Here is a 72,089-nt window from a genome sequence, read left to right on the forward strand (position 1 = left end):
TGATGTACCAGGAACCGGTAATGGATCTAGGTTAATATGTACATTTTTAAGCTCATATATTCTTTTCTAGAAAACTAGTTGACACTCTATTTTAAGGAATCTACAACCACAGAAAGAGATTCAAAAGGTTTGAATCTATCCCCATCTAAGGAAGAACCAAATCAGCAAAGTTTATTATATATTATATGTAAGTAAATTGCCATAAACATGTAGGTCCAGGAATTATTAAAAAAAATATACTAAGGTAACTTTGGAAGTAAGGAAAATGGGACCCTAAATAAATTAGAAAATATGAGATTCACCATTACACAATGTGGAAAAAGAGGATAAGGTAGAAGAGGGGGGGAAAAGTAATATTTGAGTCAGGAAAAGCATAGTATCTTTAAGTGATAAGGGACAGAAGGGGAAAAATATTTATTAAGTTCCTACTATGTGCCATACACTGTGCTAAGCACTTTACAACTACTGTATATTTGATCCTCACAACAACCCTTTGGGGGACATGCTATTATCATCACAATTTTATAGTTGAGGAAACTGGAAGCTAAGTGTCTTCCCTAGACATACAAACTCATAAATATGTGAACTCAGGTCTTCCTGATTCTAGTCCTAGCACTCCATTCACTGGGCCACTAGGCTGACTCTAATGCTTCTTTAATGAATAATGTTCTGTAGATCAAATGTACCCTGCCCTGGTTATTCTAGATTGGGATTACTATATCTAGGTCTGGGTACCACATTTTAGGAAGGACTTGTAAATAAGTCTTTCAGTATTTGAAAGGATGTCATGTGAAAGAGGGATTAGAATCCAGAAAGAATTAGAATTAAAATTTTTTCAGCTGAGTCCTAAGAAGGGGGTCTACGACCTTCAGAGAAGCAGATTTTGCATTTCCTCAGAATATAAGTAGTCCAAAATTTGAATGAGCTCGAAGGACTGCCTTTCACATCTTTGGACTCCTTTAAATAGAATCACAAGTTGGAGGACTATTTGTTGGGGTTGTTCTGTGGGAAGGTCTATAATCAATAATAACAGCTAACACATATGTAGTGAAATTTCCAAAACATTTTAAATAAACTATTACATGTGATCTTCAAATAACATTTTATGGTTAGTCCTATCATTATCCCTATTTTGCAAATAAGGAAACCTTGGCTGAGAGAGATTAAGGAAGTTGCCTAAGGTGCCAAAGTTAGTAAGCAATTCAGTCCTTCCTAACTTCAAGTCCATATACCCTAAACCAAGGGTGGGGAACCTGTGGCCTTGAGGTCACATGTGGTCCTCTAGGTCCTCAAGTGTGGCCCTTTGACCGAATCAAAACTTCACAGGACAAATCAAAGGATGGCACTTGAGGACCTAGCAGGTCACATGTGACCTCGAGGCCACAGGTTCCCCACCCCTGCCCTAAAGCTATACCCTCTTCTAAGTGTAGCTTCCCCTACACAGCCCTCCCTCAATTAAATCCAATTCACTTGAAAGTCTTGGCATCACCTTCCTGATGTCATGGTCCTCTTTGAGAATGAAGGACAAATAAAAACTCTTGAGAAAAAGGACTTCCTCACTTTTCTATTTGTCTATGAAACAGGGAATATTGATACATATTTTTCTATTGCATTCCATGCATGATCAATGCCATCAAACTATTATTATTTTAAGTGCAGAAAGACCTATTTTGCATGTCAAAATAAGATTAGCATATTGCAGGATGGTAAATGTTTTTAAATTATCTAAAAATATTCTGTTACATCTAATCATCTGTGAAATATGTTTTAGGAACAGCCTGCAGGTTGTATCTCTACACTGTGAAACAAACCTATTAGCTTGTTTTCATATAGATTCATTGTAAAGAAGACTCTACTTTGAATATCTCTTTTCAATGCATTATAATTAAGACTCCTCTCTTTTACTTGGGTATGGGAGTTCTTGAGGGAAGTTTCAGATTTCTTAACACTGAGTTGGTGGTGGCAGACTTGAAGGAGGAAGCAGAAGTAGCACTATCATAAGTACAGGGTTATTTTGGGTATTTGATTGTCTGAGCCAAGATGAGGAAAGATTTGTAGTTCTAGGGATTATACACTAGGTGTACAGTGATACAGTGAAGGACTTGGAGTCAAAAAAAAACCTTAAAATCAAATCCAGTCTCATACACTCGCTAGAATGATGATCCTGCTTAAGTTGTGTAACCTCTCTGTGCCTCAGTTTCCTCATCTGTAAAGTGAAAATGATAATATCACAATGGCTAGCTAGAACACTGAAACTGAAGTCAGGAAGACCTTAGTTCAAACCTGGCCTCAGACAGTAGCTTTGTGACCTTGGACAAGTCACTTAGCCCTTTTTGCCTCAGTTCCCTCATTTGTAAAATAAGCAGGAAAAGGAAATGGCAAACCACTCCAATATCTTTGCCAAGCAGACTCCAAATGGGGCTCACAAAGATTCAAAAACACATAAAAATGACTAAATATGTGCTAATTGACTACTCCCACAGGGCTGCTATGAGATCAAATGAGTTAACATATGTAAAGCAGTTTGTAAACCTTAAAATGCTATATAAAGGTTAACTCTTGCTCTTGTCACCTACAGTTAAATCCTTAGCCAGACTCTAAATGAATAGGGAAAATCCTCAAAGCTGACCAAGGAGGTCAATATGATGGCACATGGGAAAAGTCAAGAAATCAGAGTTCAATTCCTGCCTTAGATATTTACCAATTTTTTGATCCTAGACAACTCACATGCTCAAGAACCTTATCTTAAATGCTTATCATGTTCCAGGAACTATGTTAAGTGCTAGGGATACCAATCAAATATTAAACAGTACCTTCTCAAAAAGAGCTTAAATTTTACTATGTAAGACAGACAAAATTATACCCTAACTGTTTAGATCCTCAGTTCTTCATCTTTACTAGAGGGATAATAATACCTGTCTCGTTGGCCTGTTGTGAGGAAACTTTTTTGGGTCATGAGCCTTAGCTATTCTTACCTAGAAAATAGAAGAAAGGGAAGTTCTGGTTGGCAAATTCATGTGCTAGAAAGCATATTTATAACTCTAGTGTTGTTGTCTTGTCTGAAAATGAAGGATGTTATTAGAATAACCTTTATTAATAAAGGTATTGCTTTAAATGTTGAAAGTCAACTTCAGAAAAAAAAGTTGATATAAATAAAAATCCAAATAAACTAAAAATGTGAATTGTCTTATTACTTAAATGCCAAGAAAGTGTATTTGTATGTGCCAGATTAGCACATTTGTTACTATATGGTAAGCACTCAATATTTTTCATTCATTCATCTGTGTGTGTGTGTGTGTGTGTATGTGCCTGTGTATGTGTATGTACATAGCTGTCCATATAGCAGTTGTGTTAACATTAATGAAGGCCAAAGAGAATATAAAGAAGAATTATGATATACAAAAAGTACTAAAAATTGGGGCAGGCAAAACTGGAGTGTGGTAATGGTTCTACCATTAATTCTGTTCACTCTTGAGGAAATGTTTTGACTAAGACCCAGTTTCCTCAACTATAGAAGGACATGGTGAGGATGGCTTGGGTCCTGATTTCCTTTCTACTCAATGACTTCTAAGTTTGTATACAATCTCACCGGTATTTTCCCGGTAGTAACATTGGAGCAGTCTTTTGATGCCTTTTACACCTACATGCAAAAAATAAAATAAAATAAAATCTCTAACAGCTTCTTGTGCAGCAAAATTGATAGTATAATGATCAATTATATTAAATATGAAGTTTGGATAGAATTTCAACTCCTTGAAGATAGGGGTCACTTTGTTTTCGTATTGCTTCTAGCAACTCTCAGTATATTTCTTTGCACATAATAGGAGTTTAATAAATACTTATTCATTGATTGCTATATTCTCATTTAGACACTAGATTGGTATTCAGCTTGATTAGTTTATCAACTGGTCTCCATTTATATATCACATTAAACTGTGAACTCCTTGAGAGCTGGGAATGGCTTTTGCTTCTTTTTGTATCCTCAGTACTTAATAAATGTTAGATGACAGATTGACTGACAGACTAATTCTACAGTCTTGACTCAATCTTCTTACCTTTTGACTTGGGTGCTCAGTGGTTATCCCAAGACCATTCAAACACATGCCTTCTCTGGATGAAATATTTTTTATGCCATTTGTGTGCGTGTGTGTGTGTGTGTGTGTGTGTGTGTGTGTGTGTGCAAAACATCATTGGTGGTATGCTGTACAGGCACCTTTTGTCCAGTGTAGCCTGGAAAAGAGAATATTTAGAAGGAACATGAGTGACCCTGGGCAAGTCACTTAACCCCAACTGCCAGAGGGGGAGGGGGGGAGAGGAGAAGGAAGAGGAGAAATATGAGTGTTTGAGCAGTTAACACTTAAAAAATTCTTTAAAATGACAAAGGGCTAATGGAACGGGGCATTATTTTTGGATTTAAGCTGGGCTGGGGGAAAGCAGTAAGGGGGGGGGAATATCCTTAGTGTAATTTTTCTGTGTACAGAATATTATAGATCAACAACTTATGATCATACAAAATCGCCTGGGGCACTTACCCATGGACACAGAATCAGTATGTTTCAGAAACTGGACTTGAACCCAACTTTTGGTAATTCCAAGGCAAGCTTTCCCTCCAGTAAACCACATTGCCTCAAAATTGAGTAATATGGAATTTCTTGCTTCAGTTGTTTCCTCTAGTGTTTAAAGCGGGGAGGGGGTGTTCACTGTCTCTTTCCTAACTTCACTTCAAATTCAATGCTACCATTCTTCCTTCTCAGTAAAAGCAAACCTACATGCTGTCATGGTTTCACATTTTCTATCTAGTTGTAGGCCGAAAGTGAAGCATAAAGTAAATCTTTTGGGGGATACTACGTGAATCTTGTGGACTAGTCTATCTACTGTAATTTTCCAGCTCACTACCAGCTAGATGTCCAAATGGATAAGTTTAAGTGGACTGGAATTTTTCTCTCTCACACTGGAGCAGCATGACACTTGGGTCCACCAATATCTGAGCCCCTTGTGCAAAATTTAACATTGATGATTTTTTTTAAAGGCCTTTCATTTCAATGGCTCTTGGAAGCTTTTGCTATGTCGGCATGTTTCCTTCTATCCATCAGAAAGTATTGAACACTGCCCTCAGGGCATCATGTTCAGCCTTCCAAAAAGCAAAGCACAAAAACAAATTGGACAAGCATTAAGAATTGCAAGCCAAGCAATTCAGATGCACAAGAGTTGTACAGCAAACATGTCAGACAACTGAGCAGTTGGCTGCAAGGATCCTTTCAGATGAATATCGTATCAATGCTAAGAGTCCAAGTGAATGTAATGTTTGATGTCTCGGGTTTGTGGTTTGGGAAGGTAAATTCATTTGGGCTTTCTAATTATTACTACCATGTGATCAGTTATAGTTCCTTACAGTTCACATAGGGCATTCACATAAATTATAGGAGTACAGCAATTTACAATGCCTAGAATAAAGTAAGCACTCAATAAAGATGTATTAGAGGTTAGAAAGGTGATAGGGCAGCTAGGTGGTGCAGTGAGTAGAGCACCAGCCCTGGAGTCAGGAGGATGTGAGTTCAAATCTGGCCTCAGACATTTGATACACTTACTAGCTGTGTGACCTTGGGCAAGTCACTTAACCTGACCTACCTCCCCTCCTCCCCCCCCCAAAAAAAAGAAAGATGATAGTCTAAACTGAAAAGGACTGATCATATGTTAGCATCCCATTTTATAGCTGAGAAAAGTAAGTTATAGAGAGATTAAATAAATTATACAAGGTCTACTGAATATTAGTGGCTGAGCCAGGATTTCAGTCCAGGTTTATTAAATATCATTTGAAGGTGGAGTTGGAATTGGGAATTAGAGGATCTCAGTTCAAATCCCAGCTCTGTTATCTTTTGCCTTTGATGGGGGTACAGTCTCTGGGAACCCCCTTGAACCCTCCCTGAATCTTCCCACTGGATCTGGCCTTTGCCTGAGGCCATAAGCCTTACATTATCTAGGCCCAAATCTCTATTTAGTCTAGCCCTCTATTGTCCAGCTGCTTCCCACACTTGATCCCATCAAAATCCCATTCTCTTGTTTCCTGGAGTCTTAAACTCTAGTCACCCCAGTCCCACCAAGATCCTCCTTAGACTCCTCCTCTAGTCACCCCAGACCACTTGACCACCCCTTAATCCCTCCCACAATCTTTCTGTATATAAATCTTATCTTGCCTCCATGAAGGCATTCAGATTCAATCCAGCTCAGTAGATTGACTCTGGCCTGCTTCTGAAAAGAAGCATCACAAATAATGAGATTTCTTAAGATTACCCATTATGGCAAATCCTTAATAAACTTTGTCTTTTTCTTTGGCTGAGAAGGCTTGAGTCGAATTCATTTGGCAGGACCTGGCGTGTCAGTATTTTGGGGTCTCAAGCACCCCTAGAAACATATGGTCCCCCACCCTCATCATGTTCTTTAACCTCACCACCTCCAGAAAAAAAAAAATGACTCACCCTCTTTGGCCCATGAGTGTCCTCATCTATAAAATGAGATGGAAAAGATGATCTCTAAAGGGTGATGCAATTAAAAATCTTATGATTCTTTCTACCAGACTATTCTACTAGACTAGAATTTCCATGTGTTTCCAATAGGGTTAAGGTGATTACAGTGATACATTAATGTTTACATTTTTTTATGAATTTAAGTAGTGCAGATCATGGAATAATTATGTTCATCTATTCATATAGACCCTATCACCCACCCAGTCCTATCTTTTAAAAAGATATTTCTGTTAACCAAGAGTATATTCAATATCAGGATTAGAAATTTCATCATCAGTGGCAGAGTTAATGCTGAAGGGAAAAGAGATGCATTTAAGATAAATTCCTCTCTTGTCTTGCACATGCCTCCCTCACCCCTACCTCCTTCTTATTCCTTCAGAAAGAGGAGCAGGTAGAGTCTCTTAACTCATGTTGGAAGAAACGTGAGAGTTCAGTCTCAGTTTGAATACTTTCAATGACAGAGAACTCTATTTCTCCATAAAATTTTGTGGTAGTGATTAGAAATCTCTCCTGCACCCCTAAAATACAGTTCAATTCCATACGCATCTATCCGTATCTAAAATGAGTTAAGCAGAAGAAATTCAAAGATAAATGACATAATGTTGCCTTCTAGGAGTTTAATTTCCATCAAAGGGTACAAAGTAAATATGTAAATTGTACAAAGCTAAACAAAGTAATTTCAAGAGTGAGAGTGTTAACAACTGTAGGAATCATGAAACACCCGATGTAGGAAGAGACCCTTAGCTGTGTCATGAAAGAAGACAAGTTATATAAGATGGAAGGGAGGGAGGAGTCAATTCCACATATGGGGGCCATTTGTGTAAAGGCATGTAGATGGGAAATGGAATGTTATGTATTGGGAACAGCCAGTAATTTAGTTTGGCAGTAAAATATAACGCTAAAAGGGAAATAATATGAAATTGAACTGGAATATGGGGGTGAGGGGGGCAGGGAGGGTATATACTGTGGAATGTTTTAAATGTCAAATAGGAATTTGTCCTTTATCCTAGATGTGATAAGGCACTTATCAGAAGATCAGAACTATCTTTTAAGAACATTAATTTGGTATCCAGGGGGAAGAGGCTGAGTGCAGGAAGATTTACTTATCATAGGGCAATTATAATAATCCAAGTTACATGTCCAAAATCGGACAAAGGCTGTTTCAATGGAGAGAAAAGGATATTAGAGAGACTGTGATAGTAGAATTGACAAAACAAGAAAACTGATAGGATTAAGAATAAATCAAACAAAGGTAATGACTGTTCCACATGAAAGCTCTTTACCTTTTTGAAGACAGCTCTCTCTCCTGTCCCCTAAGCCTTCTCTACTTTTGATTACAGAAGGATAGAATCACATGTCAGAAATTGATTGTTCCATCAACCATTCCTAGGTCCTTCAACCATTTATCTTATGACATGATTTCAGTTCCCTTACAATTTTGGTTCCTCCTCCAGATGCACTCTGACTTGCCAATGTCTCATTAAGAAACACTCAATGCTGTACATAGTATTCTAATTTTGGTCTGACAAAGACAGATGCAAAATAGAATGATTTTTATTTTTTCTACACACTATAATTCTACAAATTCAGCCTAAAATCACTTTAGCTTTATTGGTTGCTCTGTCATACTGTGGACATATTAAGTGTGTAAGTCCATTTAAAAAATTCCTTTTTTGCATGAACATCTGTCTCTCCACACGTTACTTCTGAAGGTTAGTGGGTGTTCCCTATTTTTCTGTTTTGCTTTTTGTTGTTGTTATGATTGGAGGGCACATGAAATCACATATGTATTTGTTCTCAGAGAGGAACAATAAAATTAGTGCATAGGAATTTTAAAAGGGCAAATCTTGACTCAATGCAAGGAAAACCTTTATTACAATTGAAGCTTCCCTCCAAAATGGAATGAACAGACTACACTTCTTAATCTGAGTTCTGTCCATGAACTTGTTTTGTTTTGTTAACTGTATTCAAATATAACTGGTTTGCTTTGAAATCCTATGCATTTTTCTTTTGTGCACTTGAAAATATGATATTTGAGAAGAGATCCTTACCTTCAATAGAATATTAAAGGGGCTATATCACAACAAAAATGAGAAACCCTGACTTAAGGGGTTCTTATCCCCAGAACTAGTTAAATAGGGCCAGAAGATAGCTGATTTTGAATGTTATAAAGAGGACTGATATTTAAGATAGAAGTTTAGTTTAGATGATGTTTAAAATTCCTTCCAAATTTAAGATTCAATAATCCATGGATCCAAGATGGCAGAGTAGATGAAGCACCACAGGTAAGGCATCCTAATATTTCCCCTCTAAACAACTTTAAAATAACACCTCAAATTGAATTCTAGAGTGGCAGAGCCAATAAAAGGTTGAGACTTTTTTCAAGTCCAAGACAACTAAGGAAGTCAGAAGAAAATACATGTGACACTGAGGCAGGGAATGGCCTAGAGCCCACATGGCAGCAACATCAGCTGAGGGACCTGGCAGCAGCAGCTTTGGGAACTCTCAAATCAGAGGCAGTAATGGGATCTGGCAACTGGTAATAATGAGTCTACAAGAGATCCCTGCACTAGCACTGGATGCAAGACAGGGCACTGTTTGGCAACTCCATTGAACATGTGCACCTCTGGGCTGCAGTTCAAAGTTAAAGAGGAATGCTTTTGGTAAGAAGGGAACAGGCACCCTGAAGATCACACCAAGAGAGCAGTTGCCATACTTCTTTCTGTATCCTACCACCTTAGAATCACCTAAAAATTCCAAACACCCAGAACTAGCTCTGAAAACAGCAGCATGAAAAAGCCTGAAACTTGGGACAGTGATTCCCCATCAAATTCCTTAGACTCTGGAACATAGTGCAACTTTAACATAAAATTCAAAGTCCAGAAATAGGCTGGGAAAATGGGCAAACAGCATAAAAGGAACATGACCATAAAAAGCAATTATGGTGATGAGGAAGATCAAAACACAAACTCGGAAGAAGACAATGTCAAAACAGCTGCATACAAAGTCTGAAAGGGGGATTAAAAATGTGACCAGGATGGAAGCCTGACAAGAATTCCTGCCAGAGCTAAAATCATTTTAAAATAAGAATGGTAGAGGAAAAGTCCGGCAAAGAAATGAGAGTAAAGCAAGAAAATTATGAAAAGATAATTAAAAGTTTTTTAATCGAGGCACAAAATCCTACTGAAAAATAACTCCTTAAAAATGAAAATTGGTGAAATGGAAACTAATGACTCCATGTGTTGGGGTCCTCTCACCCGTGATGGTCCTTGACCAGCAAGGACCTGTCTCGGCACGCAATGATGAGGTGGGAGTCAAGATGGAAGGTACTCCGATTTATTGGGAGAAATAATCCATTTTTATAGGGTTTGCACTATGTGAGCATAAGCAAGTGGCCAATGGGTAAGAGGATGACAGCATGGGAAAGAGCAGAAATGTTGCAGTGGGAGAGGATAGCAATGTTGCAGTACGGCTATATTGTTGCACTTTGTTTCAGTATGGGTCTCAGCATGGGCATGGGAAGGATCTGGATTGTTGCAATGTATGTTGCACTATAGTATCTACAAGGGTATGGGAAGGATCGGGAATGTTGCAATATGGTATCAGGCTACATGGGCTAGGTGAGACACGAGGCAGGAAGTCCCCGCAAACTATCAAAGATGTTCCAGTAAGTAAAGTAACAAAGCACTGCGTTAGGCAACGGTTCAAGAGCATTAGGTAATGGCCAACTGGGTCCTTCCTTCTGGGTTCGTGTGTCCCTCATTGTCAGGCTCTGCCTGCATGTGTAGGACGACTATAGGGGCTTCCCAAGGGCGGAGGCCCTTCCTCTGGGCTCCTGCTGTTCCACTCCTACTAAGCCTGTCTGGTTTACCCAGGAAACAGGCCAAGTGCTAGGGTCCTAACTGCCCCGGGGTCGGCACCAACCCCTTTTATCCATGAAACATTAAGAAATGATAAAACCAAGTCAAAAGAATGAAAAAAAAAGTTGTGAAATATCTCATTGAAAAAACAATTCACCTGGAAAACACATCAAAGAGAAATAATTTCAGAATTATTGGACCACCTTAAAGCCATGACCAAAAAAGGAGTCCAGACATATTTCACGAAATTACAAAGGAAAACTACCTGATATCTTAAAACCACAGAATAAAATGGAAATTGAAAGAATCTACCCATCACCAAATTTCAGAACTCCCAAGTCAATGAGTAAATACTTCACACAGCCAAAAAGGAACCACTCAAATACAATGGAGCCACAAGTAGAATCACACAAGTTTAGCATCTACCATGTTAAAGAAGTATATGGGGGATAGGGAGAAGGGGCTTAGAATATGATATTCTGGAAGACAAAGAAGCTAGGATTATAACCAAGAATAACCTACAGAAAAAAAAAACTGAGGGTTTTCCTTCCCTTATTCAGAGGGAAATATATATATTTTTGTGAAATAGCGGACTTTTGAGCATTCTTGTTATAAAAAAGAAAGAATTATAGACCAGAGCTGAATAGAAAATTTGGCATTCATACACAAGACTCAAGATAAGCATAAAAAAATGGGAAATCACAATGGACTCAATAAGTTAAACATGTTTATATTCCTATGTGAGAAGATGACACATGTAACTCCTAAGAAAGTTATCATTACTAGGGCTTTTAGGATTCTGTGTAGACAGAGAGCACAGTATGGAGTCAATTAAGTTGGAATTATATAAAAAAATGAAGGGATAAGAAAGAGGGATGCACTGGGAGAAGGTAGAGGGGAGAATAAGGAAAATTATCTCACTTAAAAGAGATACACAAAGAATTGCTTTTATACTGGAAGGGAAAATCAGAGGTGTGGGCAACACTTGAACCTGACTCTTATCAGAATTGTTTCAAAGCAGGAATAATACATGTATGTGTGTGTGTGTGTGTATGTGTGTGCATGCACACACATACACACACAAAGAGAAAGAGAGAGAATTAAGTATAGCTATCTATCTCACCCAACAAGGAAGTAGGAGGGGAAGGAGATTAGGGAGACAGAGAAAGAAGGATAAATGAGAGAAAATAGGATGGATGGAAATGTACAGTTAATAATCATAATTTTGAATGTGAATGGAATAAATTCACGCATAAAATGGAAGTGTGTAGCAGAATGGAGTAGGGAGTAAAAATGCCACAAACAAATGCAAAAAAGAGGAAATATTAAATTCACCCTTTTCAGACCATGATGCCATTAAAAAGTCTTAGAAGCATACATTAAAAATTAATTGAAACCTAAAATCTAACCCTAAAGAATGAGCAGATCAAAGAACAAGTCATAGAGCAATCTATAATTTCATTAAAGAAAAAGACAACAATAAGAACAAACATTATAGGTTACAGCCAAAGTAGTACTTAGGGGAAAATGGAAAGCTCTAAATGTGTGCATAAATAAGAGAGAAAAATGAGCTGATCAATTAATTGATATGCAACTAAAAAAAAACCAGAACAAATTTAAAATCCTAAATTAAACACAATCAAAGGAGAAATTATTAAAAACAAAAGCTAAAAAACCAATAAAATTTAGAAATGAGTGGTTAAATTGATAAAAACAAACAAAAGAAAACAAGAAATAAGGGCAAACAATTAGTAACAGAAATGAAAAAGATACAAGCACAACCAAAGAAAATAAAATTAAAGCAATCATTAGGAGTTATTTTTTCAACCATATGACAGAAAAAAAAACCTGGAAAAAGAACAAATTAAAAAAAAAAACAATTAAAAGCCAATTTGAAAATTCAGAAAATCAAAGGAGAGATTAATAAAAATTGAAGATAAGAAAAGCATTAAACTAATAAAACAGAAGCTGGTTTTATGGAAAAAAAATACAAACTAGTTATAAAAAAGAAGAAAACCAAATTATTGGTATCAAAAATGAAAACATTACATTCACCACCAATGAAGATGAAATTAAAACAATTATCAGGAACTATTTTGCCCAATTATATGTCAATAAATCTAATAATCTAAGTTAGATGAAATTATACACATATGTGTATGTGTGTATATATATATATATACACACATACATATACATATATATATGTATACACACACATATAACCCAGATTAATAGAAGAGGAAATAAAATCCTTAGATAACCCTCTTACAGAAAAAGAAATTGAACAAGCCATAAGTAAGCTCATTAAGAAAAAATCCTCAGGACCAGATGGGTTTACAAATTAATTCTACCAAACATTTAAGGAACAATTAATGCTAATACTATATAAACTATTTGGAAAAATAGGCAAAGAACAAGTCACAAATTCCTTTTTTATTCCATATATATGATGCTGTTTCCTAAACCAGGAAAAACAAGGAGAGAAAAAGAAAATTATAGAACAATTTCCACAATGAATGTTGATGCAAAAAAATAAACGAAATACTAGCAAGGAGATTATAGCAATATATCACCAAGACCACACTATGACCACACGAGATTTATATCAGGAATGCAGGGTGGCTCCATAATAGGGAAACTATCAGCATAATTAAGCATATCAATAACAAAAACTTCAAAAGTCATGATTATATCAATAGATGCAGAAAAAATTTCATAAAATAAAACACTCATTTCTATTAAAAATACTAGAAACCATATAAATAAATTGTTCTTACCTTAAAATGATAAGTAGTATCTATCTAAAACCAAATATAAGTTAAAAGCATTTCCTATAAGATAATGGGTGAAACAGGGTTGCCCATTATCACTGCTATTATTAAATATTGTTCCAGAAATGCCAGCTACATAGCAATAAAAAAAGGAAAGGAAATTGAAGGAATTAGACTAGGGAATGAGTTAATAAGCATCTCACACTTTGCAGACAATATGATGGTATACTTAGAGAATTCTAGAAAACTAAATAAAAATAGTTGAAATAATTAACATCAGCAAAATTTCAGGATATAAAATAAACCCACATAAATCACCAGCATTTCTATATTTTACCAACAAAATCCAGCAGCAAGATATAGATAAATCCCACTTAAAATAGCTTTAGACAATATAAAATATTTGGGATTCTACCTGCCAAGACAAACCCAAGAACTATATGAACACAATTACAAAATACTTTCCACAAAACTAAAGTCAGATCTAGGTAATTGGAAAAATATCAATTACTCATGGATAGGCTGAGCCAATATAATAAAAATCGCAATTCTACCTAAACTAATTTACTTATTCATCAGTGCCACACCAATCAAAGTACCAAAAAAATTATTTTAAGGAGCTAGAAAAAATAACCAAATTAATCTGGAAGAACAAAAAGTCCAGAATATCAAGAGAAACAATGGAAAAAAATGTACTGGAAGGTAGTCTAGCAGTACCAGATCTCAAACTACATTACAAAGTGATAATAATCAAAACTAGCTGGTACTGGCTAAGAAATAGAGTCATGGATCAGAGAAACAGATTAGGTACACAATACACAGCAGCTCAATGACAAAAATAATCTAATGTTTGATGACCCCAAAGATCCAAGCTTTTGGGACAAGAACTCACTATCTGACTCCCCCGCTCCCCTCCCCCAAAATAAACAATGCTGGGAAAACTTAAAGGCAGTCTGGCAGAAACTAGATATAGACCAACATCTTACAATCTATCTTAAGATGAGCTCAAAATGGGTACATGATTTATACATAAAGGGTGATATCATAAGCAGATTAGGGGAGCATGAAGTATTTTACCTGTCAGATCTATGGAAAAGGGAAGAATTTGTCACCAAACAAGAAATAAAGAGCATTGCAGAATATAAAATGGATAATTTTGATTTTATTAAATTAAAGACAATATAATAAAGTGGAAAATAATTTTCCTCAATTAGCTTAATCTGAAAGTGGTCAATATCTTTCAAGCTTTTTTTTTTTTAACATTCTTGTAATGCTACCAGTCTATCAAAGAAATTCACAGTAAGTCAGAAGCTTCTATGAAATGAGAAGAGAAATATAATTCATAGCTCTATGGATATTTATGGTTTCCAAAGATTATTTGTTTTCTCCATGTGCCCTGTGAAGTAGGCAGTATATTAATATTTAAATTTTATATTTGAGACAACTAAGACTGAGAGATTGAGGTTTTACCTGTGTTGTTAGAGGGAATAGATAACAAAGAGAGGATTTTATCTTAATTCTCCTTTCTCCAAATCAAAAATATCATTCCTAGCCATCATACCTATACAGAAAATATGTTATTTATTTATTCAGCTATGTTCTGTGTATGGTAGATCACTGGATCAAAAGCAATTAGAGACCTTGGAAATCAGAGTCCAGTGCTTTCATGTTGCAGTGAGGAAGCCTAAACTTTAGAGTAAGTGTCTTGTCCAAGATTACATAGAGAGTAATAGTGGAGCCCGGATCTAAAAGAAGGGCTAAAGATTCCAAATCCAATAATCAAATATTTAAAGGAAGTCCCCGATAGCATCTACAACGGGTGAAATGGGTACCAGCTCTGGAGTCAGAGAAGTTGAATTTAAATCCCTTCTCTGATGCTATGATGATGACCTTGGATAAGTCATTCATCCCCTCTGGGCCTCAGTTTCCTCACCTGTAACATGATATGGAAGGATAAGATTGACCTTGTCATTCTTTTCTGTTTTAGAGCTATGATTCTATGAATCCAAACACAATAATTAAGCTGATTTACACTCATAGAAGAAATCTCATAAAAAAAGAGCCAAAGCTACTACCTCACATGTTTGGGGCTGAAAGGGATAAGAACAAACATTTATTAAGCACATGCCAGGCACTGTGTTAAATAATTTACAGCTATCATCTCATTTGCTATGGGATCCAAAATATTGCTAACCTTTAGTTTGGATTAATTTGTTACCAACATGACTAAACCTATTTACTGAATGTTAGCCATGTGATTCAGTTTCAGATCACTCAACATGTTTTCCATCAGAGCTATCACTAGAACAGGGGGTGTGACCCTTTGCCTCAGGGCACCACAATGGAAAAGCTGCTTATTGCATGTATACTTCTTCAAAAGAAAGAAGGAGCTGATCACAGGACTCAATTAGGAAAAAAATAGTTAAAATAGGAAGGAAGGAAATGGTGTATCTTCCTCAGGTCTGCCTCACCTTGGTTGTTTCACCCCAGGTTACATCCTTCCTACCTTGAGAAAACCTACCCACTACCACAGCACTGTTTTATGTAGCAACAATATCACACTTTCTAGAGGAAACTCTACTTTCCCATCTCTCAGTGGAGAGGTGGTGGTGTCATGGTCTCTCCCTTCTGACACACACCCAAAGAAGAGGCAACATTGTGATCAGAGGACTAAGAGTTATGCAATTCTAGTTTTCTAATTCTAATAAAATTATAGGAATTATAATTACTACATATAGTGATTGAGTGACCACAGGCAACACAGTTAACCTCTCTGTTCCCTGTATCCTGATATGTCTCCACCTATTACACCCTACTACATTAACCCAACTTGTTATTTACTGTTGTTCTTGTTTAATGGATATGAATTACCCAAAACAAGTTCATGCTGTTTTAACCTGGTCTACACTTACTCATTAAAGATATAGTTGCAATTAATTCACCGGGGAAAGAGGAGGACCGGTATTAGACCACTTTGGTAACCGCCTTAAAAGAGGTGAGGACCTTGTATTGTTTCTATGAATAGTCACATAATATCTGTCATTGAATGCAAACTATGATTTATATTATTAATAATTATACTGTTCTAGGGACAATGGCAACCTTACTGAACACATGATAAATTATGTATTTTTTAAAGAGAAAATCCTCCCTTTAACACATGATAAATAATGTATTTTTAAAGAGAAATTCCTCCCTTTAATCCTTTAAATTGCTTAAAAGCAATCATTTATTCTAGCATACCTAAGCTACTCAAAAGTTTTTATCCCCTTTGGTGATCAGACCAGAGTCACATATATGACTATATTCTGCATTCTCCTCCAACTGCAATGCCAAGCACACACTTATTTCTTACTTTGGCTTCTCAGAATGTTATGCTTCCTTCATAACTCAGCTCATGTTCCCATCTTCTACGTGAAGTTTATTCTGATCCCTCCAATGGCCAGCCTTCTTCCCTCCAAAATTATATACACATATAGATACATATACACATATATGTGTGTATGTGTTTTATATATATGAGAAAGAGGAAGCAGAGTATTTGGGGTAGAAATCTACAACGTAGCCATAAAGCCTGTGGCTAAAGACTCAGCTCCAGGACCTTACTGTATGAGCCAAAGAATGTCATTTAACTTTTCAGTACTTCTCAGCAGCTAGGTGGCACAGTGGACACAGTGCCAGGCCTGGAGTCAGGAAGACCTGAGTTCAAATCCAGCCTCAGACACTAGATGTGTGGCCTTGGACAAGACACTTAATCCTGTTTGCCTCAGTTTCCTCATCTATAAATGAAGTTGGAGCATGAAATGGCAAACCACTCCAATATCTTTGCTAAGAAATCCCCAAATGTGGTCACAAAGAGGCATACATGACCGAAAAATAACAACAACTTTAGGCCACCCTCTAGGGTTATAATTTCCAAAAAAAGATAGCAGAGATGGTGCCAAGCCAAGAAAGTTTGCTTACCCAAGAATACCCAAGAAATCACAGGACATGCACATGGAGAGCATGGTTTATTCCATGTTTGCCTTTGTGTCCTCACCAGTGCTTAAAGGCTTAGTAAACGACTAAATGATGTATATTTTCATTTGTCTGATTTCTAGAGGGAATGCATTTTTGTTCATTCAGAGGAAGCTATAAATGAGAGCATAGTAGAATTTAGTCCCCTTTAATTAGCACCTAACCAAAGGATCACACATTTTGGAGCTGAAATGAAACTTAAATATCAATTACCCCTTATATCTTCATTCTATAAATGAAAGAAAATAGGTGTTAAAGTACATAAAAAAAAAATTAGGGCAAAACTCCTAGGATGCTAGGATTGCCCAGGTCATCTGACTACAAATTCAGTACTCTTTCTACTATACTAGAAGTTTATAAATGAGAAACTTGATCCTAACATATGCCTAAAAAGTAAGTTTATACTGCAATAGTTTGGAAATCTGTATCTATCACCCTTCTTTCACTAACTGGTTTCCCTATTCCTATCTCCCTTTGTTGGCATTGTTGTTATGACTGTTCAGTCATTTTTCAGTCCCGTCCAACTCTTTGTGACCACATCTGGAGTTTTCTTGGCAGAGATACTGGAGTGGTTTGCCATTTCCTTCTCCAGCTCATTTTATAGATAAGGAAATTGAGGCAAACAGGGTCAAGTAATTTGCACAGCTAGTAGATTTCTAAGGTTAGATTTGAATTCATAAAGATGAGTCTTTCTGATTCCAGGGCCAGTACCCTACCCCATTGTCCCACCTAAGCTGCCCTCCCTCTCTAGCCTTCTGCAAATCTATGGAACAAGGAAAGATTCCTCACTCCCATCCCTGCCCAGGAAGCTATGTGAAAGATCTTAGAAAGGAATATTCTTTGATAGTAAAATTCTAAAACTTAGTGACACACAAAAGTTGAATAGTGGAGATGTTACTTGCCACAGTCTACTGCCAAGGCCCCCTCACCCTGCTCTAAAATGAACTATCTCTCATTTGAAACCATCAGATATCCACACTGGTGACAGGTTACCAATTGGGAAAACTGCTGATCTTTAGGATTTTTCAATTTTGTATACAGTCATGAATCACACAGCCCAGGGGTGGGAAACCTGTAGCCTTGAGGCCACAAGTTCCCCACCCCTGACATAGCCCTTGCCTCAAGTACTGAGTAGCCAGACTCTAAGTCTACACCTGGTCATTAGGTTTAATAAATATGTGATTTAGCACAGAGTCAGAACTACAGGGTGTTCCTAAAGTCTGTACACATAGGCAAAAATGCGCATTTTCAAGAAATGAAATGAATGAGATTTTCAACATTTTATTTAATTTGATTATTAAAAATAACATATTCAATATGATTTCCATCATTTGTGATGCAAAGGTTGATTCGCTTCGCAAGATTCACATGAACTCAATGCAATAATTCCACATTGCCGTCAATTTTAGCACATTCATTCTTTATGCATTCAATCAAGTGTGTTGCATCTGTGATTTTCATTGAGTACACCTTCTACTTTAGCATATTCCAGAAAAAGAAGTCAAGGGGGCCAAGGTCTGTTAATATTCCAAAAAATATTTCAAAATAAGCATTTTTGTCTATGTGCCCAGCTTTAGGGACACCCTGTTTTTTGTATGATCCACATTCCTTTATCCAGAGGGAAAACTGAATGGACTATTTCCTAAGATTCTTGATTATATAGAGACATTTATTATCTGGGTATCACATCTGAGAAAAGACTCCAGAAGTAGCACCAAGGAGAAGTTTTATTATACATTTTTTCATTGCTCTTATGTTTTACAGCTGAGTTGGTTTTATGCTGAGAAGAAGAATGGCACAGTGGATTGAGGGCTGCCTTCAGAACTGGCACAATCTGGGTTTAAGTGCTACCTTAGAAACATGCTACTTAAGTGGTACTAAGCAAGAGGCATACAACTCTTGTTCTCCGAGATAACTCTCTAGCATTGTAAGTTGTAGAACACTTGCTAATCTATCAATTATAGGTCCTAATTGGAAATTATCTACAATTTTAAAAATGTACATCTGAACTGGGAAAAAAAAAACATTTTGACAGTAAAAGTACTGTATGCAGTTAAGAAAGCTTGTCCATTATTAAGGGAAGCAAATCCTATGGTGCCAAGGGCACATGCATATAGCATATTGAAGTTTTCCAGGGGTGAGGGCTCTCCAGCTAATTTCATTTTGGGTAAATCCATATCACTACCCCCCTCCGGACAGTGAGTCAGCTCTGCCCTGCAGAGGCAGAGCTGTAGGATACAAAGTCATCTACTCTCTGAGAAGCATAGAGAGCTCAATAATTCCTAAGTACTTCAACCCAGTAGGTTGGAGGTATATAAGTGCCAGGGAGAATGTGGGAATACCCAGCTTCTGATATTTCTTGTTGAATCACCTCAGGATAATGACTAGCAACACCACCTGGCACTGCATAGTACTATGTAGCCTGCTGTGTTTAATATCCTCATGTTATAATTTAAAATTGCATATGTAATCAGCTCAGTGTAAGAGAAAGAAGACAGACTGAGTGAGAAAAAAAGACATCTTCAAATACTCATTCTACAACTCAACATTTGTATGACCACAGGCAGGTTCCTTAATCTCTTTGGAAATCAGTTTCCTTATCTGTAAAATGTGGAGATTTCACCAAGATAACGATTCTATAAGGTCCTTTCCAGGTCGAAATTTTGTTGTTCAGCTTCATTCCAATTCACCATTTTTAAAAAGTAAATTATCAGAGCATCCTTTCACAAGCAATACACTTTAAAATGTCTTCAACATAAGAAACATTATGTTTGGAAATGGACTTCTTGAAAAGAAACAATGCTAGCCAAACTGTGTAAACAACCAATGCCTCAATGACATTTTGGCATCTGGAATTTAAATGACACTTTCCCAGGCCTTTTTGCCTTAACATGATCATAACTGTTTCATATTATTTTAAATGTTGGCATGTAACAAAAATGAAATAATAGTTAATAATTAAAGCCTGTCCTTAAGAAGTAAAGTCACACTAAGAAAAAAATGTATATGTGTATGTCTACACACACATACACACACTAGCTATGTGACCCTGGGCAGGTCACTTAACCTTGTTTCCCTCACTTTCCTCATCTGTAAAATGAGCTGGAGAAGGAAATGGCAAACTATTCCAGTATCTTTGCCAAGAAAACCTCAAATGGGGTCCCAAAAGTCAGATATGACTGAACAATATGTAGATATATATGCATATAGACATGTGTGTATAGACATACATATATATGCATATAGAGAGATATGCACATAAACACACATGCAGATTCATAAGGATGATCAATGCATACAGGAGGGGAGAATAGGGGGTAAGGGGAAGAAGAGGAGGAGGAGATGGAGAGGGAAAAGTAAGGAGGGACAGAGGAGATAGAATGAGTGAGGGCTTTAATAATAGCCTAAAACTCTACTAAGAATTTGGGGGCACCCTGTATGTATAACTTATGGATAAAATTGTTAATCTTCATCAATTTTACAAATTTCTCCTCATATCAATATCAAGATAGGGGCTAGACTGAAACTCCCTCTGCCAGCATTAACTCCTCACCTACTATATAATTTGTAATCTTAGCTGCATAGAACACTGAGAGATTAAATGACATACACAGGTTCACAGAGTAAGTATTGTAGTTGCAGTAGTGCTAGCAGCAACAATATGGGTACTTCCTCAGTCAAGGCAAACCATAGCCTCTCTATGACTTAGTAGAGGGGGGAAAAAGAGAGAGAAAGCAAATAAAATCACACCTTTTGGCCAAACTGGTAATGAGCTTTTCAGAACAGCAAGGTTGGTGCTTAGGTGATAGCCAAAGTATCCATTGCTAGAAGCCTTTCTAAGTTTCTAAATCCTACCAAAGCTTGTAACCTATTGCCTTAGCCTTTGCAAGCCCAGGTTCACACCATACCATAATGAGGTATTGCACAAGGACATCAGGAGTATCACCAATCATCAACATCGACTATCTCGTTTTCATAACACCATGGAAATGTCAAAATAGTGAAGAGGGGGATTAAGGAAATCATTCAGACAACCTTGACACTAGTTCTGACTCAGTTATTTAGACACTTGAAGTGAAATTCTTAGACTTTAATTTTCATTGTCATGTCTTAGTACATCTAGTTCATCCTGTTACACTTGGCTCCACTGAAACATAAAACAAAGCACAACCTGAAGAAAATCCCTAGCTTGACTGACCACTCTTATAATCTAGAACACTTCAGCACTTCTAGAACCAAGCACTGGTTGAATAATTACCTTGAGGATTTATAGAGAAAAAAGTAATCTTTCATGTTCTCAGAATAGAATGTCTTGGGGCACAACTTATATACTTTAATAATAATAATCTACAGGAATCATGCGTTGGGGAGAGAAGAATAAAACATAACATATTTGTCTTGTATATTTACTTAAATATGATTATACCAAAGGTTGTGATGCAGTCCTGGATATATAGTAACCACTTATTTATCCAAAGTCACCAAAAATCTCATACAACTAATATTCGTGTAAAATGAAAATGGAAACCCCTCTGTGTGACTCTGTGGCATCCTGAAATGCCTTCAAATATTCAGCCAATTTATAGTCACTTTTGCTACAAAATGTGTTTTACTATAATTCCATTCTTTGAAACATTCAAATAATCTCTAATGATTCAATGAAGACACTGATAGTCACTCGTGGATAAATAAAATAATATATGAATTGCATTTTTTTATATGTCAGCATCCCTTATTATTCCAAGTGTTTTCATAGGCCATCCCCTCTCTGCCCCAAACTGGCAAGTAAACTTCTTCACTAGTCTTCCGGAGTCATGATTGCCATTATTTTGCTCAACATTCTTAAGACTTTCAAAGTTGTTTTCCTATATTATAGTTTAGTTATTTTCTTAACTCTTTTATTGGTGTTCCTCAATTCCTTTTAGATTTCTCTGAATTTATTCTTTTCATCATTTCTTATGGAACAATAATGTTCCATTATATTCATATATAATAATTTATTTTGGCATACCCCCACTTATTTTTCTTTACAATTCACTGCTACAACAAAAGGTGCTGCTATACATATTTTTGTTTTAATATTATTTTAATGAAATATAGCTTGAGAGTTGGAATTGCTAGACTTTCTTCCTCCCCCCTCCTATAATTTTCATTAAGAATCCTAACTATTTCTGTAAATGATTTTTATTAATATCTCTTCCATCTTGTTCAATAAAATGACCCTTCAATAGTCTAGTTGATATGGCATTGATTTGCCACGTAGGTAATAGTGCAATTTTTTCATATTGACATGGCCCAAACCTATACGATTAATATCTGTCCAATTATTTGTCTCCCCTCCTTTTATTCTATGAAGTGTTTCATAGTTTGACTCGTATAATTTCTGAATGCTTTGGTGAATATGTACTCTAAGTTGTTTATATATTCTGTTATTTTGAATTGAATTTTTCTTTTCATTTGTTAATGCATAATAGACTAATGAGTTTGTGTTTGTTTTATGTCTTGATCGTTTACTGAAGCTACTATTTCATATTTTAGTAGAATTCTTTGATTTCTCTAAGTAAGCTACCATTTGTTCTGCATAATAACAACAATCCATAATCCTGTTCCTTCTTTCCCAGTACTTTTTTCCTTAATATATTTTTCTTGCATTATTGCTATAACTGATATTTCTATAAATACATCAAACAACTATGGTAGAAATTCTTGTTTCATCCCTTATATTATTGGAAATGCCTCAAGAATTTCTCCATTATAGGTCATGCTAAATCCTAGTTTTAAATAGATACTAGTTGACATACCATGGAAAGGTCTATTTATTTTTCTACACTTTAATATTTAAGAAAGGTGGGTGCCATATTTTGCAAGAACTTTGTTTTTTCTAATAGAATCATGAATTCTTTGGCTTTGTTATTCACATGGTTTCTTATGCAACCCTCATAAAAATTTAACCTGGTTACAATATATAATTTAATTTAATAAGTTTATATTGTCTCTTCACATGTTGATTGTGGGATAGCTAAACCAATGACAGTACATGGATTTTTATGGATTACTACTGAAGTGTCAGAAATGATAATTATGAGGAATGTATATAATCATTGGAATGCTTCAATGAAATAATGCGAAATCATATAAGCATGATCAGGAAAATTATACAAAGTGACTTCCATAATATAAATGAAAAGAAAGATTATAATAACAATAGTAATAATAATAAAACCTGGTTTCTGCCTCAAAATAGGTTGGAAAAAAGTATGAAAAATTACCTTCCCCTTATTTCCGTGCAAAATTGTGTATTTGGGTGGGTGGGGCTGCTCTGAGTGTGAAAGAGTACAGTATAGGTTGTAGTCCATATACTATATTTGCAAACACTTTTTTAACTTTCTTTTTAATTATAGGATGTCTTTGGGTAAGGGGAGAGAAAAAGATGGATTGGGAGATAAAGGTGATATTAAAGCAAAATAGGCTTAAAATATTTTTAAGAAATTTAAAAAAAGGAAAAACTTCCAGAAGCAATAGCAAATTTGAACTAGGTTGTAAAAGCCTTTAAATGAAAAACCAAGGATTCTCTATTTATCCTAGTCATAACAGAAAGCTTCTTGTGGAGGAAAATAATACAATTAGATCTTTGTTAAAGCACCATCCATTCACCTGGTATGGAAGATGGAATGGTACAAAAATATCATGAATTTTTAATTAACAAACTCAAAAAAAAATACACAAAAAGGAGAAAAACCAGGTGGACTGGGACTGGGTGGGGTAGGGAGAAAGCATCCAGTTTTCATTTCCCTCAAGTTGTGGCCTAAATCTGTTTTAGTAAGAAGACAGACCAGCCAGAGAGTCTCAGGAATAGAAATCTCGTTGGAGCACCACCAAGTGAAAAGGATTTAAAAAGGTAGAAGAAACTTAGTTGTCAGGTAGGCAGTGTGCACACAACATGACATGTGTACAATGGAACTGAAAAAGGTGAAAAAAACAAGTGTGACCCTTGTGGCAAGAAGCCTACATTTTCCTTCACCTGAAAAGACTGTCTATAGCTATGTTATTTCAGTGCAAGTGTCCAGAACAAAGGAACTGGATTTAAGTGTCTTGCATGTCTGCAGCCTACGTAAATTTGTCTAGAGGGGCCAGTAAACCATCAAGTAAGAGTTGGAAAAGGTTCTTGGAGGCACAGCAATGTAATGAGTTTTCCAGTCCAAAACCATGGGCTAGAAATTAATCGACATGAAAAGAAGACTCAGAAGAGGGAGGCCAATTAATTAAAATAGGAAAAAAAATCAGAAATAGGGTTAAATCAATGTACCTGTGTATATAGGATCAACACTAACTCTTAAGATATATCAACATTTCTGTATTCTCCTTAGTCAAAAAGAATTTATTAAATACCTATTACGTGCCAGGAATGAAGCATGGACATCTATCTCCCTTCTTGGTCCCACATGTATATTTTCACAGTGTGTTTATTTAATTCCTTTAAATACACTCAAAATAAAATACATCGCTGTTTTTAAATGGAAGGTGAAATGCAGGGGCTGGGGAGAGCCTATGTTCTTTTCCATAGGAAAAGACAGGGTAATGGAGGACCAAGTCACTGAGAAATTATGGCAAAAGAGAACCAGCAAAAAGAACCAAGGTTTGGGCCTCCTTTAAGGGTAGTAATAGGATTCCTTCCCTACATCCATTGCAAAGTATGTAGCCAAAAATAAGTATTTGTAGTGTTAAAAAATAGTCACTTTACCAAAAACAAAGCAAAGCTACAGCAAGCTTTGATTTAAAGATAAACAGCATACTAAATAGAGCATCTTTCATATCATTTGAAGATGCAGAATTTCAGAGTTTAAAGTCCCCTATCTTTAAAAGAATTCCCCTATATGCATACTATAAAAAGAATCTCCTAACATACCTTACAAATTATTGTCTATCCTTTACTCACCTCCAACAAATGAAAACCTGTTACTTATCCAAAAATATAAGGAAAAATCTTCTCATCCTTTATAAGCAATCTGCATTTTCCTCTTTGTAATTCTTCTTATTGTGTCTAGCTTTGCTTTCTGGAGTCAAATAGACTAAACTTAATCTTGCTTCCCCAGGATAGTCCTTGAGAGAATTGAGAATAATTATTATGTTTCCTTCAGTTTCCTATTATCTAAGCCAGGGCTATCCAACCTTAGGTTTTTATTGAAACAATAGATAATATATTTTGATTTGCCATTTTAAGTGAGAGCTCTGCAGTAGCTCAGCTTCATTTACTAAAGCATTTATGTAAATTTCTATGTTTGTAGGAGGGCTGCATAAATCACACTGCAGTCCTCATGAGGCCGGTAGGCCACATTTTGGACAGCCCTGCTCTGAGCTAAAATTCACCAGTTGCTTCAATACATACTCATGTAACCCCAGTCCCCATCACTCATATGCCAAGAATGTGAAACCTAGAAACTTATCAATGTTCTTTATTAAATGTGATACTCAGAACTGAACACATGCCAGACATATCTGCAGGATGCAGCTGATCTATCAATTCCTATATTACCTCCTTATTCATGGAAGCTATTATTTCCAGACTTTAGTGTTTTATACTACATTAATATCATGCAAATATGTGGTAAAATTTTAGAATAACGCATCTGCTTCTTTCATTAAAAGAGAGTGTGTTGAACTAACAAATAGCCCTTCCCTATTTTTATACAAAATATTTACGGGCTCCTGATAGTTTATTTTTTCTTTTTATTTTTTTTGGTCCCAATTTTTAGCATCATTTCTGACAAGCTTTACAAAATATTTTCGTTTCGTAATGTACACATACCCACAAGTATATATACATACATATGATATCATCTAATTCCATTTTTTTATTCATCTCCTTAATCCCATTTGCAAAATCACCTATCTGCTAGACCTAAACTATATCCCTTTTTAGCTGAGGTTAAGACGATATGATCATAATTTATTCTGTGATGTGTCAGTGAAGTTTTCAGCTCTAACTTATTTCATATTTTGATATGTATAAGGAAGCAATTTCATTGAAAATTTTCTTGCTTCATGATTTGTTTTCGATCCAGTAAGGTTTTGCAAAACTCTTGAAATTAAATGTTTTTGTGGATGTTTATGCTTGAAGTATGAAAATAAATATTGCAGATGATTTGGGCCTAAATGTTAGATAAAAGAGAAGACTTTCCAAGGGTGCATTATCTTGGCAGAGTCATTTTCACCTCTATTTTTACTCAAAAGCTGAGAGAATCAGTCGATAATTGGTTTATACCTGGACCTATACCAGTAGTATCAAACATGCAGCCCACAACACTCCTTAGTGCCAGTGAAACACACACACTCATACACATATCTATACATATACATACACATATATACGCTTACATACATAAATATACACACATACATTAGAACATAGATAATGTTAACATGTGATTTTTCAAGTCAATATGCAGCCCATAGGAACGCTTACGTATGACTTAGTTTCCCCATTTCTATTTGAGTTTGGCTGGCCAAACAACTCAATTATAATTGTTCCCCATAGTGATTAATCAAATGTTATATATTTTATTATTCAGCTATATCAAAGGTACCTTTTACATGTATACGAAGCCTTAATTATGCTTCTGCATTTCTTTTTTTTTCTTTTTTTTGGAGGGGGGAAGGCAGGGCAATTGGAGTTAAGTGACTTGCCCAAGGTCACACAGCTAATAAGTGTGTCAAGTGTCTGAGGCCACATTTGAACTCAGGTCCTCCTGACTCCAGGGCCGGTGCTCTACTCACTGCGCCACCTAGCTGCCCCTGTTTCTGCATTTCTATCCAGGCAAAGAAGACAAAAGTTTACTTTCTACCAGATGATTGATTAATCCAATGTCTACATCCTAATTATCAGGATCCAGCTGAAAACCTCATAAAACAAAGTTGGTTTGCTTGTACTGACAGTCCACAACTATACATGAACTATGTTCTGAAGGTACATTTGGAAAGCAGTCATTTGGAACTTGGAATACTTTTTTGCCATCAAAAACAAAGCTTTCAATGATGATTACATTCCTAGACTAACATTCACAGAACCCCTAATCCAATGTATTACTGTGCTGTGGAGGGGGACCTTGGATTATCAAAAGTTATGGATGTGGGGCAGCTATGTAGCACAGTGAGTAGAGTACCGGCCCTGGAGTCAGGAGGACCTGAGTTCAAATCCTGTCTCAGACACTTGACATACTTACTAGCTGTGTGACCTTGGGCAAGTCACATAACCCCAATTGCCTTGCCAAAAAGCAAAAAAATAAAAAGTTATGGATGTCAAGTGTAACCAAGCTAGAAACTCTTCAAGAATTGTCTTGGTGAAAGATTGTATCTGTTTTATGAGCACCAGCTTAGGATCAGCACAACAAGGTTGACCACTATTAGATAATGGAACATTTGCTCATAGTAACAAATGAAAGAGATTAAATCACAAAATCTTTGCGTCTTTTGGGGGCCCCGTTCTGCTTCTACAGTGAAAGGGACACTGTGCAGAAAGGGGTCAGAAGGTATAGAAACATGAAATTTTTAGACCATCAAGACACATTAACTTAACTATTAATATTCTCTATCTTATTTTTATTCTGAATTTAATGAACACCAAAAAAAGAACATTGTTCCTATATAAAGTAGAACAGGAAAAAAATCTATAAAACCAAGAACTTCTATTATAGAGTTTATTTTTTTGGATAGGTAATAAATTCAACATGCTACTTTTAAAGCTGCCTTGCTTGTATTTCCTTCTGAAGTTACTTCTCTTCTTTACATTAAAAAAAATTCTATAATGACTCTCTTCTATTTTTTTCTTGGCAATCCTATCCTTAGCTTATCTCTCTCAAGTACTGAAAAAGAAAAGGAAAAAAAATCTGTGTTACAAGCATAGTCAAGCAAAACAATTCAATATATTCACCCTGGCCAAAAATGCATGTCTTAATCTACACCTTGAAACTATCTTCTGTCTGTGAGGAAAGTCAAAATTGCTCATTGAATTAATCAGAGTTCTTAAAACTTTCAAGAACTGCTAGTATTCTTAATGGGGGATCACTATCTAATTACTTGATTAAGTCAACTTTTCTCAAAACATAGAGAGATGAACCTGAAAGATAACAAATACACTGGAAGTGAAACAGATTTGCTAGCATTTCTATACAAGGTTAATTACAGTAAGGCTGGTAGAAATGTCCCAAATGGAGTAGGAATGACAATTAAGAGGATAAAGAAGAATAGTTGGGCTTGAGCACAAGTAGAAGAGATCAATGTTATAGTTGATTCAGTTTTACTCACGCAAACAGATTGATTTTTCATGATAAAGTAAAGGATATACCCCAAGAGAACAGTGGGAAGGGATCCATGAGTGCTTTTATTGTCAACCATCCAACAACAATAAGCCACTACTATGTGGCAGACACTGCTAAGTTCAGGAGATGAAACCAGAAAGTATGAAACAATCTTTGTTCTTAATGATTCTATATTCTAATGATGGAGCTAAAACATAAACATGAATAAACACAAAGTAAAACAAGATAAGATTTACTAATATATGTACACATATGCACATACACATATATGTGAGACAGCTAAATAAAATATTGTTAGGGAGGGAGGGCACTAGCAGTTGGGTATGGAGGAGGGTACTGGCAGTTGGAAAGAGGTAAGGTTTTGTGTAGGAAGTGAGAAGTCAGTTTCATCTTATAGGACAGAAAAAGGTGACATGAAAGATATCAGAAAATGGTAGCACATGTATTTATTTTTCCATCTCCTGTTTTTCCAAGAATGATTTCTACACATATTGAGTGTATGATGGAAATAAGAAAGGGAAAAAAATATCACAGATGGACTTCTAGCAAAGACCACATGTTCATAGATGCATAAATGACTGAGAGGTATAGAAAACAGAAGATCCCTCTGATTTTTTAATTACTGCTTGTTCTTTAAAAAAAAGATTTGATATTCTAAAATAGCCTTAGAGTCTATCTTCAAATAAGATATCTCTCATATATTTTGGTATTATATATAATGCTTTGATGGACACAAACACCAAGATAATTTAATTAATAGTCTTCTGCATATCACTATTGAGTAATGATGAATTAAGGAGACATCTGCTCCTCAAAATATCAAATCAATTATTAAGCATTTAAGTTACCATTATGTGCTGAGCACTATGATAGGCTCTGAGAATATAACAAAAAAAAATGAAAGCATCTCAGCTTTCAAGGAGTTTACAGTCTCTCAATTAGTGTCTTGGATCCATTAAATGGAGTATTAATTTAGGATAGTCAAGATTGAAGAAGTATTCTCTAAACATTGAACTCAGTTCAACAGATATTTAGGCAGATGCCATGTGCAATACATTGTGCTACCCAGAAATCATACAAACTTCAAATACAGCACAACCTTTGCTCTTACGTAGCTTATATTTTATTGAGTCTGATAGACTCTGTCCATCAGATGTTCCTATTATAGATGATTGGGGATTTATTTTAGACCCAAAACATTTCAAAAATTCTGTCATAAGACCCTTAGCTATTCAGAAAGGGTGTGCTTAGACATCCATAAATGGTAGAGTAAATCACTAAAAACTGCACATTGGCCAGATTATGACATATAAATTGATGCCCAATCCATTTAGTTAGTTATTCAGCACATATATCTATGAAAACATTGTCAATGGATAGTAAACCAAGTTGAGAATTAAACAGGAAAAGAAGGCTGAGTTGGAAAACACGACTTTGTTTCCATGATGTCAAGTTGCTCCCTTCTAGAAAAAAAAAAAAAACGATTTTTTTTAAAAACACAAATATTCTTCTGGTAATATTACATGGTAATCAATCAGGAAATACAATGATTTCAGAAGAATTATAATTTCAGGTGACTCAAAATAAATAGAAACATGAATGACGGACATAAGTAAGAGGCAATATATTAGCAAAGATTATGCCAGAGGTCATGGTCAAGAAGTCATTGTATTATTAGCCAGAAGTCATTGCATTATTGAAAGATGACGTTAAAAAAAAGAGGAAGTAAATGAATTGTCTACAAGGAATAAGGGATAACAAATGAGCAGCTTGATCATTACACTGATATACAGGAAACATTTAAAAAGGTCGATGAGGACTTCTAGCAGATTGGGTAGTTATTCTATTGAGGAATAAGAACAAATATTGCATGGATAAGAAGCTATGGATAGGTTGTGAACTTTGTCAATGGAATGAATGCTGATGAGATCATGAATCAATCCACAAATCAATGCCTTAGTATGAGCTGAGTTCTAGAAGCAAAACACTGGTTGGAAGACCCTTGGCAAGTCACAAAACATCTCTGAGCCCCATTTCATCATCTGTAAAATGAGGTGATTGCACCAGATGACCACTGAGGTCCTTTCCAGGTGTAGTTCTATGTATGTTCCTATGTGTTCCATAGCAAAGAGAAGGTTTCTCAATCCATTTCCTAGATAAAAGGCTAGGTCTAAACAATTTTTTAAAAATTAACTGTTTCTGCACATCCTTCTTCCCTTTCTGCATATATTTTCTGCCTTCTAGTGATTTTCCCTTTAGGTGTTAAGATAACCTCATGTGATCCTAAACCCCTTTTCTGATACACCATACCCCAAATTTTTGCATGTTCCAATTTACTTCTTTCCTTAACTTCAATCAAAATCCCAAATCCCATTCTCATAACAGAGGAACTTGGGTGTTCAGGGAATAATCCATTGAATTAATTCAACAACAAAAAAAGGTGAATGACTATGGAATCCCTGTACCCTTCTTATGACATTTTCTTTTTAAGGTGATGCTTGTTAATTGAAATAAATTTTGAATGATAGAATTTCAGGCACTGTCATAAAGAGAACTAGGGAAAATGCACATAGCATGAGGAAAAGGAGGATGGGGTTTTAATAATGTCTATAGTCCCTTCTAGTTTTCAGATTCTATAATAAAATGCAAGCTATTTTGGGACAGACTAGCCCCACTTGTAAGGAGAAAAATATCTGCCCCCTTGTCAACTCCTCTAAGGTATTCCTGATGTGCAAAGAGGCATCTCCACTTCATTTTGTGAGCCTAGATATTATTTTAAAGAGCCTATTATTTTTTTTCCACAGTGCTTCCTAAAAGGAACAGAAGTCAGGATTTGTGGAGGTGAGGGTATGGCGATGGAACTGAAGAAAAGCAGGGGTTGTGATAATCGTGTGTGTGTGTGTGTATGTGTGTATAGGTATGTATACCTATACACACATGTATGTGTTTGTAAGTTAGTTATTTTGTATGGAATGATAGTATATTTATCACCTATTACAATATAGATGGAGGAAGGTAATGGAGTAAGCATTATTAAGTGCTTACTATGTGCCAGGCACTGTACTAATGTCTACTATACACAGAAATACTGCCTAGTTTGACCCTCATAACAACCCTGGGAGGTAGGCACTATTATTGTTCCTATTTTAAAATTGAGAAAATCAAGGTAGACAGAGGTTGACTTGTCCAGGGTAATAGAACCAGTAAGTGTCCCAGGTTGGATTTGATCTCAGATCCTCCTCACTCTAGGTTCAGTGCTCTCTACCCACTGTGCCACCTAGTATACAGGACATGGTATGCAGGACTCATGATACATATGCATCTTAGTATAGTTCCTGGCACTCAGTAGGTACTTAATAAACATCTGTGGATTAAACAATTAAAATGCAAAAGCCTCATTTTAATTCATGTCATCTTTCCATGTGAAATTAGAAAATTAATTTGAATTTAAAGTTTGTATGATGTATTCTTCACCGTACAGATTTTTAATGCATGAGGCTAATAAAAAGTGGCAAGCAAAATTAACTAAGTAATTCTACGCTTTTCTGCCTTAGGAGACAACATATGTATTTCTTCAAATGAGACTCATTTGATAACGCTGGATAAAATGAGATGCTTGCGGAAACGTTCAGCAGTGTCATTCTTAGGACTTCTTGTTATTTGCCTTCTCTTCATGAACTTGTACATTGAAGATGGGTATGTCTTGGTAAGTTTCTTAGATAGATTAAGTTTTGTAGGAACAGTCCTTCAGGATTGTAAATTGCAGCTTAGTCAAGCAGAGACAAATTGGCATGGTGAAAAGCTCACTGTTCCAGGATTTAGAGATCTAGGTTTCAAATTTTACCTTTGATGCTTGCTTCTTGTGTGACCTTTGGCAGGCCACTTAACCTCTGAGGGCTTCAGTTTCCTTGTCTATAAAATGAGAGGGTGAACTAGATAAAGAATACATCTAGGGACCTTTTATCTTCAGTCATACCCTGACCTCAGAATCAAGCTTAAGACCCTCCTTAGTTTAGAAAACTGTTACCAAAAACCAGTCACAGAGATGAGTAAGCTCAGTGTAACAACAATTATCGATTTGATTTTCTATTTTTATCTATTATCTATCAGATTATCTATTTTTTCTTTCATAGATTTTTTTTGTTGTTGAATGTTTACTGAGTTGAACACTTAAGTACTCTAAAATTTAGAGTAGTAGTAAGATCCTTTTTATCTGTTCTAGCCATGTTCCCTTGATAGAAGAATAAACTAAAGGGTTAATTCCTTTTTCTCTATTTCCTTAGAGACTGATTACCTTCTTTACCTATGATCCTTAAAGATCTCTCTCTGATACTATTTGTATTTTGGTCTATATAGGTACTTCCAATCTGCATGTGCCCAGTTAGCCCAGCCAAATGATTGCTGAATTAATTGGTTAGGGTCACTTAACCCATATGAATTATGGCTATGTATTTGAAATAAGGGAAGAACACCAACTCTTGCTGCATTAGGAATTAGTTATGCTTCCTTGAAACCCCATTGCCTTCCAAGTACCTTTTAATGAGTGTTATTGTTTTGTTTAGTCAAAGAAAATTGACATTTTCCCTTCCATTATAGAGTGTTGACATTTGAATTGATTTTTGAATGGCCCTAAATGGTCCAAATTGGGCCCAGATACATATCCATGTTTCTTGATTATGCCTCAGGAGACAAAGATACTGAGACGCTCAATGGTTTATACAGGCAATTTCGCTATCACTTTATAAATGGATCTTAGATGAGAAGTGGGAGACAGGCACAAAGGCATTACTGTTGAATCATCTTTTCTATCAGATTTCAGGATCACATTCAGGGCAGAATCAACATTCAACAAATATTTAGATACAGCTTTGAAGATAGCTTTCTAGCTTTCTTGTTCACCACAATCCAATTCAGTCAATAAATGGTAATTGAGATAAGCAGGGTAGAGGGAAACTTTGCTAATAGTGATTTAATTAAGATGCCAATAGAGTAGGGGGGCTGACCATGAATGATACTGAGAAATAATCCTCTTCCCTTCTTCACCTTGTTATTGTTGTTAAATCTTGAAAGCAGTGGACTTTATGGGGAGGCACTTTGGTATAGTAGAAAGGACTCAGCTTGGAGTCAGAAAGCCAAATTTTCTGGCCAAAAATTCTGAGACTTTACCATGTTACAGCAGACAAGTCACTAGCCTCCCTAAATCTCAGTTTTCTTATCTGTAAAATGGAACAATACATTTCCTTCATCACTGAATAGTAAAGGAATCCCATCATAAATTCTAAAGCTTTGTTGTTGTTAGGCAATGTCTTGACTTGCAAGTGAATTGGATTTAAGTGAGAGCTCAGCAAAGCCATCAGCCTCACTCTCTCCTCCAGAGTCAGAGTCCAGTGACAAGACAAAGGTCAGGATGATTAGTGATGGCCTGGGATGCAGCGGGAGACTAGTTTGCCTTTACAAAAGAATCTATCTGGGAAGGGCAAACCCTAAAGTCTATATAATAAGGCAATATTATTGAGAAGAAACCTTGAAATCAGGAATAAATGGGTTCAAGACCCACCTCTGACGTATACCATCTGTGTTGCTCACAAGATACTGATCCTCTCAATTCTCTATGCAGCTAAGTTTATGAGTTACAAAGAAAATGCAGATTTGCATTGGTAGAGGGAGTCCCCTATCTTGGAGCTTCCTACATCAATAAAACCACGGGTCCAATCCTGAAATCAATTATATTATTTCTGAATTTCAAATCCTAGGGTACTGATGTAAGAGCCATCAGACCAGTCATGTTTCCTTGAAAAACAAAGTGAATAAATAACAAGTAGTTTGGGAGTGGCCATACCCATCATTTTATTCCTATTGGGAAGTCCCCAAGAAGAACCTAGAGTACATATTTCCACCTGTTTTCTAGTTCAGTTTGTGGTGCAGTTAGTAATGTTCTACACTGGGAGCCCGGAAAATCTGAGTTAACAAATCCTGCTTCAGGAAAATACTGTGTGATCCTGAACAAGTCACTTGCCTGTTCTAAGGCTTAATTTTCTCATCTGTAAAATGGGGATTATAATAGAACCTACCACCTAGGGTTGTCATAAAGATCAAATGCTATAACATATGAAAAGCCCTTTGTAAATCTTAAAGTGGTATTTAAATGCTCATTGTTATTAAATAGATGAACACCTGTTCATTAACTTAGTCTCTTACAAAGTCACCTGGAGCACTGTGAGGTTAAATGATTTCCTTAGGTCAAGGATTAAAAGTCTTGAATCCAGCTCTTTCTGAAGTTTAGGTGAGTACTCTAATTCAATATGCTGAATTGCTCATAGAACAAATAGAGAAAAATAAATGATTGTGCTTCTTGCTTAGAAATCATTTGTTTGTGTAACTGTTTCTAGAGAAGGAAGTGACATTTTGACCCCCTTATAAATTAAATCAGTAATGTAAAGAGCAGGTATACTTTCACTCTTTGTTTTCTTCAATAAACAGCTTCTGTGTCTGAGAGGAGCTTTCAAGGGGAATTTCAATAATCCATTGTACTTACTGGTGAGAGGTTCACTATTCATAGACACCTTTCTATAAACCTCCAATGAAGAGAGCCCCCTTTGAAGTCATTGTGAGCCTTGTGAGTAAAAAGTCATTTAAAAATCTGGAATAATTTCAGTATTTATTTCCAGGTTTTATTTTCCTTTCTTTAACAAATGTCTATTTATTGAGCCATTCATTGAGCATTAATTGAGCCAGGATCCCTGACATCATGGAACTTAGCTATCTCAGGCATAAACATATCTGCACAATGTAAGATTTTTGTTGTAAAGTCATTTTTCAGTCATGTCTGACTCTCCGTGACTCCATTCGGGGTTTTCTTGACAAAGTTATTGGAGTTTTTACCATTTCTTTCTCCAGCTCATTTAACAGATGAGGAAACTGAGGCAAACAGTTTTAAGTGACTTGCCTGTGTAACGCAAGATAGAATTAGATAATTTCATAAGTACAAAAATAAAATCTACACAAGGAAAAGAACATTGTAAAAAGGTTGGTAAAGCAAAGGAATTCCATAGAAATGGTACACCTGAATTTTAGAGAAGAATTTCACAAACTCGCTCATCACCATTAGATGATAAATTTACAGGTATAAGAGATTTTAGTGCTGTAGGATTGTAGTTTGAGGTCACCTAGAACAACACTTTTACTTTAGAGATGAAAAATTTCCCCCATTAGGTTAAATTATTTGCCCAATGTCACATAAGTATTGACAGAAGAAAACTTGAACCCAGATCCTATGATACTGAATTCAAATCATTTCTGTTCTATTCTGCCTAGTTAGTTGAATTCAACACAGCCTTATTCAATACTTCTAGTCTTGTGTTCAGTGCTAAGTTCAATACTTCCATTTACCTGTGATCTCATCATCATGGGAACCATCTTCCATGTGTCCACCACAATGATTTGCATTTTACTAGTCCCATCTTCTACAATTCTCAATCATGTCCTCTCACATTTGCTCCAAAGAAGGCCCCAGGACTTCCTATAAGCCTTTATCAAGATATTTTAATCATCCCAAAGTTGGGGATACAGAAATTAGAAAAAAAACAACTCTACCCCTACCCTCAAGGAACTTACATTGTACCAAGGCTCAAGTATTCAGTGATGTAATCACAAATCCACAAATGAATCACAGAACATTACCTGAACAATGGGTATTAAAGACACAAAGAAAAAAAAGAAACAGCTAATAGTTCCTGTTCTCAAAAACCCCACTGTCGAAGAAAGAAATCAACATGCAAACAATTATGTACATACAAGATATATACAGAATCAGTAGCAGCATGGACGAGATTGGATTGGATCTGTAATGAAGTAGAGCTAAGGTACCAGACCTTGTTCCAGTCTAGCTCCCACAGCCATCACTGAGGGAACGAAACATTGTGGAATGGTGGGGAGGATGGGCACCTTCCTCATCATCATGAGCAACAACTGTCACCAAAAGGCAGCATCATCCCACCTCCCACCCTCAGGTCCTGCTTCAATCCCACCATCATAGTCATCATCTGCGGAAGTGGCGAACCATTCCCATTAGCTACCGATCAAAAGCCACACACAATGCAAGCAAGACAAACTAGCTAAAGCAGCATAGTATCCTGAGGGACACAAAGGAGGGAGCATGTGCCTAGCAGGTCAAAACACCACCACCACCTTGACCATCTTTCCCCCTCACATTCCAAAGGGGTAAAAAAAACTAAGGTTCTAAAACTAATTACTTTGGGGATAGCAATGTTTCTAACCCAGTGTCCTCAGCCATCATCAAGGAAAGCAACCCCAATGGAGACACAGCCTGACAACTGATCCTGAAGGTTCCATAGCCACAGCTGCCAAAGACCCAGAAAAGAAACACCTTGCCACCAAAGCCTTGCCACTGTCAAATTGTTCAATATCAGAAACTGATATGATTTTGTCAATGGGTAGCATCAAAGAAAAAGCATTAACATCTGCACCCTAAAGACCCCGGATCTGAAGCTAAAACCTTGAATATGTGTAGTCTCTACCATTAGAATATGAGCTCCTTAAGAAGAAGGACTGTCTTATTTTTCTATTTGTATCCCTAGCATTTAGTGCAGTGCTTTGTACATAGTAAACAAACATTTAATAAAGACTTCAGTCATAACAATTTTATAGAATACTAATGTAAATGGTATGGTAGTATGAATTCACTCCCCTACTCCCCTTCTATGAAGAAAAAAAATACCAAATGAATCTCATATGTCAAAGTCAGTCCATTTATAGGTTACCAGATCAGAGAATGAGTAACTTAGAGCCAGGGAGACACCTGAGAATCAGTATAGTCCAAACGTATTATTTTATAAAATCTGAGAAACAGATGTGGAGGGGTTAAATGATTTATCTAAGGTAATATGTAGAGTGTTCCTAAAGTCTGGACACATAGGCAAAAATGCGTATTTTCAAGAAATGAATGAAATTTTCAACCACATTTTATTTAATTGGAATATTAACAAATAACAAACATCTTCAATATGATTTCCATCATTTGTGATACAAAAATTGATGCGCTTTGCAAGATTCACATGAACTAGATGCAATAAATCCACATTGCCGTCAATTTTCCTATGTGTCCAGACTTTAGGGACACGCTGTACATGGTAAATGGCAGAGCCAGAATCCAAAACCAAGTCCTATGACTTCAAATTCAGCCTGCTTGCTATGGTACCATACTGCTTTCACAAGTCTATGCAGTACCATAAATAATCTTAGTTCTCAGATTAAAAAAATGTAAAGGATTAATTCTAAGAAATATTTGGAAAGTAGAAAAATAATACTATCACATTTACTATGTTAATAAAAGTCAATACATTTTAAAAATCAATGAGGATACTTTTACACTTGTTCATTTCATTTTCTAACTCAATAGTATTTTGAGAATTAAATAATTGTTTAAATCCAAATACTGATTTCTATAAAAGCATAACATCATACCTAACATGTTATGTTGAAATTCATTTGTTTCCCTCTTTTTATAATGTGCAGTTGTCATGATGAAACAAGGCCTCTTTGAATGGTATTTAATATAGGCAGATCTTAATGATATCCATCTCTTACTCTCCCATGTTAATTCTACTTTTCCCCATGCTATTTCCTTTGAGTTTTCTTAGAGTTTAAAGAGCATAGAAGGTATATTCTAAAGTAGACCTGTGCTTAATGTTCATTCATTTAATCAACAGATGTTACACATACTCTCTATATAAGGTACTTCCTATATATTAAGTCATGTGGGTGATCCAAAGTAATAAAGGGCATAATAATCTTTGCCCTCAAGGCAAATAAATCAATGCATGAGAAAGCATACTAAAAGATTTTGGAGGAGGGAGATCTCACTTCCAGATGGGATATCAAACTAGGCTTCTTGGAGAATGAGGTATTTTATCTGGCTCTTAAAGGAATGGTAGGATTTCAACAGGTAGAGATAAGAAGTGGAAAAAGCAAAAGATAGTTTTAAGGAGTAGTCTGAACGAAGATGTCATAGCAATGCAGAGGTATTCTATGTGTGTAGAGTACAAAGGATTGGGTCCATGAAAAGAGAAAAGTATAGTAGGTTAGAGCAAGACTAAGGTCAGTTTGTATGCATGGCTAGTAAGTTTTTATTTATTAACAGTTAATCAAGACTTTGGTAAGTAAGGGTGAAATGTTTTAGTAATAATAGTTTATGTAGATTTTGTTCAGTCATGTCTGACATTTTGTGGTCCCATGTGGGGTTTTCCTGGCAAAGATCCTGGAGTGGTTTGCCATTTCCTTCTTGAACTCATTTTATAGAGGAGGAAACAGAGGCAAAAAGGGTTAAGTGACTTGCGAAGGGTCACACAGCTAGCAGGTGTCTGAGGCCAAATGTGAACTCAGGAAGATGAATCTTCCTGACTTGAGGCCAGCAGTCTATCCACTGCTCCAATTAGCTGCCCAGTTCATTTAGAATTCAGAGGTTCCCAAAGTAGGCCCCTGGGGAGCACTGGAATGATCCAGGCAGGTAGTAGCCTCGCGTGCAATTGGGGGGGCATTGAATAAAAATAAGGGGCCAGTAGAAGCATGAGGAAAGAAGAGGAGAATATTTAAAAAAAAATTCACAGGTGTTATCTGTTGTTTAACAGAGTTAAAGTTATAGTGATTTCATTATTTTCCAAATAAACACACAAAATTCAAAGTATAATGGATCAGTGGTCAACTCTGCTGACAGCACTGAACCAGCAAATGTTGGCAGGTGAGATTGTCTGGAAGTCCAGCATGCATTGGCAGGAATACATGCATGTAATGACTTATTTACAGTATGATACTGTAGGGTTGCAAGAAACAATATTTCATCATCAAAATTTCAATGCAGAAAAAACATAAATTTACAATAAATTATTTAATTTATAATGGATCATTTAAAAATATACTTTATATATATATATTTTTTGAAATGACACAAATTAAAAAAAAACATTAAAGGCTTAAAGATTTCCAGTGGGGCATTGAGTACTTTTTTGTAAAGGGGGAGGTAGGCCAAATAAGTTTGGGAACCTCTGATTTTGATATTGCTCCAAACTAATCTGCATGAATGATAATACATGTATTATTATTGACATCATAACCACCACAATGACATCTACCATTGTATCATACCAGTTTAACAGAATGGCTAAAAAGCCAGCCTTACTACCAGGAGGATCTGAATTCAAGTCTTACCTCTGGAACATGATGGTTATTTGTCTTTGAATAAACCACTTAAACTCTGTGTTCTGGATAACTAAGACTAGACTACAAAGAAGGTACCCAATCTGCATTGGTGCAAGTAATATCCATACCTGGGAATTCATTATGTCCATGAAATCACAGTCCCAGTCCCTCTCTTTATATTTAATACTATTACCATTACATAGGGCAAGAAATCAAAATCAGTAGAGATTAATTGATCTGCCCAAGTTGGTAGGCAGAGCTACAATATCCACCAGATATTCTAACTCAAGATCCAAAAGAGAAAGAAAGTCAGAAGAATACTAGAGGTAAGAAGACTAGTTAGTTGCCAAAAACAACAGTGTTATCTAACTCAAATATAAACTGGGGCCACGAAATCATGGATAAGTATCTCTGAAGGAGCACATTGGCTTAGAAAATGATATATTAACATTATCTATGCTCTATCATATTTATTTTCTTTTGTTAAATATTTCCCAATGACATTTTAATCTGGTTGTGGTTTCACTAGGAATCATCTGCCAGGCAATGAGTTTAACACCTCTGCTCTGCATTACTGTAATGAAACCTTAAATAAGGTTGATGATAGATTGCCAGAAATAGAAAGGAGGATACGGATACAATAAAAAAATGTGGAGATCTTTAGTCATGCATTTTTATGAAGGGTAACAAAGAATCATCAAAGGATTACTTTGACAACTGGATTCCTTCTGCAGAAAGGGAATTATGAGCTTCAGGGAATAACTCTACATAAAATCCTAGCTCTTTCAAACACAGCCCAAGTCCACCTTATCTGCCATTTGGTGGCTATATGCACAATCTAAAACCATGTTTAACAGCTTCACTTTTCTGTGAGTTAGTAGACATGTTGACATGGTCTCTGAATGAAACATAAGCAACGTTTTAAAAACAATATAAGTATAAAAGGTTGAATGACCAACTTTGCTTAGCTCCAAGTCTCTGGGATTCTTAACCTGGAGTCCATTAACTTTATAAAATATATTTTAATAACTGTGCATATGTATATATATATATGTATATATACACATACATATACACATGTATATGTGTGTATACACGCACACATGTGTGTGTGTGTATATATATGTAATTTCCTTTATAATGCAATATGTTTTATTATAAGAAGAGATCTGAACTCTTGAACAGACTGCCAATGCTGTTCATGACATATCAATAAAAAATTTTAAATCACCTAGTATAGGGTCTATATTTATATTCTAGCCAGTGTCACAATTGATAGGGTATTGGGCCTGGAGTCACCAAGACTTGAGTTGAAACCTGGATTGTAATAAGTACTAGCTGCATGACTCTGGGCATGTCACTTAACCTCCTCCAGCCTCAGTTTGCTAAATTATAAAATAAAGATAATGATAGCACCTACCTTGGAAGATTGTTGTGAGGATCAAATGAGATATTTGTTAAAAAAAAACATGGCACATAGTCGGAGTTATGGAAATAGTTATTCCCTTATCTTTCCCTACATTTATATTCCTTCTGGTTCTTTATCTTACAGCATAAATAAATACATACATAAATGCATACACACACGCACAGAGTAACACAATATTTGTAGGATAGTAGTACTTAGGAAGAGTCCTGGTAGATCCTTGTAGATAGCCAAAAAATTACTCAGTTGAATACTGCTTTATTTACTTATCATAAAAATATGTAAAAAAATGCTAGGAAATTTAATACAGTGCCTTTTATATTTTATTTAATGCCCTGTTATGTCATTCATTTTGTATAGTGCTATTCAATGCAAGAAAAAACCTCAAGTTTTTTTAGGAATTTGTTTGAATTTACACTCCATGGCCTATGTTTTTTTTTTCTTTTCAATATAATATCTATGAAAAGTCATACCAACATTAAGATTAGCATTGCCATTGAGTTAAGGATTATTAATCTGATGATTATCAGCATCTACAACTGGTGAAGAATATTGTATGAGAGTAAGGAATTTGATGCTGAGAGTGACTGAATATACAGAGAACCTCAATGTCCTGATCTAATAACTTTTAAAAATCTTACTTCATATCCACAGATGTCTACATGGCAATTTATGTGTCTGAAAACACAAATCTACACATATAAATCTATCCTATAGGAAAGACTTTGTGTGCCCTTAACTGCAAATTAAGTTGGTGCCATTGTAAATTCAATTAATATCACTAGGTGAAAAGTTACACATTCCAAATGGGAAATATATATTGATTGCATTCCTTTTGAATTATTGAAAATTGCTTATCTATATTGTAAAACCAAAGGATATCTTATGAGGAAATAACGAAGAGTGTGCTTATGTTCATAAATTGAGTTTTACATTAAAAAAATTTACAGTTTAAATGTGTTACAACAAATATTGGAAGCAAGACATTCTGTATAGCAGAAATTTTTATCAGTTCCCCACCAATGGCCCCTTACTCTAAGGCTAGGTAAAGGGATCCTTTGTATGGATAATACCCAGTTCAAGAAACTGTCCCTGTGAATTCAGGTTGTCACCTTCTCCTCAATTTAGTATTAGAGAACTGTCCAGAGTTCTTAGGAGGTTAAATTATTTACCAGGGTCTCATAGCCTATATGTTTCAGAGGCAGAACTTGAACCTAACTCTTCCTAGCTTCGAAGGATGTACTTTATCCACTATTCTAAGCTGTCTCTATTTTAAAGGAATATTTAAGAATAATTTCATCCAACCAAATAATTTGGAGTTTGTGGTAATAGGATCTGGCATTTTGAGTTGGCCATGGAAAGGTTATCAAAAGCTTTAATAAGATTTAGATCAGATTAGGCTACATTTCAAAGTCCTTTTCAACTATCGATCTATGGTCTAAAGATCCTATGAGTCTCTCTATTTCTTAGAACAGTTAGAATGATGAATAGACATTGCTTATTTGAGTAATGCCAGTATAGGCATAAAGAAAAGTCTCTGGTTTGAGAGTCAGGTAGAAACCAGAATAAAGGTGGAAGGTACAGTCAACTAGGCAAGATGGGGAAAAACAATCCAATTTCTCTTCAGTTGTTGCATGTGCTATCTACCACAGTTTAGATTTTAGAAGGATAGAGGGATATACAGGCATGGACTATGATTCATTCAACCAAAATTTACTGAGTACCTAATATGTGCCAAGATAAAAAGTTAATGCATATGACACCCTGTGGCCCAACCTTTCGTTATTCATTGCTTAAGAGAGAAATTTTCACCCATGTACACCTATTACTCTTTCTCTCTACCTCTTTCTTGCCATTTAGAAGGGAGACAAACAGCTCATTAGAGAAACATCCACACATCAACTGAATTCAGAACGTTATGTGCACACTTTTAAAGATTTATCTAATTTCTCAGGAGCCATAAATGTCACCTATCGCTATCTAGCTGGCACTCCATTACCAAGAAAAAGTAAGTATCCCTACATTAATAAGTGTGTGAAAGTGCTTTATAGAAAGTTTTCTTTTTACAAATCTAAGATATTATTATTTATGTTCAACATAGTGAAAAATCTTAAAACTTTTCTACATGCCAAAATTATTCTTATATCCACTCAGTTCACTTTTTAATAATCAAATATTGATTGACATTGCAGACAAAACAACTGTTTGATTTCATTTTCCATTTTTTGATTTAATGCTGAGGTAGTAAATAAATAGCTTGAGTGGAAAGTCTTAAAAACTTTTAAAATCTGTTATGTACTTATTTTGCAGTGTTGAACTTACATAAATTGTGAAAGATGGATTGTTTTCCTCTACTGTCTCTTTTGTCTATATGCTACAATCAAAATGTAAAGGTTTCATTAAGAAGCAGGATCACAGAGGGTTTTAAAAGTCTTCTCACCAATGTACAGATCTTTGTGTATTTGTGGTTCTTTCTCATATTCTGGGATATTCTATGAAGATAAAATTACTAGTATTATCCCATAATTAAGTCGCATCATTTTAGTTGAGTTTCCTACCCAATCCCTTTCTACTCATAGTCCCTGGCTTCTTGACTCCCTCCTTGATCTATGTGATGAGTACCTTCAAATTTTCCCCATATTTGTACCCCATTTAGGCCATTCTTCCCCAGCATGCATCTTAGACTTTCATCTTCACTCCCGCCTCTTTCTCTTAAAACATTCATTTTATACAGTCTGTTCCCTCAGGGCCTCAGAGGCATGGTTTGCTAATCTGATAAATGAATTTGTTCTGAAGTATCAATGAGGCATAATAGTTCGATGTGCTAGTAACATGTTTACTTTCCAAAAGGGACATCTATTGCACAACCTGAAGGACTAGATGTCTTAATGGGAATTTGAGGAACTGAAGTAGGCTGCCAAGAGAGTTTTTGTGGCCAAGGAAATTTTAACATAATATTGTAACTAAGCAGGTGGCTGCCAAGTCAGCCTTTACTTAAAAAAGCCAAAACTAGTGATCAATAAATATTACTACCATCTTTATCTTTTTATTATTTCACTAATGAAAGTTCAAAATTTGTGCTTATCTGATTGACCATGAGAATGTGATTTTTTTAAAGTGAAAAATTAAAACTCCAGATTTTGGAGGTAGAAAATACTTTAGAAATCTCCAACTTTACATTTTATAGATGTTTCTTGAGACTCTTATGTTGTAGATTTCCACATGGTGTAAATTAGAATCAATACAATATAGAATCTTTAAACATGGAAGGAATTTCAGAAGTCATCTAGTATAACAAGTACATCCTCTATAATGACAACATTCCCAACAAATGATCAGCTAGTCTATTCTTGAAAGCCCAGAGTGTTGGGGTGCTTACTATCTCATGAGGTAGTTCACCCAACCCATTTTTTAAATACTTGTAAGTGCTACAAAATCCCTTCTTATTCTGTTCCATGATAAATCTTCTGACTTCTATGCGCTGGGCCTAGTTCTATACTCTGGGGTCAAATAAATCAAAAACAAATCTTTATGCTACTGTAGCAACAATGTTGCTTGCAGCTACTGTAGAGGTATAAGGCCAGTAACACCAGCACACAGAAGGGCTGTTAGCACAAGTTCTTTGATTTGCTTTATAAGGAAAGCAACTTAAAAGGGTTTACAAATCTCACGTTAATTACACATACATATATCATTCACCTAGTTCAGGGGGAAAATATCAGCCTCCTGAACTTCAGAGAAAACACAAACAAAAATTACAAGCAGCACTTATATAAGCAGAGCAAATAACACAAATCAGGGGACAGGGTTTCTGTCTATCCATAGTAATACATATATAGTTACTAGAGAGAGAAGCACCAACCTCTGGCTTTTCAAAGCCAGGGGAAGTCCTTAATGGCTACCCAGAGTCTCATCTAGCCAAATCACAGGAACACTCTTCCAATGAGGGAACCCCCAAAGCAAAATGGTAACCTCTGAGTATATATACACCTCTTCAGGGTCAGCCACAGTGGGCGTTACAACCATGTGACTCAAATTCATGTGACTTAAGCAGGTCATCAAAGACTTGATTCAATCAAAGACTCAATCAAAGACACTTGATTGCCTTAGCGCTGAGAAGCACTTTAAAAGGAAAAAACATCAAAAAGTCCCACTTTGCTTGCCATTACATCTACCCAACATTCTATTTGGCTTCTGTATCTATGTGCAGAGAAGTGGCAGAGTGGATAGATCACTAGTCTTGCAGTTAGGAAAAACCTGTTTGAATCCTGATTCAGACACTTAGTTGTATGACCTTGGGCACCTCTCAACTTCAGTTTCTTCAACTCCATAATGCACTTATTTCACAGGATTGTGAAATCATGTGAAACACACACATGAAGCACTTTGCATACCTTTAAATGCTCTAGATATTATAACTTCTTATATCTAGATAGATAAGTGTTTATATGTAAAAAAATAAGCCTTTGCATTTATTCTACCCAAATTTCTTCTTTGGATTAAGATATTGCTCAGATTTGGTCAAGCTGAGAGTCTTAAGACCTTCATTGAAACCTTCTTTTAGATTAATTTAAAATTTTGGTAACTAAAAAGAGGCTCACAGTCTCCTCTGACAACCCTATCATATCTTTGTGATAATTTTTCAATCAGTCAGTAATTCATCGAGCACTACTTTCATCCGTCCTGGGTGGTATGTAGACTACTCTCACAGTAATGTAATTTCAGTATTTTTTCCCTTCCTTCAAGCTATACCCCAGAATTTCCCACCAAAGTTAGATGCAGTGTAGATATCTGAAAGAATGTCAAGCTAGGAATCAGAAAACCTGGATTTGAATTTCAGTTCTCCTACTAGTCATGCTAGCTAAAGCTTGAGAGTCCTCATTTGGAAAATATCAATAATAATACTTATACTGTCTAATGCAAAGGGTATTTATGAGGATTATACTCTAAGTGAATTATATGGCATTAAATACCTACGAGCCATTATTATTGCCAGTATGTTTTCTGCATCATGTTCGGTAATTCCTTCATTTTTGTGTAATGTTATGTTCTTACCCCTTTTACTTTGCTTATTTTGAACTAAGTATATACTTGCATTGCTCTCTCCTAGTCAGGCATCCCATCTGACCAAGTTTCAGTGTTACCTTTGAAATTACATTCACCCCTTTGTCTTCACATCCCAGCTTATTTTATTTTTGACATACATTCTGATTATTCGTATACAGATACTTGAGGCCACGGATATATTTTCTCTTTTTCTTTATGAAATATTGGAAACTTTATTTGCTATTCTTCTTCCTATACTATGCCCATTCTACATGCCATCTGAGATGTTCTATATGGGAATTTTTATCTCTCTCCCTTTTCAGTTTAAAGCCTCCTGGATAATGTCATCAAGTCTTAGGGTAAACATTTTCTTACTGAACTTTTTCAGCTTTGCTACATTCCTAACCAAAAAGTCAACATCCCAGGAAGACAAGTTGTGTTGTTTAACACCACCATCTTACTCATTTGTATTATTCTTTCTCCCCCTTTATCTACTGCTTTTAATACTAATTGACATTTTTCTTCCACTTGAATTACAAAGCACTTTCCATGCATTATTTCATTTGATCCTTAAGACATCTATGAGAAGAGGATAATTTGAATAGTATTCTCCCCATTTCACAGTGAGAAACTGGAACTAAAAGAGATTAAATGAATTAGTGATGGTCACAAAGCTGGGACATTTCAGAGGGTAGAGTCAAACCCATATCCTCTATCACCAAATGCACTGTACCATATTGACTCAAGTCAGTCTAGGAAGCATAAGTTAAGTACCTAATCTTTACAAAGTATGTGTTGATTTCTGACAATACCTGATCCTCAAGGAGATTACATTCTTATGGGAAAGGGACATGCACACAGATAAAGAAATGCCAAATATATAAAAATAAATTTGTCTCAGTGAGTCTGTAGGATGGGGAAAGTAACTATGAATCAGAAAAGATCTTCAACTGAGCTTTAAAAGAAGTTGAGGATGCCAAGAAATGGGAGGCAAGTTACAGAAGTATTTCAGGAATAAGAAACAGTTAGCACAAAGACAAAGGTGTGGGACATGAATAATTCTATATGGCAAATGGGTGCATTTGACTAGAATGTAGAGTTGGTAGAAGGGAGTAAAGATAAATCCATCTAGAAAGACAAGATGTTACTAGTAGGTGAAAAAACTTTAAACACCAAAAAAGAGAGAACTTTATATATCATCCTAATGGAACTAGGGAGTCACTGAAGCTTCTGGAAATTTTGAAGGACCTTTTGTGCTAAGTCCATTTGGCTCTTATTTGATAAATAGATAGAAGACCTGGAAGACCAGAGGTAAGGAGAAAAAAAATGGGAGGTTATTGTGATAGTCTAGACTAAACAAAAAATAATGAAGTTTGGAATAGAAAGTGGCCCTATGAGTGGACAGAAAGGCCTAGTATATATAAAATACACTGTGGATATAGAATTGACAAGTACTGGCAGCTAACTGGGTATAAGAAATATAAGGGAAGAGTCAAGTATAACTCTATTGTTATTAACCTAGATTACTACATGGATGGTAGTGCCCTCAAGGGAAATGGGGAAATCATGAAGAGTCATGGAGTTAAAGGGTATATAATGACATTCCACTCTGGTAGTAGTCGATTTAGCTTTTTGTTCATAATTCAATAACCCTTAGATATTTTTTCCAGGTCCCATTCAATAAACACACACACACACACACACACACACACACACATACACCTGTACAATCATTTTTTCCCAATAAAAAAATTAAAAGGAGATAGGAATCCTCAAATATGAAAGGTTCAGAAAACTTTCTGTCATATATTAGGTACCTGCACCAAGAAGAAAGCATCATTTCTCATTGTCCATATCTAGGGGAATTCCTTCCCTCCTCTCAAACAGGGAGCTGATAATGAACTCTTCTTCCTAGGCCAGGAAGGGAATTCCTTGGTGGCTGTAGATCCTTATTTGATTATTAACAAGTTACTATCTACTTCTTTTTCCTCATGAGGAGCAATCTTTAAGTCTTAAGTCTTTTGTCTTCTGTCTCTGTCCCTCTCTCTCTAATCCTCCACATCTATTTAGTTGCCAAAAAAGTAGCTACTATTCTTGGGATAGTCCAAGATTTTTCCTGGAGAATTCTGGAGTTCTCACTGCTTCTCTCCTTTTGTATTATCTCTCCCATCAACTTCCTTCTTTTCTCTTTTCTATCCAAATTGAGGATTGTCATCTTCTCTGCACTATGAACCTCTCATTGGATTATGCCTTTTCACAGGTGTAGCCATTAAATAAAGATAGTCATGTTTTCAACTCTACATCAAGGGTTTTTAACTTCTTGTGTGTATCAAAGACCCCTTTATTAGTCTGGTTAAGTCGATGGGTCACTTTTCAAAATATTTTTTTTTAATTACAATAGAAGGAAATGCTTATATTTCAAGTAGAGGCTAGTAAAAATGAAGATATAGGTTGTTTGCTTTCCCATCCAATTTAATAGGATCCCCCCCCTTGAAATCCTATCCAAATCCTGTTCTGGAAGATCCCCTGATATAGATTGTATCTGATAAAAAAAGTTTCATTTGAAGGAAAGAAGAAATAACTTTTTCACAATAGATTGCACAGTAATGTCAGCATCATAGAACCACATATTAAACATAGTCATAGTAATGGGAATTTTCAAAAATACAGTATACATCAAAGAATTTTGACTTGGATACAAGAAATTTCTTTTATATGAAAATTGAGCAGTTTATAGTTCATACTAGCAAAAAGTGGGGTAACAATTTAATACAAATGAAAATATAAGTCTTCTAACAGCAATTGGTACAAAAATAAACTTTAATCATTCAATCACCAAACAATTGAAAAAAAGATTCACCTGTAATTTCCACTTGCATAAATTGGAGATAGTTTGTCAGTCATAACTTTGAATGACTTCCTCTTTTACATTTTTAAAATAGTTTTATATTATCTAAATATCTATCTGTCTTCTCTAATGGGCTTATATGGGAACACTGAGCTGTAGAACATTTTACACTCTATTTTATTTTATAAACAAAGGTTTAAAGGAACCGTACCCATATTAGTATATTTATAATGTAATTTGCTTTCCACAGAAAAGAATCAATTACACATAAACCATAATAGCTTTTTCACATGTAGCTTAATAATTTAATCACAAAATGTCCTATATTTCATCATTCACTAAGTTTACTGGCTACAGTAGCAGCCCTAAGGGCCAACCTTGATTGTTATGTGCTTTTCAAAACATCTAATTCATCTTCCTTCTGAATTCTTTTGCCCAGAGTACCTAACAGTTGGACTTTCATCAGTCAAAAGAAAAAAAGGAAACTATTTGCTTGAAACAATCAAGTCTATATTTGAGCAATCCAGCTATGAAGAACTGAAGGAAATTGCAGTGGTCGTTCATCTTGCAGATTTTGACTTACCTTGGTGTGACAGTATGGTACGAGATATTACGCAGAAATTTGCTCATCACATTATTGCTGGACGATTAATGGTCATACATGCTCCTGAGGAATATTATCCAATCCTGGATGGCCTTAAAAGAAATTATAATGATCCAAATGACCGAGTCAAGTTTCGATCCAAACAGAATGTGGATTATGCTTTCCTTCTTAATTTTTGTGCCAATATTTCAGACTATTATGTAATGTTAGAAGATGATGTTCGATGTTCAAAAAATTTCTTGTCTGCCATTAAGAAAGTGATCACATCACGAGAAGGCTCTTACTGGGTGACACTGGAATTTTCTAAGCTTGGCTATATTGGAAAACTCTACCATTCCCATGATCTCCCACGACTGGCACATTTTTTGTTAATGTTTTACCAGGAAATGCCTTGTGATTGGCTATTGATTCATTTCCGTAGTCTCTTGGCTCAAAAGGATGTGATGCGCTTTAAACCTTCTCTGTTCCAGCATATAGGATATTATTCCTCATACAAAGGAGCAGAGAACAAATTAAAGGATGATGACTTTGAAGAGGATTCATTTGATATTCCTGACAACCCACCTGCAGAGCTATACACAAATATGAATGTATTTGAAAATTATGATGCAAGCAAAGCATATAGCAGTGTTGATGAGTACTTTTGGTCCAAGGCACCTGCAGTAGGTGATTATTTTGTAATTGTATTTGAAAAGCCCATTAATATCAGCAAAATTAAAGTGAGTACTGGAACAGAAGATCGACAGAATGACATCTTGCATCATGGAGCCCTGGAAGTTGGGGAAAATATAGGGTGGAGCAAAAAAGGGAAACAGTGTTCCACTTACTTGAGACTAGGGGAATTCCAGAATGGAAACTTTGAAATAGCAGATGTGAAGCACAAAGTTCCATTTGATATTCACTGTATAAGAATACTTGCTACCAGAACACAAAAGGAATGGCTGATCATTAGGAGTGTTAGTATTTGGACTTTTCAGCCACTGAATCAATGACTCCATGTTACTGAACCAGGTCTTCCTTTCTAAGAGGGGAGTGCATACTATTGGTTGGATAGCAACAGGTGCTATTGCCCAAGGGATGACTTCACTTTGCTAATAATGGAAATCTGGGACATTACAAAACAAACAAAAGCAATTTATTTTTTACTAGTTCAGCCAGGCAATATATAAACACTAGTTTGTTGGTATGTTTTGAATTTTATAGTAAAAAAGTTTTCATCCATGTCTTTGGATCCCCGAATCCCTCTTTGTTGTTGTCTTTGGCTTTTCAAGAGAAGGCAATGCTTGATAAGAAAAATTCTCATCGAAATTGGTAGTTTTGATTAAACATTGTCGAAATAATTTGACTTCATTATATCTGTGTATTAAAGTTGATGAAAGTTGATATTTTTATGCCATGGTTAATGTTGCTTTCATTTTAAAGACAGTTTTAATAATGTAAGCTTCTTAATATATTGCCAGTTGTATTTGAATGCCAAAAGAAATGATGTGGATTAATACGACACATTTGAAATGTGAAGACTGATATGTTAATTTAGTTGGACAGTGATTATTGAAAAATAATTGTTGACAATGTTCTTGATTCTGTAGTAGAACCCTGGGTCCAGTTTGTTCATCAAATTTTATATATTAAGCATTGCTGTCAAGCAGAGGCAGAGATAGTCTGAATGATAATTTGATTTCCCTTGGGAACTAAATTCCTAGTTGCCTCTAATCTATCCCTCATCAATCACATCTGAAATGAATGAATGAAATGAATGTCATTAAGAAGCAAGGCCTTTGTAGGAGAGTTCCATAGGTGGGGAAAACCCATCCCAATGACTTGTATTAATGGTAAAATAATTTTCATGACATTCTTTAAAAAAGTGATACTGAATCTCTACTGCTAATAGTCCCCCCACCCAGAGGAACAGTATTTTCCCTGCAATTATTTGGCAGGAAAAAAACACTAAACTTGAATTAGGGTAACAAAATTACCTATCTCAGAGAAAAAAAAAGAATAAAGACAGCTTGCATTTGGTTTAACCTTATAGCAATTTAGAATATGAGCAAGTGCTTTTAAAATTTGATTATATTAACATTTGTTAAAAATTAATCTAATTGAAAAAGATTTAACTTTTTCCTATCAGTGTTCAGCACGGCACCTGACACACAATATGCTTCTAAATGTGGCCATGGAAAGAGCTCAGGACCTGGAGTCAGGGAGACCTGAATTCAAATTCTGCCCCAGAAACTTACTAGTTATGTGATCTTGGGAAAATTACTTAACTCTCTCTTCCTCAATTTCCTCCTCCATTAAACAGGAAAGTAGTAGCACCTATCTCACAAAATTGTTTTTAGGAACAAAGGAGTTAATATCTGTAAAATGCTTTGTAATCCATTAAGTGCTATGTAAGTGCTGGTTGTTATTATTAATAACAATAATATTATATGCTAGTAGACCGTTAAAAAGTAGGCTTTAGACATGGAATGAGACTTGGAAATTCTTATAATGCATCCTCTTATTTTATCAAGAAGAAAACTGAGGCCCAAAGAGACTGGAGATATCACCCAGAGTAACCCAACCAATTACAGTAGTGTCAGAACCGCGACTAGAAAACAGATCACTTGTCTCCCATTCCAGCACTCTTTCTATGATAGTACAATGCCCTCCCCGCTCCCCCCAAAAACCCAACTTTCTTGACTGGATTTCATTTTCCCAGTGTCTAACTTACACAAGCAAGGCCTAGGAACTCTTCCCTGGCATTACAGATCCCTATAAAGTATTACTGCTCCAACTATGCCACCAATATTGGCCCAACATTCATAGAAAGCCTCCCTAAAATTACTATCAGAGAATAGCTTCAATAGCATCATCTCCCTGTTGTTGTTCAACTGTTTCGGTCATGTCCAACTCTTTATGACCCCATTTGAGGTTTTATTGGAAAAGATACTGGAATGTTTTGCCATTTCCTTCTCCAGTTCATTTTTACAGGTGAAGAAACTAAGGTAAACAGGGTTAAGTGACTTGCGCAGTATCCCACAAGCTAGTAAGTGTCTGAAGCCAGATTTGAATTCAGGAAGATGAGTCTTCTTGACTTCAGTACTGGCACTCTCTCCTCTAACATCTATTTAAAAAAAGATATGAGGCCATTCTCCTCTCCCATAAAGACCTCAGTTGGTCATGACGTCCTTTTTAAAAAAAAATTGCTTTTGCTCATCTTTGATATGCCTCTAAGGCTGGAAGTTGTAGAGGAAGAACATGCCTACATTGTAGGAAGAAATTTCCACCATGAAACTCATATGAAGATTAAGTCAAAAAGTCTGATAAAAATCAAACCAAACAACATCCTATCATTGTTGCCAATCTTTGATTTATATTCATTATTTCTTAGGGTACGGTAGTACTCCATTACATTTAGTTACCACAATTTGTTTAGCCATTCCCCAATTATTGATGGGCATCTATTTTGTTTCCTAATCTTTGCTACTACAAAAAGTGATTAAGTTAATATTTTGGCATATATGGTGATTGTTGTATCCTTTAACTTTTTGAAGCATACATTCAACAGTTAGGTTTCTGGGTCAAAATATATATGTAGACACTGTGGTCACTTTTTAAAGGCATAATCCCAATTATTTTTTTAGAATGGTTGGGCCAATTCTCAGCACTGTGTACTTTCTAAGATTAAACAATCAAATTGGTAGTTATGTGTAATTCCCCAAAACCTTCCATGTAACATTATCTCATTCAATTTTCATAATCACAGTATAAGGTAGGCAGAAGATGGGCTGTTACCCTCAATCTTAAAAAAAATAATTAAAAAAACAAGGTTCAGGGACAAAAAAATGACTTCAAGTCATTTGATATGTAATGATACAAAGACTGGAATTGATGTTTTCTGCCTGCTAGGCCAGTGCTCTTTACCTTTGCCACAATATCAATGTCTAAAAGGTCAATAGCTGAGGAGTGTTTGACTTGGTCAAGTCACTTAACCACAATGGGCATGTTTTCTAATGTATAAGATATAGTAGGACCTGTAAGTCCTGTTCGAGCTCTAAATATAATCTATTATTTCATTATAAAAGTTACAGAAACTATGATGCTCTATAGCAGGTATTGGAAAACTAAGGTCTGTGGGCTAAATCTGGCCCAAATTCTGTTTTTGTACAGCCTGTGAGCTAAGAATATTTTTTTACATTTTTAAATATGATAAAACTTTATTTTAAAATGTATTCACAAGTTAAAAATTGCTTTCACCTTTAAATAAAGTTTGTCATGTTTAAAAATTCAAAAAAAGGATAAAAAATTCTTAACTTGCACATGCAAAAAGGGGGTGGGGGGTTGGTGTGGACAGGATTTGGCCCTCAGGAGTAGCTTACCAAACCCTGCTCTACAGCCCTCATACTCAGTGGATTCAAAGGGGTATTCACCAAGTGCTAGGGTACCATATTTATACCTAATTACATCTCACCCTGAAGATATTAACCCATTTTGTTTACAACAATGGTTGGCCACAAATGGGATGCGATCTGCACCCTTAAAGGGGGTGCCTGAATGACAAGATCACAGATCCATCAAGTATATGATAATTAAGGCAGGTATTTATATAGCACTTACATGCTTCAATGAGCTTTCTTCATAGCCTCGTGCAAGCATCATTATCTGTATTTTATAGGATATGAAAAGACTCAGGTCAAGGAATTTGCTCAGAGTCCCAAAGCTAAGTTAGCACAAAACTAACAAGTATCAGAGATAGGTTTTGAACCTGCATCTCATGATTCCAAGTCTAATGTTTTGTTTGTTGTTGTTTTCCACTAGAATGTGCTCTCCATCACTTAACTTATATGTCAAAAACCCTCTTCATGTTTTGACTATCTTGTTCAAAAAAGCTGATGGAGAAGTTGTCCCCGAGTAGGACAATATGGCTCTAGAATTTCTTTCTTGCTTTATGTCTATGAGAGCTGTCATGACAAGGCATGCATCTCCTTCTCCAACCATCCTTCCAATGGTTTACATGTTACCTTTCTCCCAAAAGTGTCACCCCTCTGTACAAGTTATGAATATGATTATTTTCTAACACTATGACTGTGTCATCATTGTTAATTAGTATTTTACCATATTGATTCCTGAGTATTCTTTTATCCAATTTTGATTAATAGATAACTTCCACAAAAGCTGCTTGGATAAGCTGCACATCCTGCCCAGTAGAGCAATACTGCAATGGTAGAATGGATAGAGAGCTGTCCTTACTGTCAGAAACACTCTGCTTCAAGTCCTCCTCTAACACATCCTGGCTGTGTGATTCAGGGCAAGTCACCTCTCAGTGCCCAAAAGAAATCCTCTTGGTGAAGGTGCCAACTTATATTGCTAGAGGAAAATTCTCACCAGAAAAATGGTATAGGTACAAAATAAAAATCTGGTCAAAACAAAATTATGCAAATGCTGGCATATTTGCTGGGTTCCAAAATGATATGATTTAATTTTTCTAGGAGCTAGATGTAACATTCATGGTATTTTTGAGACTCACAGACATTAAAAAATACTGTTGTTTCCATTAACATTTAGTTCAGTCTTAAGAATAATGTTGTATTTTTCCCATCCTTGATCTGTCAGGTTTTAAAAGATTGTGTTTTCTTAGTCAGTTTCCTTCTTCTTTATTGGTGACTTTTAGGCCAAGGTATAATTTGTATGACAGAATTTGGGTACAGGTCCTGATGAATGACCACTGAAGGTATTCACCCTTATAATAAGGTTTATTGATGGTGCTTTGCAGATAATCTATCTTTTAAAGGCTTGTTGTTATATTGTATTATGAAAACTCCATAGAATGGGCCAGGATCAATCTTTTGCAAGTTTTCTTGTATATAGATTTGCTAGAAGCACATAGCAACTCCTTCAAGAATGACTGCCTCAAGGATTTTGGATTATGCATGCACTATGTGAGTTGGATGTTTGCCAGTTGATATAAACTATGCTTAATGCCCCAGATTCCACAGAGATCATATTTCTCCTTAAATTTGATGGCCCCATTATTGAAATAGATTTTTGAGGGAGTGGTAAAATAGAAACATCTCCATTTGGGGATAAGAGGGAGATGCCACAATTTTAATGCTATGGAATGGTTCTTTACAGGGATGAGATCATATAACAATATTGATGTCCCAAAGAATATTAGCACTAGAAAGGATCTTAGAGATAATCCAGTTGAACCCTCTTATGAGTAAACTGAAGCCCAAATGGACTAGAAATAAGAAATAGACTGCAGGTGTAACAATAACAGATTTCCTGTGTTGGACCCCAATAACTGGCCTCAAAAATAGGAAGCAAGAGAAATTTATTTGACAACTTTCCCTGTGATTTCAATTTGATATATTCAAATACATTATTTTCTTATATACAATCTTATTTCATTACTGTTTATGAAAGTAATTTGGAAATGAAAATATTTAATAAGGGAATATTGTAATTGTATTTGGCATTTTTAATTTAAATGCTAGAAAAATATAATGCTGGCAGATTGGCAGCTCACAGCATGGTAAATACTATAAATTTTAGCTTTTAATGGCAATTTTAAGACTTTTTTATGCTTAATAACTTTCTTCCATTAATGTTTAAGAATGTGAGCCTTCCAGCATTTATGGACATACCAACAATGTTATTTCTTAAAAGTACAACAAAATATATGGAAAACACATTTTTAGCCATAATGATAGCTGCAAAAATTATAACCTTTCCCCTATCCTCTGTCAATGCAAGCACTTTTGGATTCTCATTGAAAGTAATTCAATTTCTGCTATAGATTTGAGGGGGTAGTAAAAATATGACATTGAAGATAATGCTTCATTTAGAGTTATTTCCCCATGTAACTACACCTACGAAGCTAGGGAAATGTGATGGTGACAGGCTTTCTTGGGAAATCCATAGTTGAATTATAGGAAAAAATGGCAAGGGCAAAAATATTAAAATAGAGAAAAAAGTTATTTTAAGATCTGTCTAAAAAAAGTAAGTACTTTTTAGAGTGTAATATATTTTTTCAGGGAAAAAATATGGAAACATTTTGGTTATGATGCCTCTGTGGCCTAAACATTCAAAGTGAAGTGAGGAACTAATAAAAATTATCAGATAATTCAGTGGAAGCAAAAATTACTCTTATAGATCTAGATGGTAAAATACAAAATCATTTCAATAGAATTACCACAATAATCACTTTAAATATATGTCTTTGTCTTTGACTTGGCTTTTGACAGTCAAGCAAGAGGCTTTCAATGAAAAGATTTCACTCAGTATGGGAGTAATAAATGTTTGAGGAATATAGAATAATATTGTTTCTAAATTCTAAAATGTCTGCAAGTTGTTCAGTAATTTGTAAAATAAGACTGGTGTCTTGTATAACTATAGGACACGTACACTGAGATTATCTTTGGAGGTCGTTTTTGTCTACCTTTCCAGCCAAAGTAAAAATCTTTTTCTATAGATCCTTGATTGGTAGATATCTAGTCTTGTTTTGAACAGTTTCAGGCTGGACATCTATCTTATGTCATAATGCAACCCACTCTGTTTTGAAACAATTCTTTGAAAGAAAATGCTTTCTTATGTTGAGCAGAAATCAGCTTTTCTTCCATTGGTTCTTGCATGGCTCTCTAGAGCTATTCAAAATTAGGCTTTATATCAGCTGATAAGCTTTATATCAGGCTATAAGATATTTGGAGATTTTTGTCATGACCCTCCATAAGTCTTCATAAGATAATATCGTTAGAGCTGGAAGGGACTTTAGAAGCCAACTAATGCAACCAGCTCATTTTACAGCTGAGAAAACTGAGGCCTAGACAGGTCTAATGAATAGAGGGAAAAAACCAAAAAGCATAAAGAAAACTTGATCATTATGTCACATGGTTGGTAACTAGCATAGCCAGGATTTGTAAACAAGTTCTCTGACTCCAGATATTGTGCCATATAGTATTTATATATTCATACATATATGTATATGTATATACATATGCATACACACATTTATAAATGTAAATATATATAGTTCTATACACATAGAACTATACATATTTACATTCCTATAAATACAAATACACAGCTATGTAAATATAAATACATATAATCATATGTATTTATATAGATACATATGAATAAACATATTTATATAAATATAAATACTCTACAACACACACTGCCTCCCCTTTTCTCTATGCTAGTTCCTTCAACTGTGCCTTCCAGACCCTTGGATATCATGGTCCCTCTCCACTGACCACGCTCCACTTAATCAACATCTCCCTCAAATTTTGGCTGATCCTAATTCTGACTAATGTACAACAGAGTGGCGCAATTTCCTCCTCATTTAAGATCTTTTGGGTTATTGAATTCAGATGTGATTTCATCATATTAGGAGCTTACTGGATAGGCTCCTTCTATTACTGCAAATCAGCAAGTCTTCTGTGACTTACAGTCACATATTAGTCACAAATACCCATATTTGAGACAAAATATAACGTTGAGGCTCAAATTCTCCATTTAATATTGTGCCTGTAGTTAAACTGTGAAAATTTGCACAAAAGGTAAGTTAATTGAATGGTAAAATGCTATATAATTTATACACCCATACAAATTCCATTCACATGGGGAAATAATACACATACACACACACACACACACACACACACACACACACACACACACACACACACACTCCTACTTAAGAGGCAGTATGCATAGCAAATAGAGACCTGGACACAAAAATCTACTTTCAAGTTTTATCACTGATCAGGTATGGCCCTGGGCATCTAATTTCCTTATGTAGAAATTGCCTATACACATGAAATCACAAACCCTATCTCTGGGTTTATCCTACCCATCTTGTTTTACAAAAAATAAAGTTAAATATTTCTCTAAAAAGGTGAATTTGTAGAAAGTTGAAGCCTCAGCTTTTTCTACTTGATAAGTACTTACATCTGTGAAGAAAGGAGAAGTTTATTAACAGTTCAGGAAATACTTTTAATTTCAATTGTTAATGACAGACAAAGGTCCATGAACAAATGAATTCAATGGCAAATCCAAACTACTATTTTTTTAACCTTTTTTTCTGCAGTAACTAACAGTAGAGTTAATTCTGAATTATTCCTCAGAAAGATGCTTTGTAATGACCAGAATGCGGAGAGCAGTAGGAGGAAAAAGCCCTAGCTGTTGCACTCACTAGCCACTGAGCACTAATTACCAAGAGATAATAACAAAAGGGAAAACTTGACATTTCATAGAATCATTTACTATTGCAAAGAATGAGAAGAGACATCCAACAATCCCCGTATTTCCATCATTCCACCTCAACGCAAAGATTTGCAAACCTGTTGAAAATCTACCTGTGTTTTATGAAAAACTCAAAGACTGATACTATATAAACAACAAAGAATTTTAAGGATATGAAAATAGGAATCATAAGAAGTGGTTAAATATAATTGTATTACATATTTGTGAGAAAAGAATATATATCCAGTGTTATATTGGAAAGCTTAAGAATCAAAATTAACCAGAAGTTACTATAGTTTGCCTTCACTTTCATATTTTTCTCTTTAATCTTCTCTATGTTGGTAACTTTCGACTACTCTTCAATGTCATTCCTTGCTGATAATATTGGAACAGATAACTTTCTGACATCATTCAATCTTGTACACTTAGTTTTCTTCTTCTGTGGGGTGAGACCATAGTGCTTCCCACAAATTATTGTTTTAATTCTAATTTCAGCTCAATTCAACATCATTTCTTTGCTTTCTCACTCTCAGACAGCATATGAGTTTAAGAAAATCAAACAACAAAAATACTTCTCACCCTTGACCTAGCCACAGGGGGAAAAATGATTCTTTGATTTGTCTTTAGCATTCTCTCAAAATATTTACCTTTCCAACTTTTGGTTCATTTGCATATGAATACCCCACTTCTGGTTTCTTTTTCCAGGAGAGATTTTTAATTTTTCATTTTCCATTCCAATTGTTTTCTTTGGTTTTCAGTGTTGCTCTAGAAGGATATGTTGTTTTTGGCTGTCAACAAATTCCTTTTGTTCTTTGGAATATCATATTCTATTTTTTTTAAATTTGACTTCTTGTAATCATGTGATAATCTTGTGCTTTTGCGAATTGTTCTCATTTGCAGGGTTTTCTCCCGTTGGTCCCTGCAATATTTCTCCTTTTATGTCATTCTGAAATTTAAGTGCAATATTTCTTAATCAGTTAAACTCAAAATTTCCTTCTTTTCTGGATTTCTGTGAATTTTCTAGCTCTAAACTCTATTTTTGAGTATTTTTCCACATAATTTCTTGATAGTCTCTACTATATTTTGTCATGATTTTTTAAACTTCTATTGTCTTTTTGTCATGTCTTCAAGTTCAGTATTCTAATTTTGTAGAGTTCTTTTCATATTTTAAGAATGGCTGTTTAATTTTTTAAATTGTTCTGTTTGCAATTTTGTATTCCAATTCTGTTGTTTTCAAGCATGTCTTGGTCTTTGACCTAAATTCTCTCATTTCTACAGAGACTTGGTGAATTAAATTGTCTGTCTTTATTCATTTCCTTTATGAAAACAGTGTTAATTTGCATATGCTTCCCCCCTCTGGTTGCCTGGTCTCTGTTCTATCAAACCAGAAGGATTAGAAAAGATTGGTCCCAGAGGAGTGAGAGTACCTAGTGAGGACGTGGATGCAGGAAGACTTTGTCTGTCAAACTAGCACCCTAGCTTTGAAATGCTCCTCTTCTAACCTTACTATCCTTTCTGCAAATAAGTTTTGCCTGTCTCTGGGCTGTCCCCAATGGACTCTTCCTGAAGATTTATAGTTCCCTAGGAGGATCCCAAAAGGCTTTGCACTTGAATCTCTTCTAGACCTGTAGTTCATCTCTTGATTGCCTATCTGTTTCAACCTGTTCTGTATTAAGTCCACCTGAGTTCTTTGAAAGGCTAAGAACTGGTGGGGGAAGGATACCCAGAACGGTAAGAATCTACTTTATCCTGGTTGACTATTAAGTTAAATATAAAGTCATGGAATAAAGTTGCTGCAATCATAAGATATGCATGACTAAAGATTGTAAGAACATCAGAATTAATGTTATTGTTAAATTTTCTCCATTTGGGCCTCTCTATTTACATTATTTGTTCTAGTCAAACATCAATTTTCCCTAGAATTCCCCTCCCTCCTCGGAAGATTCCCTTCAAAATCCATTTTTAAGCACCTACTGTGTTCCAAGAGATGTGCCAGATGCTGAGGATTCAAAGAGAAAAACAAAACAACCCATGCCCTGAAGGAGCATTTCCATTGGGAGGAAAAGCAACATATACACAGATAAGCAGATCTGGAAGAGACCTGTGAGGCATAGGTTGGCCTTGGCCTTGCCCTTCCTTGTCCCCTAATAATCCAGATGAAGAAAATAGCACAGGACATCGGACATCTTAGGCATTATTGATCAATAAATGATTGATAATTAAAAAAAACAGGACCTTTCTAAAATAAATAGAAAAGGATTGGGGAAAGACTCTTAAAAACACGGGAATCAGAAAAATCTTTTTTTCAGGAATCTTGGACATATGAGCCTTTGGCAGGTCACTATGACAAAATTTCTTGTCTATAGCTAATCTGCATCCGTAATCTAACAAATGTGGTAACAGGGGATGTCAAGATAAAAAAATGCAATGGTTTAAGGCAAAACATCACTACCAGTGAGAAAAAACAACATAATACTTGAATGCTTGATTTTTTCCTTTACTTTTAAACTGAATGAAGTTTAGAAACCAGGAAAACTTATTTTCCCCTTCTTTTCACATACTACTTGAATCAGCTGTTAGAGAGCATGCTTTCCTCCACCCCCTTCCAAGTTATTCCTGCATGACTGCAGCAAAATTGAAGTCTTCTTATGAATATTTTACTAATAATGGAATTTATTGTCTCATGCACACAGGAGAAAGGAGGAAGGTGGAGGAAGCCTTGAACCCTCTAAATCTCAATTGATGGTGTATTCAAGGCACCTGACACAGTTAGTTTCAAAAGGGCAAACTGTTCCCAGAACTGCAAAAGAAATAAACTGGTAGTTGTTGCAGGATCATAAAGTTTGCTAAATGGAAATGCAGCTTTGGCTTTTGCGGAACCCTAACCTCAGCAGATGTGTACAGCCGCAATAAATGGACTAACACAGGAACTTTCCAACTGAAATAATGCCTCAGAAGAGAACACAATCAGTCCTAAATGCTATTTGCAAACAATTGTTATTTCTCTTTCATCATCCAGGAACAGCTGGGTCTACTGTGATACAGTGGCAGATGTGAGTCAGGGGGAAATGGGTGTGAGTCCCAAATCCGATGCTTACTAGTTGTGCGACTATGGGCAAAATATTTAATCTTTCTGAGCTTCAGTTTCCTCACCTGTAAAAGGGGAAGGAAAATCTCCCTTACTATTTGTGGTGTGAATATCTATACAAATATGTTACTTTGCTAGTCAATCATTATATGCCCCCCCATCTAAAACAAAACAAAACAAAAACAAAACACCTCTAGTTTTTGTCATTATGAGTGAGGAACATTTAAGTCTGCAATGTAATTGAACATTTTTTACAACTGTTAGTAGAAAATTTTCCAAAATGTTCTGTCTCAGGAGTCAGAAGCCCCGGGTTCAAATCTTGCCTCTGATATCTATGTGTCCTAGAACAAATCACTTAGACTCTGGAGGCTTATTTTTACATCTGAAAAATAGGGGTGGGGGGCTTTGACTAGAAATTCTCTGAGATCCTTGCCAGATCTAAATGCATACCACCACCCCCCACCTCCATGAAAACAGTTGATGCTTTTACAATATTTTGTGTACATTATCTCATTTGACCCCCAGAGAACCCAGTGAGATATGTGGTCATTGTATTGTTAGGTCTATTAGATGAATGAGGAAATCGAGGGTTGAAGAATCTGTTTTATTATTTTATCTCCAACACCATGCACAGTAATTTGCATGTAATAACTGCTGACCAAATGAGTCCTAGATTGGATGGGACTTATCCAAACTCATGCATCTAGTAAGTAGCAGAGCAAAAAGCCAAATCCCTGTATGCTAGCTTCAGCTTCAGTACCATTTCCATTACAGCACACTGTTTCCTATGAAATTAGACTATATATAATTGAATGAACTAGGATGAAATGAAGTTGGTGTTCACTCTATTAAAAAAAACTGTATCTAAATGCAACCATTAGTAAAACAGCTGCTTTAAAAATGACCTCTTCTGTCCCATTTTTTTAATAACTTGAAGTTTTACCTGTAATCTTCCCTAAGTTCTGAGCCAAAATGGCCTCTCAATCTTGTTTCTGAGTCTGTCTTCTAGGAGCAATAATACCAAAAGCTGAGTAATTTCCAGATTAAACATCTCTAGTTCCTTCAATAAGCATTATAAGGTATATAATATATATAAAAATTATATATATAAAAGTATATAATATATATAATTATATATAAAAGTATATAATATATAATTATATATAAATAAAAGTATATAATACATAATTATAAATAAATATATAATATATAAAATTATAAATACTAATTTAAACTGTGAATCATAGTAGAGATGATATTATTGTTTTTGTTCAGTTCTTTCCATCCTGTCCAGCTCTTTGTGACCCCATTTGAAGTTTTCTTGGCAAAGACTTTGGAGTGGATTACCATTTTCTTCTCCAATTCATTTTATAGATAAGGATATTGAGGCAAGAAGGGTTAAATGACTTACCCAGAGTCACATAGCTAGTAAGTGTCTGAGGCTAGATTTGAATTCCAGAAGAGGAGTCTTTTCTAACTCCAAGCCCAGTGCTCTATCCATTGCACCACCTAGCTACCCCAAAGAAATTTGTAAGCGTTCTATTTTTTATATAAATATGGGAGGAAGGAAGGGAATAAGCATGTACTATACACCTACTTTGTGCCTGGCACAGTGCTAAGTGCTTTACATGTATTTTCTCATTTAATCTTCACAAAACCCCTGGGAGGTACATGCCATTATTATCCCCATTGAGGTTAAGTGAATTTCCCAGAGTCATACAGGTACTAACTACCTGAGGTCAGAATTAGAACTCAAGTCTTCCTGACTTCAGACAAAGCCCTCTATAATATAATCCCTGCCTTTAGGCAGAGTTTCTATACATGAATGTATGGATGCATGTATGTACATAATATGCATATACACACGCTTATATGCACATATACGTATTTATGTGTGCATGCATGCACACATACATATACATACACATGTGTGTATGAGTATATATGTGTACGTATACACAAAACACACACATATATGCATATGTTTATACACACATATACATATTTACGTACATATACACACCCATATATGTGTGTGACTGTGTATTTCTTTAGAGATAGGTGAGTCCTCAAAAACCAATTCAATAAAAATCTGCAGTAACCCATTTAATGAACCAAATTTTCTATAATGACTTAATTGGGAAAACACATCATTAACCCAGTCATTTTGATCATTTTAATTCTGTAGCAATCAAATAGTATTATCCTCTTTGAGAAATAGATTATGATTCCCCTAAAACTTAGAAAATAGTTAAAAGGTGAAAAAAATAAATCAATCCAATAGTTGTTTTGCTTATGCGATGACAGATAATAGTTTAAACTGATTAAAAAATATAAGGATAGTTTAACTATACTACTAGATCAAATGAACTTTCTAATTAACTCACAAAATATTTAGACCAACAATCAGCTTGATATTTTTTTCTAACATTGAAAAGCGGAATGAACATTTTGCTTTTGACCGTAGACAAGATGCTGAAATGATGGGCCACGGCAGTGGAAAAAGCTGAATTATTTGTACAGAGACACCACATTTAAGGTTTTGCCCTAAGAATATAGCTTTTTCTTTTTTTACTAAAGAATGACTACAGAAAGAAGAGCCAACTTAGACTGCCATCAGATAATTATTGTTTTCTATAAGTCACGGTGGGTGTAATTGACTACCGTATATTAAGTCATTGATTCCTCCTTCATTCAGCAAACAAGCATTTATTTTTTCCTGTGCTCATCCAGAGGGAGCCACAAGGATAAATAAAACATCGTCAGTAAGTCAGTCAATTAATATTAAGTGTATATGACAAACCAGGTACTGTGCTAATCATAGGGATAGAGAAAAAGGGCCTAAATATGCTCCATTCTCTCAGGAAACTCACATTGAGTACTCAAGAAGTCTATAGTCCAGCAGGAGTACTAAAACATAGAGAATGATAATAATTCAAATTATTACACCCCCTTATGACACCCACTGCCAGCATGATATTAGATAATTTATTTAGTGTTCCTGGGCATTAGGTTTATGAACATCTCTAAAATAAAAGGTTTAGAGAAGGTGACTTCTGAAGTTCTTTCTAGGTTTAGGCCCACCCAAGATTCCCCAATAAATGCATGAAAGAAGTACTATTTAATAATAAATGAAAATAGGGGAAGAAGATAACTTTTTAATTACAGAGGCCAGGAAAGAGTTTTTATAAGAGGTTGCATAACAACCGGTTTTTGAAGGGTATAACCAGGTACAAACCATAAGGAAGGAATTCCAGGAAAAGAAAACAAATTAACAAGCATACAGACGTCAAAAAGTACGAGATACATTACAGGTTAGGAAATTTTCGCATTTCTCTGGATTAAGAGTGCCTCTGATGTGTGGGATGAGGCTGAAGACATAGTTGGGAATCAAAGTAAAAAGGGGATTGACTATCACATGTATTTTTTTCCCTAATACTCTCTGTAGGTTCTATGAGGACAGCTAGGTGATGGAGTAGATAGAGTGCCAGGCCTGAAGTCAGGAAGACTCTTCATGAGTTCAAATATGGCCTCAGATACTTACTAGCTGTGTGACCTTAGACAAGTCACATAACCCTGTTTGCCTCAATTTCCTTATATGAAAAAAGAGCTGGAGGGGGAAATGGCAAACCACTCCAGTAACTTTGCCAAGAAAACCCCAAATGAGGTTATAAGAGTTGGACATGACTGAAAGAACTCAGGTACAAATAAGAGTATATGAAGGAAATTCAGTAAGAAACTAGCTAAATGTTTTGCTTTTTAAAGTCATTGTGGCCTGATTGAGCTTCTACAGTAACCAGAAGCATCTTGCTTTAGAACTCAATGGAGGATTTTAAAGCATCTTTAAATCAAACTAATTATATGTTTTGCATGCTACTTCCTATTGAACAATTAAGAAAATGATTTTACTGTAACAAAAATTCTCCTAGGTATGGCTGGTTTTCATTCAGAAATATTTTACCATTCTTCAAGCAATGAATCCTTCTAAAAGCCCTGAATCATGCAAGGATCACAAAAACAAATTTAATCAAATGAATTACAAGATACAAACAAGATAAAACAGTGACATGGATTGTTGCTAGAATTAACGTAAAATGGCACATTGCAGAATTTGGCACGCAACCATGTGAAAACTACATGAAAGTTCCATCTACGACAACAGTAATTACACACACCTAACTAATCTCATTAAAAAAAAACAGTGAATCATTTGAATTTTCACCATATGTCAGCTGCTTCTGTTAAAAAAAAAAACTAGTACTGTATATATTTAGTAATGTGAGAAAAGTTATAAAATATATGTGAAGGTACTTTAGATAGTTTAAAAAGTGCTATGTATGAATTAGTTATTGTGTTAGATGTTAAAAGTATGAATTATAAAACTTTAAAATTGAATTAACTTGCCCACATTACTTTAACATTGCTACGTTATTTAAGACTAGATGGAAATCGTTCAATGAAAATATTCACCACAACACAATTTAGTAATGGTGGGTTGCACTGTGGCTCAATAAGTTGAGTTAAACTAATAAGTTTTTACTGATGCATTATGGTTTTATATCAGTCGTTTCCGGATGTCCCAGACCCCAAACCCTACTGCTGAGTCCTCCCATGTAACAAAAGAAAACAACTTTTAAAAATGACCTGATACAGTGACTTCTTTAGATGGTAGATAGGTTCATAAGTTTAAAGCTGGAAGGGACATAAAGATGATTGAGTATAACCCCTTCATTTTAAGATGAAGAAAACAAAGCCCAGAGTGGGGAAGTGACTTGCTAAAGATAACATGGTGTCTGATATAGGATTTGAACTCATCTTTCTTACTCTGAGATCCACACACTGTCCATTGCATCACCTAGCTGCCTACATCCTACATTTCTCCACCCACACCTCTCTCTTGGGAGGAGAGATTGGTTTCATTAATTGGTCTCTAGGAACAAGATTGGACATTGCAATTACTCAGCATTTACTTTCTTTTTGAAGTTCTTTTAATTCAAATCATTATAGTTGTATATCTTGTTCTTCTGGCCCTGCTTATTTCCTTCTGCATCAGCTCATAGAAATCTTCCTATATTTCTCTGAATTTGTCATATTTCTGATTTTGTACTGCCCAACAAAATTCTATTATATTCATGGGCCACAGTTTGTTTAGCCATTCTTCAATTGATGGGGACCCACTTTGTTCTATTTCTTACTAAATTCACACACACACACACACACACACACACACACACACACACATTAGCTATGGGAATATGTCAATATGGAGGACACCTTCCTTTCTGTTTTCCATCTGTTATACTGTTATCTCAAGAAGATCACTTGTAGATGACACTCTTTGAGAAATGAACAAAATCACTAAAACTATTTTTATTTATATATCAAACAAGTATTTATTGTGTACTATATGTGTATATGTCTGTGTATGTATATATGTGTCTGCATGTATATCTTTTTTCAGTCATGTCCAACTCTTGACAAACCCCAATTTGGGGTTTTCTTAGCAAAGATACTGGAATGATTTGCCATTTCCTTCTCCAGCTTGTTCTACAGATAAGGAAACTGAGGCAAACAGAGTTAGATGACTTGCCCAGGTTCACACAGCTAGTAAATTTCTGAGACCAGATTCGAACTCAGAAGGCTGAGTCTTCCAGACTCCAAATTCAGCACCCTATCAGCTGTGCCACCTAGCTGCTCACATACATAGATGTACCTCACACAATTGTACTAGTATATTCAAAAAGATAACACATACAAAATATAAATTATAAACACTATATAAATGTCAGTGACCACTGCTTGTTATTAATAATAGTATTATTTGCAGCTATTAACTACTCAAAACATCTGGATTAAAGTCCTACTTCTCACATATGTGACTCCAGATAAGTCACTTGACCCCTCAGTTCCCAGGTTACTCTCTAAGACTTTAAATGTGGAATAATTGCTAATCACTTTGGAAGAGAGGAGGGATCTCAGAAAGGAAGCATTGCCTACCTGAGAGAAACCATAGTTCCAGAATTCCACTGGCCCTAAGGACAAAAGACAATTGTCAAGCTGATGTCTATATGTAAACTTCATAGTAGCTAACATAGGTTGCATTAAGATGAACATCTAGATTAAAGCATAAAGTCTTCTTCATTCAATTTAATATGCCCCGAAGTCATCAAAACTGTGGTCATGATTAGGTTTTGTTCATTTCTTTTCTTCTAATGCATATGTGACACACGGAATAAGATTTCCACATCTCCTTCCACTCTCCAACCAATAAGAGGGGTCCCCATGCTTTTGGAAAATCCCAAACAACAAAACCCTGAAACTGGCAAGAGATAAGTCAGGAAGTGATCATAGGATTATAGACCTAGAAGGGACCTAGGGGGCTATCCAAGCCTCTCATTTTATAGATTTGAAAAGTTAGACCCAAGGACATCAAGTGATTTGCTCAAAGTTATTCAGGCAACAAGTGACACATGCTCCAATCCAACTCTTGCTACACACAAAATAAGCCCCTCCAGCAGACATGTAACAAAGTTATCAATACAGGAATATGATTTTATTTTTCCATGATAAAGTCCTAATGCATGTATTTTGCAAGAGGGACCATTGTACAACCTTTTACACATATTCTATGATATCTACTTTAGCTTTTTGCTAAGTATATATTGACTGAGATACACATTTATTTTTATATTCAATGTCTTTGTAACATTGGCTTAAAATCATATTATTGATATTCTTACATGGTCCATTGACCAATAGTGGTCATCTCTCATCAAGCTAGACAATTCTCCATTAATCTCATTTATAGTCTATAGTGCATATGATATGTGTGATTATTTAAATTCACAAATATTTTAAGGAACATTCTATTTGAGGGTGTGTCTATAGACAATGAAAGAAGAATTGAAAACTGATCCTTCCCATTGATATAATTTTTTTTCTCCTTGAAAACACCTAAACGCTATTTAAGATTTTATTGTTCATGGTATTCATGTAGATTATAGTCTCATTTCTGGGGTAGAAGACTTAAGAATATCTTTGTAGCCCACAGGCTTTCAAACATTATGGGACGCTAAGAATTATATATAGCAAACGGTTTTCAATGACTCTAGATTCTAGAATCTAGAACAATTGCTCCATCCCCCAAATCAGCCAAACTAGTTAGAATTGTATAATTTCTTGATTTTATTTTTTTTCTGTTCAAATGGTATTTTGATATAATGAGAAAATGCTTTACAGAAATACAGGATTTGGAAGTTGGAAGGGACATGAATAATCCTTTCCAAAATAATTTCAGGTATAACAGCAAAAATGATGTCCAACATCTTCTAGATGACCTATATGTAGGCAGAATCTCCCAACTCTCAAGGCAGCCTACTCAATTTTAGGACAGCTCACATTGTTAGGAAGACTGTTCTTGACATCAAAGAGAGCAAAATGTAATCCTTCCTTCACATGAAAATCCTTCAACACTTGCTTCCATCATTAAAAAGAACCATTATTTCACCAATGTACATACTCATATGGTCTTAGATTCTGAGATAGAAGTAATTTAATCAAACCCCTTCATTGTGAAGATGAGGAATCTGGGGCACAGGTTCACTCAAAAAGTGTTGGAGCTAGGGTTTGAACGTAGGTCTAGAACTGGAACTAGAAAAAGAACTGGAAGGGCCCTTGAAGGCCATTATCTCCATACCTTCATTTTAGGGATGAGGAAATTGAGACAAAGAAAACTAAAATGATCTGCCCAAGGTCACACAGATAATAGGAATCAGACTGGAGACTCAAACTCAGGTCCTCTGACTCCATATCCAATATTTTCTCCACTGCTTCAATGGGTAGAACTTGGGGGAAAAAAAAACTTCTGTGACTCAACACACAAAACTTCTGTAGCCCAAAGAAATGATTAGCTGATGGCCTGCTTCTGGTCAGCCCCATCTTCCCCAACTTATTGAATCTGGTCCTTCAATGACAAAAAGATAGTCCAGTATCATATACACAGTTCAAGCCTTTCTACCTTAGTAAAATTCTTCTGAAACATTTCTTCTTAGGTATGGCCATCAAAAAGACCAAGAAAACACTATGGCCCAATGAAACATCAAAGCACTGAAATTAGAACTACACACAAACACACACACACATACACATACACAACATTCTTTTATGTCTTCATTTTCATAAATTATATATTTATCTAATCCATGTAACTGAAAAATGTCTGTGACTCAGGATGTTTGGACATTATTATACAGAGTAGATGGGGCAACTAGGTAACACAGTGGATAGAGTACTGGGTCTAGAGTTAGAAAGACCTCAGTTCAAATCCAGCCTCAGACTCTTACTAGCTATGTGACCCTAGGCAAGCCACTTAACTCTGTTTGCCTCAGTTTCTTCATCTGTAAAATGAGCTAGAGAAGGAAATGGCAAACTGCTCCAATATCTATGCCAAGAAAACCCCAAATGGGGATCACAAAGAGTCGAACACAACTCAATAGCAACAACAAATGCAAAATAGAAGAGATATAAATTTGCTGAGGAATAGAAGAAATTAAGTTTTCTCTAAAAAGAGCCCTTTAATACACACTCAAACTGTGGCCACAAAATATAGACCTGGATGAAATCAGAATATTCCAGCAAACTTGCCTGGGCCCCTCTTCTCCTATCTATTGTCTTACAAATAATGGCTCTTTCCTTAATTTAGTCCTGGTGAATATAAATTCAAATTCTAGTTCTGCTATTTGCCAACACTATGACTTTGGGAAAGTACTTTAATGTCTCTCTGGGTCTCAACTTCTGTATCTGTAAAGGGAGGAGGATGGACCAGATTGATACCATGATCAATTGTTCACGAGCACGAGGAACAAATGATGCCCTTTGGGTATGAAGAGGGGATTCATCATGAAAGGACATTTGATGTTTCCTACCCACTACTTTAAAAAACAAGCAAATAAAAAATAAAATAAAACATTTGTTGGCCCATTTACAAGGAGTCAGAATTCTGCATATAGCTCTGAATACATTTTTGGACACTCATCAATGCATCTGACTCCACTCTTGAATGGGCAAACTCGTGTTTCCATGACACTGTACAGGCACACAATTCAGTTAAACTTCTGTAAAGTTAAGGAAAAAAAAAACTTCATTTCATTTCCATTCATAATGTCTGCTGGCAACTTTCTTCTTTAATATACATATACATATATATATATATATACACATATATATGCATATATATGGATATATATTTTTATTTTTCCCCAATTACATGTTAAAACAATTTTTGACATTTTTTTTGTATTTTAAGTTCCAAATTCCCCCTCCCTAAGATGGTACGCAGATATAGGTTATGCATGTACAATCATGTATAACATTTCCATACTAGTCATTTTGTACAAAAAACTCAAATAAAAAAAATGAAAATGAAAAGCAGCATGCTTCAAGGTGATATCTGCAACTTGCTTCTAATAATGCCAGTAGCAGTTATTTAGTATTTCAATATGTTATCTTACTTCTACCAATCTAACCAGTCTTTTCCTCTAGAGCTAAATTGCCTTTTTCCAAGGCAAAAAAAAATATTTTGGAGTTGACAATTGGCTTCAACCTTTCACAGGTGGATTTCCCTACCCCCGCCCCCTACTTCCTATCCTGCACAATGTCCCTGTAAGAGTCAACATACAATATCCTTCCTTCTATTAAGGCTTCTGAATCTCTTAAGTATCCCTAAATCTCTTCAATTTTCTTCAGGAATTAGACATTATTTATTTGTCAAGTTTCCCAGTTTCAGAAGAACCAAGAGAGAAATAATACATCCATATACTTGAAGGACCAAGATAAGACTATTTAAAATAGAACTTATGTATTCCATAATAGGAATTGACGCAACTCTGAAGTATAAGGCTCTTTAAGGGTGCTGAGATTTGAGGAGGAAAAAGGAGCAAAGGCAATAAATAGAATAAACTGCAAAACTAAAAACAATTTTTCCTGGCAGAAATCCCTAGTGCCCAGTCAATCATATAGTTTCAATAATATCAGACTAAAGAGAAAAAACTATTTTTTTTAATCAAATGAGCCAGTCAAAAATAATTAAGGTATCTTTAAAAAAAACATCCTTCAAGATGGATTGTTCTTTCTTTGGACATTTA

General features: G+C 35.4%; 1 protein-coding gene across 1 annotated transcript; it reads left to right on the forward strand.

Moving 5' to 3' along the window:
• Nucleotides 1-31,300: 31,300 nt before the first annotated feature.
• Nucleotides 31,301-50,620, forward strand: MGAT4C (MGAT4 family member C). The gene is made up of 4 exons (XM_036761900.1): nt 31,301-31,331; nt 32,045-32,196; nt 42,991-43,138; nt 49,464-50,620. Exons 2-4 carry the CDS (start codon nt 32,098-32,100, stop codon nt 50,618-50,620), a joined length of 1,404 nt encoding a protein of 467 aa, XP_036617795.1. The 5' UTR covers nt 31,301-31,331; nt 32,045-32,097.
• The last annotated feature ends 21,469 nt before the right edge of the window (nt 50,621-72,089 follow it).

This window comes from Trichosurus vulpecula, chromosome 5, assembly GCF_011100635.1.
Source record: "Trichosurus vulpecula isolate mTriVul1 chromosome 5, mTriVul1.pri, whole genome shotgun sequence".
NCBI classification, from domain to species: Eukaryota; Metazoa; Chordata; class Mammalia; order Diprotodontia; family Phalangeridae; genus Trichosurus; species Trichosurus vulpecula.

Coding starts and splice junctions, on each gene's coding strand:
- MGAT4C (XM_036761900.1), top strand. CDS start 32,098: ATGAGATGCTTGCGGAAACGTTCAGCAGTGTCATTCTTAGGACTTCTT. Junction 32,197..42,990: donor TTGAAGATGGGTATGTCTTG/GTAAGTTTCTTA, acceptor CTTGCCATTTAG/AAGGGAGACAAACAGCTCAT. Junction 43,139..49,463: donor CACTCCATTACCAAGAAAAA/GTAAGTATCCCT, acceptor TCTTTTGCCCAG/AGTACCTAACAGTTGGACTT.